General features: G+C 40.8%; 2 protein-coding genes across 4 annotated transcripts in view; both read right to left on the minus strand.

Annotated features, from left to right (window-relative positions):
* LOC311255902 (sodium channel regulatory subunit beta-4-like) overlaps nt 1-4,276 on the minus strand; it is a 20,808-nt gene extending 16,532 nt beyond the window's left edge. Inside the window, exon 1 of the mRNA XM_084350580.1 lies at nt 3,462-4,276. Coding sequence (XP_084206706.1) covers nt 3,462-3,555 — 94 coding nt within the window. The 5' untranslated portion in view covers nt 3,556-4,276. The remainder of the gene's footprint in view (nt 1-3,461) is intronic.
* Nucleotides 4,277-9,794: 5,518 nt separating this feature from the next.
* Nucleotides 9,795-30,655, minus strand: scn2b (sodium channel, voltage-gated, type II, beta; the record flags this gene model as incomplete). 3 transcript variants are annotated; one of them, XR_014622412.1, is made up of 6 exons in its annotated part: nt 30,371-30,655; nt 21,234-21,394; nt 19,445-19,661; nt 18,184-18,376; nt 16,810-16,876; nt 9,795-15,691 (listed from the first exon to the last, which is right to left on the minus strand). XR_014622412.1 is itself a non-coding variant. In XM_084350593.1 (5 exons), the coding sequence occupies exons 1-5, from the start codon at nt 30,456-30,458 to the stop codon at nt 15,661-15,663; spliced, it is 690 nt and encodes a 229-aa protein (XP_084206719.1). In that variant the 5' UTR covers nt 30,459-30,655. The 3 variants fall into 3 exon arrangements, 2 of the variants coding, with proteins under 2 accessions (XP_084206719.1, XP_084206720.1); XM_084350593.1 differs by lacking the exon at nt 16,810-16,876; XM_084350594.1 differs by lacking the exons at nt 9,795-15,691; nt 16,810-16,876 and having other exon boundaries at nt 18,180-18,376.
* Between the last annotated feature and the right edge of the window lie 41,434 nt (nt 30,656-72,089).

Genomic DNA, 72,089 nt, shown 5'->3' on the forward strand with positions numbered 1-72,089 from the left:
GGAAGGTTTGTGGCAAATTATTACAGCTAACAAGGCTACCAAACGGACGGCTGGAGTTCGTGTCACATCGACGGATATTCTTAAGGACACCTGGAGGCATCCCCGTCTGTTTTTGTGGTGTCCAAAACAGATATCTTAAGCCAAAACACGATGCTTTCCCAACCCTTAACCAAGTGTTTTTTGTGCCTTAACCTTAATTCTGATGTTTGGGTTGGTGCTGGATTTGCATTATGGAGAGAGGTCTGGCTATGTGAGACCATTCCAGGGTTTATTCGACAGTTTTTCTGTGTTTGCATATCCTTACTCCTAACTCTTTTTTGGATTACATATCTTTGTTTTTCTGAACAGCATATTTGATTCATGAAGTATTCTTGTTCGTGGTCCTGTTGTAATGAAGGCTTGTAACATGAGTGGCAACTCCACATGTGAATACTGAGCGTTATAGTTTAATCCAAAGGACATAATTTTGGTCTTTGGATTGGACACACCTGATAGCAAATTGCTGTTGTGTTTAACATATCAAATCTCTGATTTTCATAAAATGATGTGCTGTATATTCTCAGTTAAGTAGTGAGGCAGAACTTCTTATCCTCAGATTCTCATCTTATTTTCCCTTAAGTGCTTATGTGGTTGTGGTTGGGGCTTTTGTTTCATTTGTGTTTTATTTCCTGTTTGGAAAGGGGCAGTTGTGTTTTGGCAAAGATTAGCCTGTTAGAATAAAGAAGAGACACAGCTGTGGGTTTTTATGCAGGCATGAAAGTTCAACAGATGTTAGTAATGTGCATATTGAGCGATATAACCACACGAGTATTGTAATGTTGGAGAATGGAGATGGACAGTGCTGCCAGGAATGAGAAGAGGGAGGAAGATTCCTGTAAAACACTGTCAACACACTAACTTTCAGGTGGCCTGTGAGGCGTGAAAGTCCACATCACTACACAGGGCTGGGACATCATTTAACTTTTTGGTGACAAATCTATGAAGTCCATTTTTGTCATTTTACGTTGGAAACAAGATGGTCTCATCTTCCGTCAGATGACGCAGAATTCATCAGACCTTGAAGAAATTAAGAACAAAATAAAATAAGGTGACCTACTAATTACAACACTAAGTATCCCAAGGGTGAAGCAACACAACTAATGACACAGACTGGCATCCAACTCTACGCTATACTAACCCATATAACCGAAGCTAAGTTCAAGACACATTTTGGTGCCTTTGATTTGATGTTAGCAGGGAGTTTCCCCCAAAAAACTGAGAATCTGTAATACAGTCAAAATGTAATGTATGCATATCCCAGTACGTCGCAGTCCAAACTGGTTACCTGTAGTGAACTATCAGCAAGTTTTATTGCTGATAGTTTACATACATTGTGTGTATGTGGAGAGATTGTGTGCTGCTATGTCACCTGTGTTCTCTCGAATGCCCAAGACAAATTTCTCCTAAGGGAGATAATAAAGGCTTATCTTAAGTTTTGTCTGAGTTTTATTCATGACATTCAGGATCAACTAGTCCTATTACAAGAGTCTGATGGTGTTTTGATGCTGCTAAGAAATTGATCTACCCATAAAAAATACTTAATCAAAAATACAGTGCAGATGCTTACCGTTAGGTCACATAAGAACTCTACTCAAACAAATGCTTTGGGAAAGTCTGACAGGAACAGATGTTGTGGTTTATCTTGGTGTAGAATTACAAGCATGGCCATTACCATTAATGGTTCTAGTTTCTGATCATTTTCCAATGCTTATGAGGTCAGCATGGTCTGAAATTGTGGTCGACAATATATATATATATATATATATATATATATATGCACACACACACATAATACGTTAACATATCCAAATAAAAAAAAGCATTTTTTTCTCAGTATTTGTTTAATGTACAACATTCTACTAACTGACATTTCAGAACAAGAGCTACTGACATTTTAGCATAATGGTTTAGTGTCAAAATGTTGCAGGTAAAATGCCAAATAAATGACGAGATGGTGTTCAACCTGGCTCTTTTTCAGCAATTGTATCTGTGTGACCTCATGACTGCAACCTGTAATTTTGTCCTGTTTTCTTAAACTAATATTTCGTTGTGAGCTTACATGTCCATCATTAATGTTTAATCTTAATAAATCCAGCCCATTTTCCATGTCATGGTGACAGCAATATGTACGAGCATTTAGTGTGTGCTAAGCTGAGGTCAGATTGGTCCTACTGGGACCATTGTGACTGAAAAAATGACAGAAATGAGTGGAAGTTCCCGCGGAAGAGGATCAGTCATCTGCCATGTTGGCATAATCTCAACCAAAGTGGAACACAAATGAGTTTTATCCAGCTAAGGTCATTTGATGTGGGGCATAACTTTTTTCCTAATGCCTCGGTTGGACAACATAAACAGTGTGAATTTTACCGGTAACAGCAATAATATTTGTGGACCATTTACCTGAAAAACTCCCAAGTAACAATAAGACTTAATGAATGTGAAAGTAAACAATTAAAAGAGTGTAAACAACATTTTTATGCACTAGATTTTTGGGTGTAGAATGGACTTGATTACCATTTATGAGTACCAGCATAATATGACATATCATAAGTTGATATAGTTCACTTACGGATGACAGTGAAATGAAGTTCTTCACATACACTCCTCCATCTTGTTTTTGTGCCTTATAGATCAGCTGTGCTGAGTTTCAAAAGAACTAAGAACTAGAGGAGGAAATGTTGGGATGTGGGGGCACTATTGGGCGCTACAACAAAATCAGGGAGTGTTTGAGCAAAAGCACAGATCACCACTGCATCGCTACGTCACTACCAGTAATACTACAAGCACACACACACACGCACGCACGCACGCACGCACACAGATGTGAACTGTCGCGATTACAAATGTTTTGATATACTCTGATCCATAAGGTTCTCTACATTTGCTCCATTTTCCCTTGGAAATTCCACCGTGTCAAGTCCTCATTCAGCCCGTCGCTCAGCCAGCTATTTAACATGTCCAAGTTTGGATCGGTGAGGGTTGGATGTTATTGACCTTGATGCCCTCGGTACAGCAACAAGTAAACATCACCTGTGACATCACTGTACATTTTAGCCCTCAGGTGCGGAAAGAGTCTCATGAGACAGGAGAGCTTAAGCAGAGCAAACAGAACAGCAGATGTTGGTGTTGACTAATAAAAATAATAATAAAAAAAGGTATGGATTTAGTGTGACAGCTGTGAACCACCCATTCAGAGCGATGTTGAAAAAACTGAAACAATGGGAGCTGAAAAAAGCAAAAGAGGAAGGTTTTGATGGCATGGAAACAAGTTTGGATGTATAGAAAAGAAGAGGGGTTCACCCAATCACAAGCTGGCATGCAAGCAGAGGACAGAAGTACAATGTTCTGGTGAAATGTAGAAATATAGTGGAGGAGTGAGGGATGACAGGGCAGCTAACGGCATAGAGAGAAGTATAACTCACCCAGCAGCAGTGCAACTGCCAGACCAGCATGAAGTAGATCCCCTGATCTCCGCCGACCAGAAACACTCGAACCGGAGCTGTCCACTGACGCCATGACACCAAGTCTGTCTGTTTGTCTGTGTGGCTGTCTGTCTGCGTGTCTTCTGTCCCCAGTCTGGTCACTCCAATCTCTGCAAATGTGTGTGCGTGTTTGTCTTGTGTGTCTCTTGAGCAAGGCGGGACACTGAGCTGTGCAGCTGAGTCCTGCTCCCAGTCCCTCCCTCTTCTCTGCTCCTCTGCACTCTGTCCCAGGAATGAACAGAGGGTGGAAGCGCAAAGAGAGGAGGATAAAATTCCTTCAGGGAGCTTTCCCGCGACCAGTCCTTCTCTGCGCTGCGCTCCGGCAGCACGGGGTAAGATAAACTGAAGAATGCAGCAGCTGAATGAAGAGCTCTCTCTCTCTCTCTCTCTCTCTCTCTCTCTCTCTCCCTCCCTCCTTTGCTGTCCTCTGTCGCCGTCTCTTGTAGACTAGGTGACGATTATCCAGCAAAGGAGAGTGCGAGGCAGGAGGCAGAGAGGGGTAGCGATGCAGAGCGGTAGCGGCGTAGCAGACAGCTCCACTGCTCCAGCAGCAGCAGCAACAGCCGGGGAATCAGGCTGGCCAACAAGCCCCACCGGGGAAGACATAGGCTAGGGGGGGTGGGGTGTGGGAGGAGAGCACGCAAGAGGCACGGAGGGATGCTGGAGCAGAGCCAGAAGCCAAGGCAGAAGAGCGAGAAAGCGCGCGTCTCCCCGGCCGGCACAGGGAGGAATGAGCAGGAGAGGTACTGCAGAGGTAGAGGTGACGGGAGAGTGAGAGAGAGAAGGAGGGGATAGAATGAAGTGGGGAGGGGTGGGTGGCTGATAACTGCTGCCACATGCACGCACATGCACCCAGCACGGTAAAAGCTGAGTCAGCCTTACTCAAGAGGGTCTCTGAGTCGGATACGGGCTGGGCGCTTTTCACCCATACCACAGACCACTGATATAACTCATCATTTACTCCCGTGTCTGCTTTCGTGTGTCTCCCATTTCACGCTCTGGCTCTACCTCTGATTTGGCAGGCTGATGCATTAGTAAGATGTGATCTTGTCCACCGGTAAGTTTTCTATCAAATGACCCATGTTTACCTCTCTTTCCATTTTCTGTTTTTCATTGCGTGTGGATGGGCTTTTTGGGAATAAAAGCATAAATCCTTTGAAAGATGTTTATATACTATTGATTTAGTTGAAGATAATGTACTGGATTTACTTTATTTTAATTTGCTTTCTTTAGTAAATGCTGTTTTTTGGCTGTATACTGCACAAGCAACACTTTTGTAGATAATTATGAAATGTTAGCCCTAGGCGTTTGGTACATTTGACTACAAACCAAGGATCAGTGTTACAGCTATACTAACACTAAGCCATTAGTGGTTCCTGAACATCTTACCACTGCTTCTAGTTTGATATAACAATTCACCCAAATTAAACACTTCACAGCTTTTTTTCTGCAAAGAAAGCTTGGCAGATGCAAGCCAAACCAGGCACAAGGCCCAGACAACATCCTTTGAGATGTGTCCACCGAAGCTGAGCCTGTCCTACATCATCTGTTCATTAAATCACCATCAGCAAAGGTGACTACACTGTAGAAGACCACCGTGTCCACGGCCTTGACATGTCCTGTCGAGTGCGTTTGTGTGATGTCGGAAAACGATCCCTTGAATGTAGGGAAGGCAATTCTTCAGAAAGATAGTTGATTTTCTTGTCTTTCACGTCATATGATTTGTAAGATGGTTTTAATTTGTAACCATCAGTTGCTGTCCATGTAGAGTGACTGAGATTGGTAAGTAAATCGTCCTTGTAGAGTCCACGTTTCCACATTATCACTTTGAAGCTCATGAACGCGCAAAAGTCGGAAGAACAACATCCCAGCTCTGTAAATGGGTACCATCCGCGGAGAATGTGAACGCACAATTACTTTACATGCCTTACAAATTGCCTGCTAGGTGCACAGTGGCAGCAGTGGTGTGATTTACAACACCTTACACAACATGGAGTCACCAGGACATTACACGGTCATAGCACACCTGCCATCAATCTCAGCTCAGCCTTCAACACAGGACATTGGCAGTGAAGGATCACCAAAGTCCTCAACCCGAATGTGCAGTCTGACCTCGTTCACAGGATTCATGACTTCCTCACACACTGAGATCAACGGTGTCATCACCAACATCAGAGCCACACAGGGCCACAACCAAGGCTTGATTCTCTATACTTGTAGTCACTTATCATAAGCAAGCAAGGCATTTAGTGTTCATTAGAGTTCAAATACCTTGTTGGACATCATCGGTGGATGAACCGACTTTTGATTGACACATCGCAGACTTGCAAAGCCTTGCCAAATCGGAACTGCTCATCATCTGCCAGGTAAAACCCCACCATCACCTACTGTACTGCGGAACATAACTGAACCCTGACCAGTTGGCCCATCCACATTTCACAGGAAATGATTCATGCATCAGAGCTGTCATACACAAAATCACCACAGTCACTTCAGATTCAGTACACCCACTACACCGCCACAGATTAGCTTGTCTGCAGGCACAGATGCTTGAATCCTTTCTAGCCACCACACAGATATCTTTGCATACCTTTGCGTTATAGTTTTAGTTCTGTTTCTTGGGTTGATTCTCTTGTGCGGTTGTGAGAACCAATATTCGCTCACAAAGAGCAATATAAATCCACTATATAATATTTAATGTTAGAAACAAGTGGCATTGATACACTGACATGGATTTTCCAAAGGAACTGCAACAAAGTCTCTTCTTACTGCAACGCATAATTGCCTTTTGAAAGTGAGACGACACATTTCTCTGATGTCTTGGCAACATACAACACATTTTTGTCATTTCTCTGATGACTTGGCGCCACAGATATGTGAGATGTTTTGGCATCAATTTCTGCTCCCTAGAGTTTTGGCACTTTGTGGGTTGTAGTGTATTCTGTGATTATCTCATAGCCTGCCAGTTATTATACTGCTTTTTCAGTGATGAATGTAATAATCATTTTGTGTTTTGTCGTGCATCTTGGTTTAAACAAAAAAATACTAATAAATATAATGTATGACATATTTCAAAATAATAAAAGATACCCCTTTTTTCTCACTTCATGTGTTGTGCTCCCTGTTTTTTTTTAACAATCCAACTGACATGATGGATGCTTGATCCCTGTAACTCTCGCACATACACACATGCATGCACACGGACACATCCATAGGCTGTCCGGTGATCCATTGCTTGACATTTGATATCATTCCGGGTTAAAGTGTGTGTGGGGAGCAGCGACAGCAATATGGTGCCTTAATGCGGCAAGCTTCATGCAGATGAATAGATACAAGAGGTACATAGATAAATACACATGTATATGATAAGAGGGAGACATGCAAACATGAATTGATACATGCACATGTGCATCTTTGCATACGCACGACAGTCACATGTGCACGCACACACACACACACACACCTGCCTCTGGACAGGGTGACCTTGGACGCTTTGTATGGAAGGAAGGCGGAGCGAAAGAGGACATTACACTGATGAGAGGAGGGATGGATGTGAGGGATCAGGAAGGGTGAGAGGGAAGAGAGGTGAAGGAGGAAAACGAGGAAGGAGTGGACAGGGAAAAAGGAGAGAAGGTGGAGGGACGACAGGAGCGGAGGGGAGGAGAGATGACAGGAGGCAAAGCAGGGAGGTGAGATGAGAGAGGGGAGGGAGAGGGAGGGAGGGAGGATCTGTTTCTGGGACGGCCAAGGCAGTGAAATGCTGCAGTGAAGCCACACAGCTGAGCCGGTCCGAACATAGAGAGACATTGAGCTCTCCCCCCTCTCTCTCTCTCTCTCCCTCTCTCCATACCTTCATCCTCTCCCACCACCCACTTTCACCTCCCACTCTGATTAACCTTCCTCTCACCCCACACTACGACCTGCTCCATCCCCCCTCCCCCTTCCTCTCCCTACCCTCCCTCCCTCCCTCCCTCCCGCTCTCTCTCTCTCTTTGCACCAGCCGGTGAGTGAGCAGATTTCAGAAAGCATCCTGAGTGGAGGAGGACAAGTGGGGTGGGCCTCTCTCTACCTCTCGTTTTCCTCTGTCCTTCCTCTTTTACTTCATCTGAGCGGGTCAATCTGTCTGCTCCAAAAACCATTCTCTATTTTCTGTTTTGTTGTTTTTTTTACATGTTGTAACATGCTTGTAAATCTTTCATCTGTTCCTGTCTTTTCATCCTTTTCCTCTTTTTTTTTCCCTGTCTTTTTTTGTCCCTGCGATTTCTGCTCCTGTTGTCTGTCCGTCCATCCTGTCTGTCGTGGGGAACGGGGACCATCAGAAGGTGAGTCCCATCTAAAGTTAAGAACAGGTCTGCGGTACATTTGGATTTGGCACACACGCACACTCACTCGTTCACTCACTCACTCACTCACTCACACACACGAATACCTGCTTTGGAAGTGTGTAGTGGAGTTGTATGTACCAGACTTCACGGCTAATATGTAGTGAAACCTGTGCAGGACATGCAGCCGGCCTCCTTTGAGAATTTATGTTGGAGGTTTGCTGCCTCTCACTTGGCGTTGTTGTGCAGCCTTATATGGTCTCATAGTTTTGAGTTGGACGTAAGGAGAATAGTTTGAGATTGCTTGATGTTGGCATGTGTACAGTATAGATAAGATTTCACTACAACGACTGCAGGATCCCTTGTTCTCTCTCTGTGTGTGTGTGTGTGTGTGTGGAGTGGAACTGCAACTAGCATGTTTAATGCACCTGTTTGGTCTCATCCATTTCCGTTGCTTCATATATCCGCAAGAAAGTTTCATATGATCTTCAAGTCTGATAGATTATTCTGGATTTAAGTGCATTAAGTGTGTCATACTCCTTTATCGCCAATTTTTGATTGCGCACTTTTTGCTGATTTTGAAAATGAACGTTTAATAGTTACTTCCATAGTTGTTTCTTCAATGTGATTTTAAAAAGGATGGAGAGCCATAAGCGATATTTAAAGGTAGTGTATTGATTTAAAAAAAAAAAATGCTTATTTCTAACTATTTATACAATACAAAACAAATAAAGAAATAGGTGGATAGTGATAGTGTTTTCTCATTCTGTGGCTCAAATCGACAGGCTGCACTGTGGCCTGCTTTACAGCAGCACCTACTGTATATTGTTATAAGTGCGAAAAAAATGCTGTAAACTGTGATAACGATCAATGAAACAATTCTTCGGCCGCGCTCAGACAAAATGCGGACCCCTTCGTTCCAACTGGGCTGACGCAGTGGGGGTGCAAAGGCAGGGGGTGCCAAGGGTTACCTGTTAGCGCAACGTATCGCATCGTCACACGGAACAGTGCTGCACTGGCCAATCAAGTGCTTGCAAGCACAGAGCTGGTAGTTTTCTAACATGAATGCCATGGTCTTACTGTTTACCTCAGCACTGCTGCAATGAAAGTTAAAATCATTGTCACCTCGATAGGATTTTCCAGGAAATAGTGATAAAAACTGCCTTGTATTGTGTTTTTGTGTCTGATAAGCATTCATACTAGGGTTGTTTCCTGAATCCTGTTTGTCTGCAAAGGCTGAAAATACTTACTCTACATTCACAAAGTCACCTCTGGCTGATTCTCAGCGGAGCAGCTCCAGGTTGTCCTCTCTGGTGAGATCAGAGTACAGCTTGGCTTTCTGTCTTTCTGACTAGTTACTGCCCACATACGTACAATACCTGAGATGTGGTGGTGTCAAAGAGAAATAGATGATACTCTATCATACAACATGTAAGTGATATGGCATTCTCAGAAACAAAGGCCAGGTTGATGTATCAGAGGACGGTTTGTTAAACCAAATGAAACATTGTGGGAGGTAAAAATATGTGGGGGTTATAATAGATTGAGGCGGCACAGTGATGCATGAAGACTTCAAATCCACCAGTCAGTTGGTTCCCTGCTGGGGACTTTAGGTGTGGAGATTGCATGTCTCCCCATGACTTGGTTCGGTTTCCCCTATGCTCTGTGTGTTTCCTCGTTTCGTGATTAGATGATGTGAGGACTCTAAATTGTCCTCGGGTGTAGATGTTATCTATAGACTGGTGGTATACCAACCCAGTATCATGACTTTGTCAAATATTGAGTAAATGTAATCAATAGGATTTATGTATATGGCCACAAGATTTTTATCAACCAAACCTCCCCTTATATTTGGGGATAATTTGACATCGGCTATACAGCCCCAGGCAAACTTGAACAGCATAAGCCGCTATGGACAACAGTGTATGGATAAAAAAGGTACAAAAAACAGTGAAGTTTTCCTAAATCATCTTTATTTAAAATACATAATGTAATGACAGCTGCTCGTTCAGATGCAGCACAGTGCAAGCATTAGTTTGGTGTTCACTAACATTTAAAGTGACACAAGAGCAACTATTCAGGGCAAACTCATAGCCAGAGGTTGGTAAACAGTGATGCACAATGATAAATCTGTCTAGTAAATGATACAGCACTAATGTTTGTTCACTTGTTTTTGATTGAGAAATTAGTATTTACAATGTACAGTAATGTACGTAACTTCATATTGCCAACAAAACCTTCCTGGAAATAACTGCATTAAATTTGCCCCAAATGTTAACCTGCCATCACCTTATGGGTCAAGACCCTGAAACTTAAACATGCATGACCAGACACACACATACACACACGCACACACACAGCCGCGTACCAGGAAAGGTGACAGGGTCAGGGGCTCTCACAACCAAACAACTCTACAGTTATGAGCATTTCACCAACTATTTAGAGATATTGATAAATCACCATTTCATTGTTGTTCTTCACGGCATGATTGGTGTTAAATGGTCATATACACTTTATCGATCATCACAGAGCAACACATAATTGTGAATATATTATTGTGATGCCAAATAAAACGTAAATTAGAACATCATCAACAATAGAAAAATAATAATAGGCCTAAACATAGACCTGTACACAGTTTTTCTTTTTTTTTTTAAACCAGGACTGGCCAGACCTCCAAATTTGGAAGCACTACCACACTCCCACAACTGGATGACACAGCCAACCAGCTTGAGGCATTACAGTCATCAGGCCTGTTGTGACAACATACTTAATACATCATAGGACAATCAGAGATAAACAAAGCTCACATGCTGTAACATGTAAAATTGACATTAAATATAGATAATCTTATCGAGAGAATATTTTCATTTTTTAGGGCGCTCCAACCAAATAAATCATCAAATAAATACACAATACATTTCCCATTCAACCATTACATCACCATGCCATGTTTGAACAACGTCACATTTCAATATACCATCTTAATTAATAAAGTGAGCTTTATACATTTTCCTTATTTCCCTCATATCCACATGCTCAGCTGTGAGTATATTAGAATTTGTATAAATGTGTTAATGTGCAAAACAATATCTACAGTTTTAATCACCGCTTTGAGGTCAAGGCGTTACTTTGGAGACCAAGCTAGGCTGTCAGTTTCAAAACTCTTTTTAATATATTAAATCTGCTTTAAAATACACACTGAACTTGTTTGTATTACGGTGCAATCGCTCAACGGGTTTCTATTAAAATCTCTATAAAACAGGTTTCCAGTTGGAGTTGGAGTAAAAAAACTGTGGATTTTAAGAGTCTGTATGGAAGCTTTTCTTTCCATTATAAGAAATATTGGAAGTTGAATTGTTTCTTGATATTTCACAGGAGGCAGATGAAACTTGTGAAAGTGCAACCAAATATGTCTGACAATATAAATCACATATCCAAGCAAAATATACGTATAAAAATGAAATCAAAATAAATTCCAGATATAGGGACATTTCATAAATGGCACCACCTGAGTACTACATAGAGTGAAAGCTTAAACATGCTCACATTTTTGTGGTTTTCTGTGAAAACTTAACAGAGGTTTCTTATTTCATTATATATTTTTTTCTTTTTTATATGCACTCTTTGACATGCATTCATGGCAGTATAGTACACCGACATGCTACAGTCGCAAAAATAATAAATTCTACCTGTTTTGGCGAGTAATGCCAATTCGTACAATGGCATGGTGAGACGCTAACAAACAAAGAGATTGTCAGGAGGCTCTTCTCTGTCGGTCATGTACTGTACAAGCATATTATATTTTCATTTGGATCATTTGGTGTTATTTCGAGCCTGCCCTCCTCAGGAAAACAACCATATAGGTTGACAATTCAAGCAGGTCATCATGACCAATATTTACTTTTGTGATAAGGCGTTAATTCAGGAGACTGCTGTTTGTGCCCAGTGTGAAACGAGAAGTCAACCCAAACCGTGATGTTTATTTCTTAACCTAACCACATATTTTTCTTGAGTAACCCTAACCAAGTAGTTATTTTGCACAACCTTTACCAAGAACTTTTCTTGGCAAAACCTAACAAATAAGTGAGTGTACGAGGCTGCAATGGCCATGTGGCCATTTTGTTTTGGGAACGGTGATTTATGTCATTTTGGGAGATCTACTCAGTTGTTTAGGTATATGGATAGGTAGGTTATTTCCTGTACTATTGACTCCAAATGAAATTCAACTTTCTGTGTGTGATGGATCATGGTAAGGGTTACTATTTAACTGTGGTTCTGTATAGTCTTTTGTTTGGGCAATCATGTTAACTAGGATGATCAAGTACATAAATTTGGATTTAAATTGAGGAACCTCTTCTACAGCCTGGTTGTCTACCGGCAAAAATAGCTTCACAAACACATATCTTGACATTAAAAGAGAACTGGTAACAAAAGGTAAGATGGTGTATTGTAAGATGGAGCCTCCCGGATCTGATAAACTGTCACTAATTTCTCGTCTCACGATGTGGTCCAGGATTCATAGAAAAGGGTGTAATTATAAAACAACAGGACAGGAAACAGTAGAATCCAGGTTGATGCCGCTCTGCCTGATACAGTGACCCCCAGGGTGCAGGAGTGAGTGCATGTATGTGTCTCTCATAACTCAATGAAGATATGTAGAGTTGACTTCACAATTTATTATGCATAGAAATACATCTATAGATATATATATGTTTCATGTTTGTAACATGATTGATGTTTACAACCTTTCAACCCTGTTATACCATGTTTATTACTGACCTATTGCCACGTGTGTGTGACCCTGGTCATTTTTATACAGTGTTTGGTATTCAGTTGCAGAGAGTGCCACAATTTTAAATATTGACACCTCAACCAAACAACATTTATTCATTCTTCAATAAGAAATCAGAGTTGAAATATGTTTAAGATAGGGCAAGAACAGTTGCACCGATTATACTGGACCTCAGCTAGGCCATATGGAACATACTGAAGTCAGCTTTTACCTTTTTTATGAAAGAAGACTCCCCACCTGCAACCTCATCAGATGCTCAAGGTATAACAGATACTTTCCAGAAAGGGATGGCAGGTTAACAAAGGGGATGCATTTTGGTCATTTTGCTCGCAAAGGGGATGGCGTCCCCCCTAAAATTGCCTACTGGTTATGGTTCTTAACTATTTCAAACAATTCCCCCTAACCAACACTCAGCTGTTGAATGATCTGGCATTGTGAATGTTTTAGGTCTTCCTAGACTCCATTTGACCTATGTTTGTTCCCTGTCGCATCAGTAGTTTACTTTTATTGTGTTGTTTTGTCTTGTGGTTTGTCAGATTAGTTGACAAATGTTTGTGTATACATTGCCGTGGTTTTCTGAACGTTCACTCTCAGTCCCCGAAAGCATTCCTGTTCTATCCCGCTTCACCGGACTAGAAAATCAGATTTAAAGACTAGAAACAGACTACAAAATCATTGGACAAGTAAAAGTAGTTCATGTTATTACTTTAATTAATGCCATATTAATATTCGCCTTTCCCTACACCATGAATATTAATGTTATTATATTGTATTAACGGTTGGCATCAACATGAGTTATGTGATTGTGGTTGCAATGTGAGTTTTTCACTTTAAATCTGTCTTTAATATGTTTTTGAGTTTGACAAAAATGTTGTTTTGTAGTCAGTTCTCGTCACTCTAACAACAGACTCGTTATCCAGTGCTGGAACAATTTTAACCCTATGAATACAATAACAGACAGACTGAACTCTGTACCTGCTACTAGAACTACTGTGTTCAGGCACACTCATGGGGATGGACGGTATAACCAGTAATGACATACAGTAGAAATATAAACATTTGGCTATGCTGTTTGTATTCATATATAATTCATTTGAACTGTAAATTCTTATAAAGTGGTCCGAAAGGATCCGGTGCAGGTGTTTATTTAGACATTGTCACTGACGGGCCAATAAAAACATCAGCGTACTGCATCCTGTTAGACACATATATGCACAGGCACACACACACGTTAATATCGCTAACAGAGGAATATATATTACAGCGGACCTTAAAAATGTCCCCTGTTGGCTTTCAAGTCCACTGTTGGTGGAAGTGTTACGACGATGAAGTCCACTGATAGATACATTTACAAGTGCACACACATTTACATGTACAAATTGTTTATGTTAATATAAAGCAGATGAATAAGTAAAGACAGAAGGACCAAAAGGTAAAGAAATTACCGTTAAATCTGCCTTATTCACAGCAGACAGTTTGACGTGTCACATTATTTAAAGTTTCATTTTCAAGATCCTTGTGTTGTTCAGGCTGGGTCACTGTCACGCTGGATCTGTCTGATATCATTTTGTCTTTCATTCATTTACTACTCCCTGTTTAACAGATATGCAGTAGTTTATTCTATTGTTATTCTCCTTATCCATTATCACTGTCTGTTACCACTGACAGAGGCAGCGCTTTAAATATGTGACATAATTTACTGAGATTGTTCATAAAAAGTAGTGTACATGCAAAAATATTGAAATATCACTATTGTCAACACCAAATATTTGAAACTGTTTCAATCTGCATTTTCCACAGTAATGATACTTTGCTTTCTCGCTCTCTCTTGTTTCCGACAGCGAGTTGACACACACCTCTGCAGTGTCTACATAGGTCCGTCTCCTCCTACTCTTTTGATTATGGTCAGAGGTAATTTATCGTAAGTGCTGTTATGCTAAACATACAGTACACAAGCCTTGTTATATTTAGCTGTTATGAAAAATCAAAAACATTATGCCTCCAGTCTGCCTTATATCAATTTTTCCCTGTGGTATCAAACATGGTCATAAATATCAATATATTCATTATTTTATCAAAGTTAAAAATTCCAATCGTGACAACATTACAATGGACACTACGTTTTTTCGTTCCATTGTAGGAGTTTTTGCAGGCACTATAGAGAGCTTACATTTTACACTTAAAGAAAATGGCGGGGGTAATTATAATGCACTATATAGTGAATAGGGAGTTATCATCGACACATATGCTGTCATAATTTACTGGGACGCTTAAAAAAAAACCATAGCCATCATTGATATGATTTGCAGCACCTACTTTTCCTTCTATAATAAGTCAAAATGTCTTCTGTGAAAAAGATGTAAAAAAAAAGGAAACCTCCATGTGTGGGGAATGTTTGAGAATGTTCTCCGGCTCCGACACAAGCAAACATCACTGACAGACATAATTTTGCTGAGTTGCTGAATATTAGTTGTCTGTCTGATGTGGAGGAACATTACACTTGAACTAACTGTGCATCTATGTTAAGACATGGTGCCCATACAGGCAGCTGAGAGACATGGCTCTAAGGCAATGTTGAAAAAATGCTGATCTCACAGTATGTTAAACCCATAACAAGTTGGACTGCGGATGTTGTGAGACAGTGGAGCAAACAACCATCACACACCAGATATACACACAACCTTCTGCTCTGGAGTGTAATGAGCTTTTAACTTCCATCAAGTGTGAATCACTACTGCCAAAACCACTGTTAACTGCATTGATACTTAAAACAATTTATCTGAAGGCATTAAAATCATGATAATGCAAATTTGTTACTGTTCCACATTCAAACTATACTGTGGTATAAATTTTAGGTCATACCGCCCAGCCCTAGCCTCTCGAATAGTTTGCTATGAAAATGACATTCGTTATTATTATGGATTATGAGATTATGACACACACAAAAAATCACACTGGCACACACACACACACATGCAGAAATGATGGAAGATTCAGTGTAGGATGATTCGAGCAGTGGTAACTATAGATCTTCAGGAAGGGGGTGCACATGTCTGGAAGAAAAGAGGGAAAGAGAGACAAACAATAATTTCACCCAAACTTTAAATACACTTGGTGGATGCCCTTATAAATAAGCCACTCCAGAGGTAAAGTCAGCAGGTAGAGAGATCTGGGGCACAACACACACACACACAGAAATATCTACACTTGCACACACTTATTTTTACCACTTTTGAGGACATGGCACATTCACAGTCCTGTTTTGATGGAGGTAGGATATCAAAGTACGGCTTGGTACGAATTCACAAAAGAATGTATCCCTAACTGCGCTGCCAAGCACATAGTGTGCATCTCAGTGCTCAGGTGCTATTTGCATGTATTTAAATGAGGTAATATGCATACATTTGGTGCAAAATTAGCCCCTTTCTATGCAAATGAACCTCTTTGCAAAAAAGCCCAATTCACAAACACCTGCGCTAATAGCTACACGCAGTTAGAGTGAAAATTATGAGCATCTTCAGAGAGTTGGTGGTAAGTGAAGCACATTTAAAGGGGGTCACAGTGGGGTCTAATTGCTAAGACTTTTGACATTTATCATTGTTGTTTGTGCATGTGGTAGTAAAGTAATTGTTCACTCCGAGGAAGTCTCTCCTGATTGAAATTAAGGTTATTGTAAGCTCAATCAGGAAGACCATCCTCATGTTATTCATTCACTCCAGTTCCCCATCTCTTCCTCTTCTCCTTCCTCATATCAGCTGATTAGGGGTGTGTACTCTTTTGCAACAATCTCTATTAGCCAATCTTATCTTCCCTGTCCTCCTTTCTGTTGCTGTAAGTCGCCATTTTAGCATGTGTTTCATACTTTGCCACATGTACAATTGCAATCAGATGCAAAACAAGGACAAATTGAACACAGCGCCAAAACTTTTTGGGCACGTTTGCACTGTATTGTCATTAGCGCAATATCTGTTGTGAATCAGACCTTGAGTCGGGGCAGATAGTGGTTGCTAAAATCCTGACAGTGTGGTTTTGCTTTAGCTGGTACTGTGATATTTATCGTAGCTGTATTTCACAATTTTCTCCACACTGAGTCAAGTCAAGCTCTACAGCAGATGTGCCGTTCATGACAGACAACAACAGCCCAGATTGGTTGACGAGAGCATGTATTTACCAGAAGAGGTGTTGGGGTAAGGGCTCCACAGACCGCTGGTTCAATCAAATGCCCCAGCTATGGTTGTCTATAAATATAAGAGAAGAGATGCTCTTTCAGTAAATTGAGGTTTGAGGTTAGTAATCCAGTTATAGGAGAGAAGTGCCTTGAGCCGAAGACACAGTTACAGTATGTCTGTGTGGTTTTTCTTAGTGCATTATGTTGAACAGACACTGTTGTGTATAGCAGGACTTAGATAGATAAAACCTAAGCTATGACAATATATGACATTAAGCCCCATAATTTGTGGTCTGGGCTGCAGAATTTAGGTTTTGATGACTGAATAATGTGTAAGTATAAGTTTAATAAAGGGTCACAAAAAGTGGACACAACTATAAAACTCTTAATTCAATGACATATGTCATTTCCTGGTGTATACCCCTTGTTGTTATGTTGCTGTAATACTGGCATATGCCATTTAAAATGACATGTCACTGCATTTCTTACTGCCACAGTCTGCCACTGTTGGCTATTGGTTTGCTGCTTCTGTATAAGATGTAAACATAGTCTCTGCACATGATACATGATTATGGTAGCAATATCCAGTGTGCTGATATCAATTTTTATGTGCAATGTACTTCTGTCCATTATCTAGTATTTATTGTGTTCGGATGAGCGTGCTTTTGTAAACATTAGGCTGCTGCTGTATGCCACATGAAAATGACATGTCACTCCTGTTCCAATGATAGGCGACACTTTCCACCAGTGAGTCTAGTGAAAAACTCATAGCGTATGCCATGACATACTTGAAGATAACCATGTCTTCTGGGCTACTGTGCCACACTTGTGTGATAGCAGCTAAGGTAGCAGGGCAACTATTAGCTCTATACAGCTAGCATAGCAACATCAAAACTGTTATTTCTTTGCATTCTACTGATAATTTCAGTTGATTTTTAAATGGTTTCAACTAAAATCCTACATACTGGACCTTTAAACTGATTTACTTGTATTACCAACTTAGTAGCGTTGGTGGACAGCATGTTACAGCAAGTAACTACTGTGTTAGATGTGCAAATGCTATACTGTTTATTGTTCTTCCTTTTAATTATTGGTAATGCAAATTTTAAAGTATAAGTTATGACGACAGCAGCGTGGCGTTTCGAGTAGCATCTGCCAGACATGACAGTAAAAAAGCATTGGTCTGCTTATTAGAGAAACACAGTGACAATACATCACAATCAACAGTGGAATATGCCAGTGTATATCTGTATATGTTGGAGGGAAGTGGTTTAACTAAAAGGACTAAAACAAGAGTGGCATTCCATTCGCTCCATGCTGATCTTGGTGCTACTCACTCTACTTGAGCATTTAGAGTGTTATGGTGAGATTTCTTACTTGGTTCCCTCCTCTGCAACACCTTCAGCATCCAGTTTTCCCTCCTCCTCCATCTTCTCCTCTGAAATCAGTTCCTGTTTCCGGTGGCGGCGGAGACATTTCACTACTACCATGGACAGGATAAGCAGAGCTAATGCCCCGCCCACTGATGCCCCAATTGCAACCGCAATGGTTGAATCTCGCGGAGGGGGAACTGAGGAGAGGGAAAGGGTTAAACAAGTTGTAGATAAAGGATAGGATGGCGACCAGTGCATTGCTGGCTAAAAGCCCTACTGGGCTGATTAAACAGAGTGCAAAGCAAGAAAGTGCTGCTGAGTTAGCCTGTGTCATGCATGTGTGTGCGAAAGAGATGCTGAGCGACACAGTTCAACCTCTTGTTGGTCATTAATAAATAAAAAGCTGACTCATCACTACTTGGTCTTCATGCTCCAGGAAACACAGAAAATGGCTCACACAGTATGTTATATATGATTATTGCATGGCATTTGTTCTTTCAGCACAGTGGCTGAGAGAGCTCAGATCACTGCGAGACACAAGGAAATGATGGTAACTTTTACACCAATTTGACAACACATGCAGTACATCATATTTAGAAGAAAAAATATGAATAATTTCAGATTCTCAGGTCATTCTCAGGTTGTTACAGTGTTTTAAATCTGTATTTTGGTCAAAATATGGGAGTGCATTTAGTCCATCCACTTCTAGCTTGTATCTGCCTATGCGATTATCTGCAACAGCGTAAACTGAGCAGAGCTACAAACGGAGTGTTTTTAGCCATATTTTGACACTATTATTAAAATAATTCATGAGCCTCAACTGCTACTGCCTTGACAGAAGAAAATGCCTGCTCAATCTGTGTGGTCACCTATACGTGCCTGATGTAGACCAACAATGGAGAACTGGACACTGCATGTTAGTATTCGAAAATGAATCGTTGGCTCAAAATGTGCATTTTGCAGACACTTTGAACACTGAAATAATGAATAAGATTAGTGAAGAAGTGAAGAATGCTATTTTCATGCTCTTGCAGCTCTAAGTAATATTTCTAACAGCAAGCTCTACCCACGAGTCGACAGACAGAATGTTTTTTTTAGTAGCACTCTCCCTTAAAAATGCATATCCCAATTCTGATTTAGCACGGAGTAGCACTTGTAAGTTCGGGTGCTGGGGTTGAATTTGAAGGTCTGAGGCATGCCACTGTGAACTGTAACAAAATCAGTTACAATTTATAAAATTACAGAAGGCAGGGTTAGTATCTTACGTTCGGTAACAACATTGAGCTGTATGACACCGTGTCCCTGGATGCGGTCTGGGGGGTTTCTCACATAGCAGTTGTAAAACCCCTCGTCCTCCACCTGTACATCTGATAGGGTGATTGACAGGTCGTTCTTGTCAAGGTTCCCAACAAACGTGACCCTTTCTCCAAACCGATCAGAACGCAGAGGCACCATTCCCTTTTTCCTAGTGAAAATCATAAACTATGGAGAGAGAGGGAGAGAGAGAGAGAGAGAGTTTAGGCTAAAACAGGCTAGTGTAAAGATGTAGTATGTGTACATTATATAAAGACCAGCAAGTAGCCACGGATGTGCCTGGTTGTGCCTGTGCTATCTAAACCTAAAGCTGGAACACCCGACAAAATCATAAGAAATATGAGTTTGAAGCAAATTAAAATTGTCATTATTCCACACACTATTGAAATAATTAGAAAAATAACAGACGAATAAAGAGATTATGCCCAATCCCAATACACTTCTTCCCCCTATCGCTTAGCCAACCCCTCAGTTTTGAGCGTTCATGTCTCGAGGTAGGGTGTACCGATTCTTGGTCGGGCGAAGTGTCTCCAAAACAGAGGCACACTTCAAACTGATGGTCATTAGAACGTCTGCCGTTTCAAAGTATTACAGTCCTTCTTATTACAACGAGCAGAGAACAATCAACCACTTTGCTGGTGTCTCAGTAGCTAATTAGCTTGCTGTTACTTTGTTATTGCTGATTTGTGCATGACAGTCCCACATTTTCATGTATTTGCAATGTTGCATCTCCCCTTTGATAGCATATGATGCCGAAAGTTAAGTTTAATAAAGTCCAGCAGTGAAGTTGGTGCACTTGGTACCGCTCCTCTAATATCAGTGTAGACTGGCTGGGTAGGAGCACGGGTTGCTAATGTTAGCCTATAAAGCACAGCTAATGTTAGTGGCTGGCAGCGAAGCATTGCTCTTTTGTATTTGATGGCTTGGTTGATTGCATGAAATTGTAAACAAATTGCAAGCGTCCATGCTTCTCTGTCTCCATCAGATAAATGGCATGGATCTGTGACAATACTGGGATTGCCACAGTAACACGAGAGAATTCACCACGGTGGAAGACGCCATGTTGGAAATGTCCGGTCATAACATAACTGATGAGGTATGAGGGTCGAAGGGTTGTCCCATTTCATAGGGAGGAGATTTCAGCCACTACCCCTAATAACTCTGTTCTGAAGGGCAAAGGGGCACTTGAAAACACGGGGTAGGGGTAAAACTTGGAAATGATTGGACTTTGATCACCTGACTGTGGAGGCACCTTGGCGCATGTGCCACCACCTTCAGCCACAGCCCCCGCAGGGTACTGCTGATTCAGGATAGGACAGGATACAACTGTTATGATTCCATTAGCAACAGACAAACATGCAGATGTTTAGTGAGTAGATCATTGCAGTCGCCACAACTCATTGTTTGACATTGCTGCAACATGTCATCGGGGAATTTATTGCAGCATTGAATAAAGACTTAAAGTTGCAGTTTGCCTCCGCCACCGTATTTCTTGAACCTATCACACGTTGCCAAGCAACAGTAAACTAAACCTGTATCCTGCTATCGAAGCAATGTATAAAACTTGGGCAAAACAGTAGGCAAACACTCTAGATAATGTTTTCATGAGATCTTTAAATAAAGAGAATAAAAAATGTTAGATTTGATCTTTTTGCTTTGGTTGTTGCACAACTTTTATGCCACAGGCCCACCTAAATTAATATTTATGGCTACGCTACTGATAAAGATGAGCCATATTACCATCTCTTCTGTATCGTTAGGTGTTACATGGTAGGTCCAGTTCATGGCAAACTTGGTAGTATCCATCTTATAGCAGGAAGTAAATATGCAGCCGATTTTGACCGTTGTCCCGTTCAGTGCATTAATGGAATTGGCCACGGCCACATCCATGCTCGAACAACCTGTAATTAAAAACAACACCGGTGTTAATAATGCTTGTACCAACAACATCTTATTACATATAAATACATACTTAAGGAAGGTAAATCTACAGAATTCATTGTGCAAACTTTGGTTAAGGTAGATAATAAATGTTTCTGTTGACAATTGGTCTTTTTCTGGAAATATATACATGCTCACAGTAAATCTGGTGTAAGTTGTAGCTTTTTGCCTCTAGTCAAAGTCATCAAGCTATTGGTGTCCATTTATTGTCAATTTACAACACAGGGTTGCACAATGTAATATAATGTGTAGCCCCCTCACGCTACGCACACATAAACACAAATATTTCATTTAAGACAGGATAAGATAAAAATCTAAATAAAATAATATATAACAATATATACAATTACTATAAGCACCCTTACATGTTCGATATAAGGGTAAAGTTTCATGTAATTTATTTATAGTAGAGTGTGGAGGATGAGCGGAGGAGGCCCAGACCCCTGAGGAAAGAGGCTCTGTTGTCTGGTGGTACGTCAGTGAATACTATACAATACTATCGCTTCCTGAACAAATCGCTCAGTTGATCGAAAGAAGTTTATTGCCAATTAATCAATGAATTATTTAAGATTTTTTTTCCAAGCAAAAATGCGAAACAGCTGCTGGTTCCAGCTTCTTAGATGTAAGGATTGGCTTTCTTTTTGGGTTTTTTCGGACCGTTGGTTGGACAAAAGAAGTGATTTGAAGATGCAACATTGGGCTCTGGGATACTGTGATGAGCATTTTTCACAATTAGACATTTTATATCACTATTTTTATATCACTGATGATCGATTGTTTAAAGGGCTCCACGTTCAACCAAACACACTGCTGATTAAATGTAGAATTGCAATAGAACAGTGGGACAACTAAAAAATCCAAATAGTCAGCAGTTTCAACTTCCATGTATGTATAGTGAGGATGTGGGTTTCCATGTAACTGCTGACTCTTGTTCTGCACTCCATCTGGAGAGTGCTGCCTCACAGGCTGACAGTCATTTGATGTGAATTCCTCAAGTCACAGAACAGATTTTCATGTGGGCAAGTCCCACAAAGTGATTGTAGATCAAGCAATATGCCTGCTACATACTTATCAACTCCGGTGAAGTCTGTTCAAAACATAGACAGCGCTCAGAAAGTGTCTTTGTCAAATCAGCATAAGCTTGTGTATCATAGATGGCTTTGCAGTGGCTTTGTCTAGAGAAGAAAAAAAAACAGGCTTCCAAACAAGTTTTCACAACAGCTCCACTATTTATGTTGAGAGATTAATCATTAATTCAGTTTTCCATTGCTGCTGGAAATGGTGATGTGGAAAGACAAGAAATTTAGCTTAAAAATCGTTATTTGTGATATTGACGTTAGGGCGATCAATTTTCCCGCTAATGGGAAATTGGAATTATTATTTACTATTCCAATAATTACACTGTAGCTGAACTATAGCGGTTCAAAGATTGTGTCGCCCACTGTTGTCATTTATGTGTCACTTGTACAAATTATGTATGGTGGATCTCTTTATACTGTGTCTGATGTAATATAGCAGACTGGTGGTGGACAAATTACTAAGGGATGGTGACTTTTGGCATTATGGTCTGCCATTAACAAATTTGACCGCATGGAAACAGTAGAATTAAACTGAATTAGTCAATGTTGCTTATGTATTGTGGACATCTGACATTTTAATGCATGTTTGTCTTCATTGGAGGAATGGGTTTACGCTATTTTGTGAGGTGCATTCTGAGTAATCACAATCACTGCAGTTTATACGTTGTCAGGAGCGATGGCCAGTTGGCAGGAGAGCGTGCTCTTCAACTAAACACTGAAAGAGAACCAAACACCCTTTTTCGCATATTATGATCATGAGCTCACTCGGACAGTGGTAGCTAAAACTATGTTGGACGGATGCTCAGAGTGCCACTTTAACAGGCATGTAACACTCTAAAGCGAAAGATGAAAGCATTTAACTGCATATGATGTGTCTTGAAATGAAATTAAAGAATCATTTAGTTTCCTCAAGTTTCCTCCTCCCCTATAACATTATGTCTCAGCATGGGCTTCCACTCCCCAGACAGAATCTGTGCCTCTCTCTCAGTGTGTGTGTGTGTGTGTGTGTGTGTGTGTGTGATGGGACTCTGCACCATTCTCTCCTCTGCAGTCGGGTGTTTCTGGCTCCCTTCCCACTGCTGCTGCACCACTCCACAGGCCTGCCTCTCTGCAGCACACACACACACACCCACACACACCCATGCACTTTCTACATCTCCTCCCATCGTCCATATGTATAATTTACTCACACTCGCACACACACACACACACAGACTCACACAATTTTCCATGCACGCAGCTCACCACAGTCAGGTGTCTTGTGATGCTGCGTAGCACCTGCTTCTTGCTCTCTCTCTCCCAAAAACATACGCACACACACACACAAACACACACGCATACACGCTCTCCCACAAGGCGTGCATTGTCAGCAGTGATCTTAGCATGCTAGCTGTGCTACGTCAATGTCATCACCTCGTTCTGACCTGTACACACAGCTAGCACTGGCACTCTCAAGTAGAAGCCGCCGTTACACACATAAGCCCTGTCTACACGTATGTGCCTTTGCTACTACAAACCCCACACAGATCTATACAGTGCGAGGAACGGTTTGATCCAGGCGCCTGCTGACTCAGCAGTCCTGTGGATAGTCAGATACAGAGGCAGATGCAGAGACTGAGAGAGAGACAGACTTGCTAACAGATGAAATACTGCAGTGAAGCAGCCTCGTGCGACTCCTCCCTCGCTCTGCCCCTCCCTCGTTCCTCTCGCATCCTTGTCCACCTCTCTCGCCTCCTCTCACGCCTCCTCCTGCTACAGACCCCCTATGCTACCCTTCAGTTTGTGTGTTTCTCCCCGTCTTTACTTTCCGGTGCTCAGTGCGTTTCTCTCTCTTCACTCCCCTCTATTTCCTGCCATTGTTCCCGACTCTCACAAGGTCAATGCAGAAAAAAAGGTAAAACGTAGGTAGGCCCGTTACATCATCGTTTCCCGAGCCCTCCCCACACCTCTTATCCAACAGTGTGCAACCACCTTTTCAGTAGGCTTTTGAATCCCTCGTGAAAATGTATTATGTATCTATTAAATGTTTTAATTTAACAGAGGGGCTTTTCTTTCTGCCTGCTTCATTATTAGCTATAACATAGTATACGATGTACAAATGTTGTTTTTCATTTAACAGGTAAGATTGTTCCTGAAACTACAATCATCCAGGATGGTTTAAAAATATTAAACATAACAGTGAATTATTTTTGTTTTACAGTAGCCAGGCCCAAAATCTCTCCCTCTCAGATCTCAATCCAATTAGGCATCAGTGGGATGGCATGGACAACGCTTTTCAGAGCAGGAAACCACTGAAGACCAACTTGACAAATCCACAGACAACATCCTCTGAAGGTCTCTTCTGAAAGTGATTTAAAGCTGCTTTAAGGGCACAAAAGCACTGCGGCTGAGTATTTAGAGGATGTTCCAAAAATAAAATCACACTTAAGCCTCTATTTTCATGACAATCATTTACAAAGACTGAGTGTATCACTGCTCACTTGTTTTAGTGTTGAGGATGGGTATAGGAGGTGCTGGTCCTGAGTCGTTTGATGCAGTAAATCCTGGTCTCGAGTGTGCAGACACTACAGGGTTATCAAATGAGCACCCTCCTTCTTGTTTTTCAAGGAGCCAACTATGCTTAGAGAGCTTAGCAACACTATCAGGTGTCTCTCCGATTGTTGCCCAGGTTGAGACTTTTTGTCTTCAGCTAAAGCAAGTGGCCCCTGGTTTCGACAGCTTTTCTGCCTTTGAGCCAGAATTCACCACAAAGCTTCTTCAATGCTCTTAAACTGGGAGTGCTTGTAAATTATTTATTCATCCCCAGGGCAACATTGGATTAATTGATTGATTGTTGATTGCACTGTATTTGAATGAACTGAGAGTTCACTGTTGGCATTTTATGCGAATTAATGAGTGGGAATCAAATGAAATAGAAAATAAATCCAAATAAGTAATCCATTGGTATCAGCATCATTTTAAAGGGGCTCTGTGGACCTTCTGTGTTGTGTTTCAAGCTGGTGGTTAGTTTATGTTTGCGGAGTCCCTTTCTAAGCTATTGTTAGCTTCTGTTGCTCTTTGTTAGCTGAGCGGACAGAGGCACTGAGATGAGGCACTCAAGAACGTTCATAAGATCATATCCTTTGGACTGTCAGATCCACCCCGAATCCTTCACAAAGAAATCCACAGTCCAGCAGCATTCAACAACTAAAACAAACCATCCACGGGCTTGTATAGGCAACTGAGAGATGGAGATGGTCTCATTTTTCACGTCAATATACAATCCTCTTACATATGGCCAAGAAAAAAGTAATTAATACATGTGCTACAAAAACTGACAGAGAGCCCCTTCAGCCAGCACGGCGCAGTTTAAGCTTTATCCTCCTTATACCATGGGGCATTGGTGTAAAGTTGAATACATAGATTCACTAAGCAATTATACTTAGCAAAAAGACTGTTAAATATGCTGTCTTAAAGTCTGATATTGTTTAGTTTTGATTTGGTTGTGTTCTGTACGGCTGGGTTTTTAACTCTGCTGCCTCCTGCTTTGGAGAAAGTCACACTGCATTCTGCACACTGCAGCAGTCTAGGTGCCGAAACGGGGGACTAGTCATCAGTCAGCACAGCTCACAACAAAAATATGACATCTGTCAGTAATTTCTGGAGGAGTCGGAGGAATCCTGTGGGCTGGAGAAGCTCTCTCCGATTATGTCATGACTGGACCGGCACAGCCATCAGTCTCAGGACCACAGAGAGCAATAAGCAAAACGGTATATCTGTGTGAGCCTGCAGCATCTTTGTGTGATATGTGACTTTAATTTCAGTGTTATCTAGCACTACTACATGTGGAAGACGAAAGGAAAAAACTGCACAGACCCCCGTCTGGATTATCCACCTTATTTCCCTGCAGTGTTGTAGACACAATAACTGCACAAGCGCACAGTCTTTTATGATGACTGGTTAACACAACATGGAAAATATTGACCGGATTGAGTAATAGTTGAAAGGTACTCTTCATTCGGTGTCCTCCTCTCCCCTCCACTCTCTCACTGTTATGCATTATTGACAGTCGTGTCTACTTATAGTAGAGTCAGAGAGTCTGGCTGCTTTAAGATACATCACATTTTGACTCTGAAAGAGCACTCAGCAGATATACACACATGCACCCACATAAACACGTGGACGGACATGAAACTCACTTTAAACAGACTTTTGTCATATGGCTTTTTTTTGACTGATAGTATTCTTTGTTATTATGTGAACATTTGATCTTTTTCATACAAGTGTTTGCTTTCACTATATGTTTTTTATTGTAAAGCAAGTTTTTATTGTAAATATATATAATTATGTACACAAAACATTTAGTTTTGGGTGGTGTTAGTGTAACAAATTAGCAGAGTAAACAAACTGGATAGTAGCACTTAATTACAGTTTAGCATAACAATGTTTTACCTCAGTTAAATATCAGTTCAAACAAATTTAATTGTGCTTACAGCTTCTAGTGTCCATATTATTTAATCTTAAAAATAAGGAAACGTCAGCAGCTGTCCTCATCTTCAAATGATTCACCATAGCAGGCTAATTGATCTTGTCCTACAAAGATGCCAAACATTACATTCTACATTCTTTACATTCTTAAACTGCAGGACTTCACAGAAAGTAAAAAGCAAAAATAAAATGAAATATAAAATAATCACAGTTCAATACAGAAATTCTGAAGAAAAGTATGAAGTTAAGGTCAATTAAAGGTTTATTGCCAAATAATATATAATATTTATTTATTTATTTACAGTTGAAGAGGATGTAAAATTGTCGAAGAGGATGTAAAATTGTCTGTAACTTCTCACTGCTATCAACTAAAAAGGTTTGCTACCTTGTCTATATTTGAAAATGCTTGGTGGACTGTCAGGTTGCGAAATCTTGACATTTTCTTTTTTTAAAATCTTTTTGAATCATATGCATGTCACTTACTGTAGTATTTAACTGTAGGCTAGGAATAATTCACTTTGATATCAAACATTTTTCCAAGGATAAAATACACTGACGGACTGACATACGGAAAAAATCATAAAATGATTCTGAGCTGTATATGCTAATAAGTTACTCATAACCAAAACAACTGTAGGTCTCCTAATTGCAAACAACATTCTGAGACAGCATGAGAAGTCTTTCTATTTCCTGTGGTTTTTAAAAAGGATGTCCTGTTTACTACGCAGGCACTTCCATCAACTAAACCACAGCAGAAGAAGCTCCCCAACCCCTTTTTGGGAAATATCTCCCTGCTGACTGAATCACAGGCCTGTTGTTTGGAGCAGTTTGCTTTCGGGAGGTTTGAATTTTGTTTCGTTTTTTACACAGAAGACAAAATACGTTGCTATCGCTATCACAATTTTAACTGTGGTGCCATGTAAGAGCTGCACTTTGGCCTGTTGGAAGTACATGCATTTTATTTTTTAGTGTTGTGCTGCCCTCTAGTGCCTCTCTGCAGGAAATGCAACTGTAGGCCTGCTGAGGACAGTTAAAACACTGATGGGCAGAAAGAATACTGATGGGAACCTTTCAGAAGTCTGCAGACGTCTATAAGAATAGTATTGACTTGCTGCTAAACCGCAGATGGTGCATCCACACACTGTCAATGTCATTGTGGCTGAATCATTACAGAGCTGCATTACTGAATGCTTTCCCAGCTGCATTAATGCCCAGCAAGGAGGCAGGAAGGTGGCAATGTGTGGTAGACATGCTTGATGCACTGTCTTTACTGACCTTACTTATTTTTCGGCGCGGCGCCAGATATGATGCTCAGCGCATGAAGCATACAGACATCTTACATTCTTAAAAACCTAATTCATTGTGGATATATATTAATACATTTCAAATTAATGTAGCTCACTGTTGGCTGATGGGTTCAAATATTTGAGAATGTTACAAGATTGTGTTTTTGCTTCATGGAGTAGCTCAAAGTGCAACTTATACTTTTTTTAGAAATTGTATTAATGTGTGTATTAATCTTTTTTTTCTTTAGCACAGGCTACATCCTTTTGAAAAGAGAACAAAACAAAGCCTCTCCATGCAACAAGCTCCCCCGGCAACAGTAAACTTTTGGGTATCTATTTTCACTTGGCATAGGTGAATAAGCAAAGGCTGCTGACACCATCTAAAAATACGCCTGTGCGAGTCCCCCTATGTAATTTCCAAACCACTGTACTGCAACTTTTGATAGTTCAAGAAGACAGAGGAACAGTTTGAAGACTCAACTCCATCGTCCTCTTGGCTCTCAGCATTTCTTAGTTCTCTCGCTCAAATTAAAATTACGTTTCACAGTGCCAACTGAAAAAAGCAGCCACTTTTTCAACCCATTTATTTTACTTTGAGAAAACACTCTCCAGTGATTCACTCATCAAACTGATATACCAGTGGTTTAAACACTGATCACTCCACGCGGGATGACCCAGCCTCAAGTCCCGCATCCTGCTTGGGTCGATAAACCTTAGCTTGGGTGCAAAGGCTCAGTGGAGCGGGACGGGAACCAAGAGAATATACATGGCCCCCAATTTATACAATGATAGCCTACCAATACTCTCATTGATTTATACTTGTAAATGGCTCCAGGATGCAACTATTTTGGACACACGTGCAACGAAACATTTTCATTTGTGGCACCAGTGTGCCTGAAATTTAGCAGTTATTTTGTCTATTTTTTTTGTATATTGAGGTTATCACCATTTCTTGTTGCATGTGTGATTTAAATCAAGAAAAACCTGTGATTTCACTTTCATTTCTGTTCCTTCATCTGCATAATGTGATGAGATATTAAGCTTAATTATGAATTAATCATGTTCATTTAGGCGCACTAGGGCAACCAGTAGGCACCAAGTAGGCAAACATAGATAGAGTCATGGCCACTTATTGATCCCCCCTACTTGGAATTAAACAAAGAAGATTTCACTTTTGCTGAGATCGCACTTTGCACTTAACCATAACTGGCTTTTACTGTACTGCAAATACAGTGAGCAGCAGGCAGTGAGTGATTTATACAAGATGATACAACTCACCACAACACTGTTTCATAATGCAGGATGCTTTTGTGTATAGCTCCCCTGTGGGAGAGCACGGCTCTTAAGCCTATTTGATCACTTGTTGTGATGTAATGATGCTGTGGGTTTGACCAGATGTGGGTCATCTGGTGGATATCTTGTTTGATTAATCATCATGAACCAATCGCTGTGGGATTACGTTCGCATCTGCGCCCCTCTATCATGCAATCATGCCCATAAAGACTCACCTGTGACACCATATGTAGGTTTATATGTCTGCTACTGAATACAAGGCCTGTAAATATTAACAGCACATTGTTAGCACCTTATTACAGGCCTGTTTCTGCCCATCACTCAGTCACTGCACACGATCATTTAGTCTGCACACTAAGCCAGTGTTTATTTTTACATGGTGCATCATAATCCCGTTTAAAGGCTGTGATACACCCCGCCACTAATTTAGCTGTCAACAGAGGCTAAATAGAGACGTATGGAGGGAATATGAGTCCTCGCAGAGCCACCACAACTGATCAGAAATCAGTTGAGCCGAGAGCCACAATAATCTGCTTTGATGGACTGATGTGTCAACCTGGGGAAAATGCTGGAAGAACAGTTAATCGACATTATCTCACATTACACCTATTACCCCCTACACACACACACACACACACACACACCCTCTCTCTCTCTCTGTGACACACACAGCCACGTATGATGGGGAGAAAGGCCTGGAAATGAGCAGTGTGTGGGAGTTATCATCCCATCGAGCTGTTGATCATCGTATCAATGAATAAAAGCATGGATCGGTTTGGCCTGTTTTGTATTTTTGTTGTTGTTTTCTTACCGGGGAGCGCGAGCAGCAGCAGCGGCAGCGCCGCGCTCAGCAGCTGAACGCCAGCAGACCTCCTGTTCTCCTGCGCGCCGGAAGACATCTTCTCTCCTCCTTATGTGTGTGTTATTAAAAAAAAAAAACAACAACAACACGTTTTTGTCGCTGGGAAATTTACGTGGCATAAACGAGAGTGAGCAGCAAGTGTGCGCGTGGCGCGTGCGTTAAAATGCTGAACAAAACAAAAAAAACTGTAGGTTTTTGTTTCAGAGGCAGGACATGGCTGGCAGTGGCTGTAGCCTATTGGAGGTTGATCTCATGGTTGACGGCTCGTTGGCGGCGGAGGAGGGCGGGCGCGATAGGAGGTACACGCAAATAAAATGGAGGATGTTTTCCTCACACTTACAGTATATTTATAAAGGAATGCTTGTGGATGACTTGAGGTCAGTGATGCAGAGCAGTAAATAAAAAATACATAATTGATGAGCGGAGGAACATAAATGCTGTGGTTTGTTTTTTTGTTTGGCGTTTTTTTTGTGGTTTTTTCAAACGGGGTACGAAGCGGACAACCTATCTACTTCTGACTATATTTATACAGTAGGCCTATATCATCTCAAACCTACCTTGGCATTCTATACTGATATTTCTTCATCATCAAGCAAAGATCAATCATCTGAAGCAATTCCGTGAACCTGGAGAGCAGAGGTTTGTTCCATCATCAACCACGACATTGACCTTTTTTGACCCCTGAGATGACCTACTTGTAAAAGCCCAAAAGCCCCCAAACCATATCCTGTGCAGGCAAAACTACTGAAAAGCCTTTTTACGATAATGACTGATGGAAGCAATTTTAAATTTGGGGCTCTTGCAAAGTTAGCCCGCATTTTCGAGAGGGGCATGGGGGCTAAATTTGTTGTTTGACTCCATTAACGACTAATCCAATGAGAATCAAACCTCCACTTTCCACAGTCACAGAATTGCTGAGGACTGACCCAACGAGACACCGATGCAGTACACATCGACAAATATATTGCCTTAGCTGGCTGATTTATCAGTCTAGCTCAATGTGCCATAGCCAGCACAGTCAACAAATCTCAACCAAACTGAACACCATGAAATTTTGGAGTGATGTGTTAGACACCATCATCAAAGCACCAAATGAGGGAATACATTTTGGATAAATGGCCTCAAATCATCTACTATTCCTCCAGACACTTGTAGAGTAAATGAAAAAGAGCATAGGAGCTGTTTTGGATACTTATGGCGGCCCAGCTAAGACACTTCATGATGATTTTTCCTTTAATTTGTCAAATAATGTGTCTATAGTCCTACACAAAAAAAAGTTTGGACGCTGTGGTTGTTCTCAGTCATCAAATTCAGACAAAACAATTGGTTGGCTGGCTTGACGGCTGCCAAAAAACTGATAGTACAACGCTGGCTAACCCCTCACAAACTGTACGCTAGGAAATGGTTGGCATACTTTCAGGATGTGGTCATGTTAGAGCTATCTACAGCACGGGTGAACAAAGCCAGAAGTTCTACACTGGACTCATGGATATGTTAAAAATGTTTGCACTGTCTGACCTTGTCATGTGAAACTATAATTTCAATAAAACAGTTCACAAAAAAAGACAAAAAAAAAAGAAAAAGGTTTATCAGTTTGATGATCAAGTTTTACGCAGCATCCAGACTTTTTTTCTGAATGGAAGTCGACCCGTGAATCAAGATGGCAGCCAGTATTACTTCAGGTGGTGGCAACAGCTATTTGTGTTTTTTTATCGATAGACAAAACCAAGTTCATCTGTATGTTAGTAAACGTGCACAACATCAGAAAGTAATTTCTCTGAAAAGTCACAAGGAAGAAGAGGCTCCACTGAAAAAAAAAAACAGGCTGGCGTGCGGACAAACAAAAAATTAAGCAGAGACCATCCCTCCTTTAATCCATTCCTCCATCCATCCTTCCTGGGTGGGAGGCAGGGGGAGAGGATACTGGGAAATTAAAGAGGCCACCACTAACAGGTATCAGTGTGGTGTCCATCTTTTCATTTGTTGCTGAGGCATATGAGCAACAAGATGAATGTAGGATTTGTGAAAAGGGATGGAGGCAGAGGAGAAGATGCTATAAATCCTCTGAGCTGACTGATAATCTCATTTTTTTTTTTTTTTTTACAAAAGATGTATGATGTCAAGAAAGAGGAGAGGAGCATTAGAGAAAAACAGGACTGAGGGAGGGAGGGAGGGGTGTAATGCTAAGACAGGAAGAGGGGGACAGTAAGAGACAAGAGAGAGTTAGAGGAGTGGTTTGAAAGCATTAAGCCATTAGGAGTAGAAAGGAGGAAGAGGGTGAGCTGGTTGTCAGTCTATGGTCAACAGCAACAGCTGTAGCCATGCACATAGGCCTACTGTATGTAGCTAGCATTGAGTGCGTTCATAGGCATAAAGGGTGGACACAACAATAGAAATACACCTTCATGAATTTAATACAATAATATATATATATATATGTTTTGAATTCGATAACCTCGGTGTCCATAGCGATGGCTTCCATAACATTGTTTGCAGTAGTTGATATGCCGAAAGCAATTTTATATTGAAATTGTGTGAACATATAAGGCAGCTTACGAACAGCTGCCTTGTCAAACATCATTTGTCACTGTCAGCCAAGTTTTTTGTTAACTTCTGGTGCCGGGCACCTGGAATGTTTGGGGGTCACAGGTTGGACATTTCCACTTGGAGATTCGCTCCATTGACTGGAAAGCAGGTTTAGTCCTGAATATTTATGCTGCATTCACGTGCACCTCTGATGGTCCCAGTTCCAGAGATGGGAAGTTGTTCTTCCGTCTTCAGTGTGCTCATGTGTGATGTCAGAATGTGGGAGCAACATGGATGCCATGAAGAAGTTGTTTTGCATTTTCTCACTCTCCCTTGACAGCTGTTTCCAGTATTTAGTCACAAGAAAGAGCAAAGGAAACAATAGTCACTATACAAAACATGAATTTGGTAAAAGTTTCTTACCATCAACCCAATGCTTACTTTCATCCGCCATGTTTCAGCGTCATATGATGTCAACTCTGCAACTCATTTATCAAAATTTGGAAGTCATATTGAGGGGCTTTAAAGGGCTTTGTTGTTATATGCAGGAACGATATGAAGGAAAATCATTTCAACCTTTGGACTGTAGCGCCATTAATTAGGAAAATACAACATTTTCTTCTTTTAAACAGCAACTGAACACAGTTACTACTGCTAGTTACTGACTGCTACGTAGCCCATTACTTACTGGGACATGTGTACCCCGTCTTGTCAACTTAATGACTGATTCAGGGACCTTTAACTGTGTCCATACAATAAAAACTCTTCATTGTAACGTTCCTTTCTAAATGCCCTTGATAACAGAGGCAAAATCACTAATACTTTATTGTGTGGCTCCATGGAGAGATTGACCTTCCGTCATTGACTTCATACTGTTACAGTTATTGAGCATATCTGATTTAGTGTGTTACAATAATCTATCACAAAGCTCACATTTATATGTTGATGTTATTGAGTTTTGCGTAATGTGAACCATTACAAAAATAGCAGCATAGTTTACCATGAAAAGTTCATCCTCAACTGTCTGCGAATCCTTTAGTTTTGGACAGCTTCCATGTAGTACCGGCCCCAGGCCAACATGTCCATTTTGCACACAGTCTTTCTTCCAATACTTTTGTGTTGTAGCAACAAGTAGCATGTTATGTGTTATGTTTAGCTTGTCTTTTTTAGCACCATTGAAAGCTGCATGCAACAATTACCTCATCTGCATTATAAACACAAACCTCATGCAGATCTTGTTAGATTAAATCTACCTTGTGGTAATTTGGTGCTGAACTTCACCTGTACTTGTGGAGGGCTTTTCCAGCTCTTGCAATCTCCAACAGTAATGTTCAGTGTGAAAACACTTGGTGTGAATACAAGCAGTCAGTTGTCAATATCAATTGATTACACAGATTTGTTTACCGAGCTACACAATGTAATCAGTAAAGAACTTTTTTTAAATTAAACAAAGTACAGCTAACAACTATTAGAGTGAAGCAAATCAATGGAGTAACACAGCAACTGTTCTTTTTCTCCTCCCCTCTCCCTCTCTCCCCTGTCTTTCTGCAGAGAGAAGAGATGTCGCCCTTTGTTGCTAGGCAGCAGGGATATTGTACAGCGATGCATCACTGCTGTACTGACTGTCGCTGCATTTATACAGACAATCTGAGGTAAGAGGTCCATTCAGGTAATGGACTCTTAAGCCCAGCTGGCCACCACCGTCGTCAGACATTGATGTTTGGTTGAATGTAGGTTGTGACATCCGGTGATGACGCCTGACAATGAGGTTTGGTTGGTTTTAAGTCACGGTGTTAAGTAACCAGTTTTCAAACCAACATTTGGTTTCGGATTTGACCTCAACCCGATTTTCATGTCCTTCCAAAATGTAACGTCTGTCCAGTGTCCAAGAGTGTCAGAGTCCAACGTCTTCCTGATGTTGAACATGTGGTGCCAGCTGGGATGGTCCTAAATATAGTTGTGGGATAAAAAAAAAAAAGAAAGAAAAAAAACAGCACCATTCAACAACCTTTTGTTAAAAATAAAAATACCAATTGAAAATCCAGTTGTTAAGATACTGACACTTTGGGTTTCCCAACTTGTCAATTAGTAAAACAACGCAAGTAAAAAGTAAAACAATGATATTTGACGAGTTTGGAAAGAGACTCAAGTTCTCTCAACTTACCAACGGGAGCTTTAACAGATAAAATCTACTGTATTCTAAAAAGATGTTGTTTTATTTCACTAATTAGCATTAATAGTATTTCTCCTTTTTAGGATCCACAGATGGTTCTCCAGCACCAGACTTACCAGCAGATTGTAGCTGAAGTTTTTTTTCTTTTCTTCTAAGGGTGTGTGGGTGAGAATACATTTGTCTTAGTTTAGGTGGAATGACTCTTTAAGGCAATTATGTCTGACAGCAACAATGAGCGAGGATAATCAGCTGACACAGAGTTGTCTTATGACAACCTCCATGGCATTTTGAAACTCTGACACTGACACATCACGAAACAAAATCAAGGCGAGCCAAAAATGTTGCGATCAAGCCAATCAACCACTGGCAATCAGGTAAGTACGCTGATAAGTTTACTTTAGCCAGAGAAGATTCTTATGCTCTTTGACAGTCGACACACGAAAGTGCAACCTTCTTTTGCCCCATTTTGAAGGACACATCCAATGTTTTCTGTGCAGCCATGTTATCCAAAAATCACATGGCAGTAAACCTGTAAAATGTGGCTTTCAGTTGATCCGTTTCAATTTGTAAAATCACCAGATTTTTATGTTTGGTTGTTTAACTGTCAATAATAAATGTTTTACTTGAAATACGCCAGCGTAAGAAATGGAAAATCATTTTTTGTCTGTGTTAACAACCTGACTGGACATGCATTATTGGTAGCCTCATATACTAGTACTGTAGTAATACACCAGCACCCCACTGTGTCCTTTCTAAATGTACTGCACTAAAATCTGCCCCTGTTTATCACGGGGATTAGTTGCAGATTGTTGGCTGTTGAAAACTGAAACTTAAACTCTGAAATGTCAGACTTTAAAAGTTCACAGGGAAGTACTGATGCCTAAATTAGTTTTGGTGTCTGTGAGGTTGGACTGCCTAGTTTGGGAGAGATGAGTGGGCACTGCTTGGCCTTCATCGCCATTAAAGGACCAGCCTGGGATGGCATTCTTAAATCAATCAGTATATGAGGTGAGCCATGATACTGTGCATAGTCTTTGAACTCAAAGCCCACCTCTCTGCAACGGTCCTGCAAAGTCACTAGCTTATACGAGAAAAGGGAGAGTGTAACAACTCTTTTATACCAGTTTCTATGGTGTTACGTTAGCTATTTGGCCACAACCTTCATACTATAACTATATTTATACATATAAACCATAATACTTGTATGTATGTATATACTGTATACTTTGGGTTGACCAATTATTGTCCCAGCTGATTATCAGATCCATTAGTCAGTATTGTTCTGATTATTGTAATCAGTTTTTATAGAGCTAAGTAACTAGTAACTAAATGTATTAGAGTAAAAGTACAATATTTAACTCCAAAATGTTGTGTAGTGAAAGTATGTATCAGAAAATGAAAATACCCAAGAAAAGTAAAAGTACCTCAAATTGGTAGTTAACTACAGTACTAGTAAATGTACTGTATGAGTTACATTACATCACTGGTGATGAAGCATAATAACACGTGAATTCTTGAGTAGCTGTGTTTAATGTGTGTCTTGGATGCTGCACAAGTAAAAAAGAATTCTTTAGAAAGAGTAAATAGTTTTGGTATATGTGTAGGTGAATATCTACACCTGCGGAAAACACAGAAAACAGCTTCAAAAGCACAAATGTAACTGTAATGTATGTAATGTAAGTGTACTTCTCTCTGGATCCAGAAGAGGGTGCTGTGACTCCATGGTACACACAGCAATGCTTTGGCGAAAAAACTGCCATCATTTAAACATTATTTAATTTGACTTCTTTATGAACAAACTTACTTTACAAGTTTTCTCATATCCACATTCGAGCTGGAAATAAAATGCTCTTTAAAAGGGGGAAGAAGACTTTACAGAATAATTTAGTTAACGGTGCTATTAAATGTGGTCCGGGGGAAGTTTTCCAAATGAATCTTCTTGTCACAATTTGTCACATTAGAGTCAGCTTAAAGATGTTTTATTGCAATTGCAATGCAGACCTAAAGCAGGACCATGTCATATTATTCATATTACAGCAATGCACCTATATTTTCCAGAGAGGAAGTAGAAAATGAGGACATCCCTCTCAACCTACTGCTGATGTTCCATACATTTAACAGTTATTACCATGATTATCATCATTTTTAATATTTCTTTTCATTTTTTTATTCGTAAAGTGGAGTTTTATGGAATGAAGCATGGACCGGCTGACGTCTCCAGCTACCCAGAATGATCTTTTTTTACAATCTTCACGTGAAATCTCCCTCAGTATAGACATAATGAAGCCCAGCGGTGACAACAAAGCAGCAGGTGTGATAGTACACTGATGGCCCTCCAGGTAAAGCACAAAAGTCCACCGGCATGCCACTGGGGTACAAGCTCCACTGAGTTTGATAGAATATTTGATTGACAGCTCTGTTCTCCTGCCGCTCTTTCTCATCTCGTCTTCCACACACGTCCGTCTTGTCCCCTGCTTCTGACACCCCACACTCTTTGATCACTCTGCATGTTTTTACTGCACTGCAGAGAGCGACTGAAGACTACGGCGAGAGGAGGAGAAAAAGAGAAGGAACCGGGAGAATAGGGAGAAAACATTCCATCTCTTTGTTTTTTTTATTTTCTCTCAGTGGCATCTCGCCTTGTGGGAGTGAAGCTCTTTGTGGGGAATTTGAGAGCTTAACACTGGTGTGTGTGAATGAATTTGTGTGTGTGTGTGTGTGTGTGTGTGTGTGTGTGTGTGTGCGTGTGTGTGTGCAGGAACCCGGGAGACCATGTCATTCTCTCTCTTGTTGACTTCTAAAAGTCCTCCAGTGGCCTGAGACATGACGCTACACCACGTCCTCGAATAACCAAAACGGATGAGAGGACGAAATCCGGGAAAGAAAAGCGAGTTGCACAAAGTACAAGAAGAAAGAATCCATTAGAGGAAGATAAAGAGAACGGAGACAGAAATAAAGACAAATGAGAACAGAGGTAAGGGGGATAAGACAGAGGTAGAGAAATGATAAAAGTGTAGATGTTCAATGGGATAGCGAGGAGACGCGCCATTCATCTGTCAAGGTGACGAGAAGTACAGCTGCCAGTCTCCTTCACAGACGATGCCGCTGCTTATTTATTGACTTTGTGTCTTACTGAGTTCAATCTGCGGTTAACTGCGTAGTGCCACCTTCCTACCTGTGTGAGATGGTTTTATGGGCGAAGGAACAAAACCGCCACACCACCACAAGTTTCATATTGATTTAAAAAAAGGAATAAATAATAATAATAAAAAAACCTCACTTCACCGGACTCACTTCATGATGCGTCTTATTCTTGAGCAAGGCAACAATGTAACACTCCCGCAGCTGAATCGAAGGCATTCATAATACATTCAGCCAGTATGACTGCATCAATACAGCATATTGATGTCCTTCATGTAGGTGAAGTGGTTTATTACCAGGTCACAATTTCACTGTTTTGTTTTTCCACCAAAACCCTGAGATCTCCACCTTATGTCGATTGCTAATTAGTTTTGCTAATCTTTGCACTTGAGTGTCAAGGCTAATTTGCTACAATTTAGTGACGGTGTAGCATTTTTTTTTTCACATTTGGATAAAATGTGGGATTTAATACACTTTTGTTTACATTATGCACATACTACATATATCTCTGTCTGCCAGAATCCAGAGGATTTTCCTGCCCTAGATGAGAATCTGGGTAAACAAAATGTCCTATTCGTACTTATCCTATTCTAACGCAAGACAGTATCACACCAAGCCGTGAAAACGACCCGCTGATCCACCGTGTCACTATTGCGTTTGGCATCGCCATACCGCAAAAACAACACAGTCTCTTCCATGGTCGTGTTTCCAATAACAAACATGCTATATCTGGTTACATTTTCAAAATACAGGCACCAAAACTACTTGGTTTGGATTTGGCACCAAAACTACTACTCTTTGGAATAGATCATTTTGCTTAAAATCACTACTTCCTTAAAAAAAATGACACTAATTGGTTAGTTTTAGTTACAGATCATGATTTTGTAACTACTTCCTCCAAACAATCACTATTGGTAGTTTGCCTCAAACGTGACTTAACCTCGCTCACCGGGTAAAAGTCTAAATATGATAAACCATACTGGTTCTGCACCTTCATACACACGTTTGCATTTGACGCCAAACCATCACACACCCTCACACGCTGACATGTTGCGGGGCTGTTACACGCTTTGGCATGAGGCTGGGCTGTCTTATGCACCTGACACTGTTTTGGAACCGCCATTCATACTGGATGAATTTAAGAATGGGTCAACTGTCACAAAGTGGTTAAAGATAAACTTTCTCATCGATATAATACAGAATTTAACACCTCTTGTGCAAGAGATGATGAGACACTACTGTAACAATATGCCCGTGAAAACAAGCTTGAGAAATGAAGGCTAGCAGTCAGCTAACGTTATACACTCTTCTCTGCTCAGGTGTGTTCAATTATTTCAGCTGATTCATCCGTTAGTCCACAGTTGCTCCATTTAGCTACGAGTTTGGCCGTATAACTTTCATGGTTTTCCTTCATGATGATCTTCTTTGTGTGTGTTGGTTTTTGGGTTGCCCTGTCAGCAATGACTGCCTTTTCCCTCCAGCTAGGCTCAGGTGGTCCAAGTTAAAATCTAGATATTGTTTTAGCAACAAATTTGTAAAAACAATTAAGCTAGAATAGCTAAAATATGCAAGGAAAGCACGACTGAGTACACTGAGGCTGTATGTCAGCTCCCGCTAGTGTGGAAGCAAAAGTGAGGGATGATAATGGCCGCGCACACCATGCTCGATATGAAAACATGCAAATATTCCATCCTTACTTCAGGCAGAACAAGTACTCAATTCTCATGTTAAACCCCTCATCGCTAATTTCATTCTTCCAGCCTCACCGTCTCCACATTGCCATTTCTTTTCACCATATGCATATTTCCTAATTCCATAACTCCTCTTGTGGCTGTATCGCTTTCTCTAATTAACAGTGTTGGTTCTCTTCTCTTCTCTTCTCTTCTCTTCTCTTCTCTTCTCCATAGCAGGGGATGGAGGCTGCAATCAACTATGCAGCTCACTCTGTTTGTGCTCCATTCTTTTAAAATCTGGCCCCAAAGTAGAGGGATCTAATTACTCCTCTCTCATTCAGAGAGGGTAAAACCAGGACTCCCCAGCTTTTTGTCAGTTTAGCAGAGGAGCTAGTACAACCTCACATTTTTCTGCACTTTTTTAACGGTGGAAAGCACGGCCTAATCTTATTAGTGGTGGGATTCCAGTAAGCCTAATTTTCGCCTATTGTGAAACATCAAGGTAATCTAATGGCTCGTTAAAGGATACGAGGCAGATTACTCAACGAGGACTCCGGCGTTCAGATAATGAGGACTGCCCAAAATAAGCAAATGAAAGAAAGAACACAACTATAAGAGTTGCACGCAGGATAAGAAGAAAGCCTCTGATGTGTGTGAATACTGTATGCATACTGTATACACACAATGACTGAAAAAATAGACTCACACTCATGCAGTCACATACAAATGGAAGTACAAAATGCCCACAGCCAGTGCGGGGAGATTTGCAAATGAACCAAACTCCCTCTTCGAATAACTCTGCATCTATCAAAGAGGTCTCAGCAGGAGTTGGCCAGCACTCGTCTCTTCATCTCTTTCTTTGCTTGCATTGTCCTTCTTTATTCTTCTCCGGGGATTTTTTTTTTTTTTTTTCCGACAAAATTCAAAGTGAAAGGATTTTAGAGGCTAACATCCGCAGCTTTGTTTGGAGATTAGTCAAGGAGAAGAAAGACGATGAGCTCGTGCATGTGTGTTTGTGTGTGTGTTTGCGTGTTTGTGTGTGTGAATAAGCATGCGTGTGCTGTGGTCTTTTGTTGACAGCTGATGCAGAGTTAATGTGATAATGACAAGCAGAGATGCAATTTGTTTCCTAGGGAGCCGCGTCATTCAGCCGTTGTGCCGTTGTGGGGGGTTAAAAGGTCCGCGGTACAGCAGCATCAGCAAACTGTTAAGGCGTTGTATATTTACAGCCAATCCCGTTGACATCACCATAGATTTTAGACTCGAGCAATATCACTTATCTCTGCTATAGACGCCAGTCTCCCCGCTTTCTCATCCATTCTGACCCGTCCATCATTTAATCTGATATTGACTGTTAAAATCTGGCTTCCCTAGACTACTCCACCAAAAATCTATCTTTTCTGTATCAAAAACTCTCAGCCTGCGGGCTTGAAAATAGATTGCTACTTTGCAGTGGACGGCAGCTATGATATAGTCAGCTTGGATTCATAGCAGCGCCGATGGATTTAAATGGTGAACCAGAGTCATCAAAAGACCCGGCGAAACATATCCAAGTGTCCATAGAGGCTTTAAAAACCTCTACATCACTCCTCTGTTATGTTGTAAACAAGCGTCACTTCTTAAATAAATGGTTGTACTTCTGGTGGAGCTTTAAAGCCACAAGGAGGCGACAGTAACTAAGTTCACATGCACAAAATGTTCCAGTTTTTGCCCTTATTCTGAAAATGACAAGATACCTACAACACTGTTTACATGACTAATAAAAATGTATATTCCACTGACAGTCCATTTAGATGCAGCCGTGCATAGCCTGATGCCCCAACATGTCGTTTATCACATCGAAATCTGGAAAAGTGGAATGGCTGGTGCTGCGTGTGCCATTTTGCTTCGATTTTTAAAAGTTTTCCTTTCTGTCCAAGTCCTTCAACCACCCTCTTTCTTTCAAAAACCTGTCTTTTGTAATCTTTAGATGTGCTTCTCCTTCTGACAATAAATGTGAGCTTTTCTTTTGAGAATGCATCTCTAGCACCCGTGTTTCTAACAATTGGCTAGTCGGTTTGTGTACAACGCACCCATGACAACACACAGAGCTGACCCTAAACGTCTTTATAAATAATAAATGTCTTTATCTGGAAATGCTGCATTTGGGAATGGGGCTCTAACAGAAGATGCTATTCACACAACTTCTTGTGGAAACCACTCAGCTGAGTGAAGATATTTTACAAACCGAGGTAGAAGCTAGTCAATGGGAGATTATTGAGCATGTAGAAGCAGTGCTAGTCCCAAGCCAGTTATAACCACACAAAGGCTCAGAAAAAAATGTATACAACACACACACACACACACACACACACACACACACACACACACACACACACAAACACACAAACACACACACACACACAAGCATAAACAGCATGAGTCAGGCAGTAATTAAAAAAGTGCTCTGTTCTTGGAGTCACAAGGTTGCACTTGTCTGCAACCCTGAGAAACGCATAATGAGAAGCAAAGATAGTCAAAGACCAGCTTTCTAACCTTCACTTGTCTTCCGAATTTTAGCATCCTGTAAAACACCTCAGCACCCTTCATCATACTTACAAATTTCTTCGAAAAATGCATCTCACCGATGCTCACTGATCCACGTTCATCTTTTCATTTTCTGTCTTGCCCTCACCGAGTGAACCATCTGAACGCTAGCTCTTATCATTCTTAAATATTATTTCATTTTTCTCCAGCGTTAAAATGTGACATTTGGACTCTTGAGATAACAATAAACATAATGTCAGCTGCGGTATGATAATGATAATGACATCAAGAAACCACAGGGATAGGCAGCAAAGCTCTTCCAAAAGACAATTAAAAGTTTGCATTTAAAAAAAACCTTTTTGGAAAGTCTTTGAACCCATCTGGAGCCGTAGTAACCAGATCAAAAATCCATTTAGCTTTTACTTTAAAGAGAACAGGTTGCGTTCTCCACCCCTAATGGTGGGGGATTGATCATCTCCATAGACCAGAATTTTAATTCTGTGACCAAATGTCCACACCGCAGGAAATGCTTAACTAGAGGGGATGCAGGATCTCTCCCATTGATGTGGCTGCTGTGCTTTATCCACATAGATATGTTAATTTCTAAATTTATCTCAACACTATTGTGCACGGTGTTTAATATACCTTTGTTTGTCTCCTTTTTTGTCTATATTGAGTGGCTTTGATATAATGTGGCCTAAATGAGCTCATGTTGAGACCAAAAGCCAAAAAGTGCTTTGAAATGACTTCTGGGTATGTTTATTTCCTTGCATTGCAACCTGTTCTTTTTTTTAACTTGTTGTAGTAGAAAAAGCACAGGTGTTACCACAGAACAGGAACAGTGACTTTGGACTTTTACATAAGTGTCCAAGTAAGCCCAGAGACCCAGCATGCACAAAACCAGGAACTGAAGTATGGAATCAGCCATCATTCAGCCATAATTTGACTTCGACTAATGTGATAAAGACCACTGTGCTTATCTTTCCTGACATTATTGTTTCTTCGTTGTTGAGTGTTGTTACCAGCACAATTGCCAGAATAAATGCTGGCAGTGTACGTTTTCTGCAAACCACGGATATGTAAAAACTTGCTTTTGTCTGATGTGATGTACTGACTATTTATTGACTATTTATTGTGGGCCATGTAGGTTATATGAACCACGACAGCCTGCTGCTCAAAACTAATTGCCCCTTGTGGGATTAATAAAGTTGTTTGAATTGAATTGAATTCACAATTGTTAATGTGGCAACTTTAGGTCCAATTTTGTATTTTATGGTGTGACAACTGAGCTGAGCTGATTGGGTCGGGCACAAAACCCACTTGTTTAGGGTAAAAATAGCTGTTTTGGTTGCCACGAACATGGTTGGACATGTACCGAGGTCTCGTCTTTTGTTACCACAAACACGGCTGTAAATTGTCCTGAAGTCTCCGGAAAGATTTCCTGTTTTGTCACGCTTACAGATGTTGAAACACAGTCTTGAACTGCGGTCACTGGCTTGCCAGCCTTCTTGCCTGTAACTCCACCACCATCTAGTCCACCTCCTAATATGACCGTCTGGTTTTATCATTTAATGTGACCATGATGTGGAACGTACCGTATAAATTTAGGCCTATGACACATAAATATGTGAACATATCAGAAGGTTAACTGCCAACATTTTGTCCTGGTGAATGGGCTGATTGTTTCCCACAGAAAGTATGCTATTACATGTTCTTAATTTGATACCTGAAGCCTGAAAATATACTGACTTCTTTTATTGTGGTTATCCTGATGATTTATTGTAAAGCACCATGTACTTAAATATATATATATTTACTGTATAAATACTCTCGATTAACTTTAAATATCCATGTGAACATGTCGATATTGTTGCTCCAGCTCCTGTAACTCTTACAGCCACTTCTCTGGTAACTTACAGTTGTTTCTCTTGTTTTTCTCCAGCTTTTTCTTTTTCTCACAAAGTTAACAAGACCAGTGCTGTGACTGGATCTTTGGCTGCAGATCTGATAAACACAGATCCTCCAGCGTGTTTGTATTCTCGCCTTTCTATAACAGCGCTGATAACATGGTCCAGGATGGATGGCAAGTGGGAAGGGACACATTGCAACACTCTTGGGAACAGTGCTGGGCAAGTGTGCTCCACTTAGTGTTCTGCCAGAACAACTCTGACAGCATGTTAATGCTAGTGAGGCGACGGGTGCCAATACTCTACCCCGTATTAAGGTTTTCCACTAGAGCAGATGCCATATGTTCTTTTCTGCCACAGCCACATGTCCCCTTCCCTTTCAGCTCCGCCTTAAAGGGACCCAGTGTAAATGAGGGAAAAATCAACAGATTTCTCCTCAGCTTTCTGTTGCTAATGTGTTTCTGTTCAAAAGCCAGCACAGTTGGGAAAAGAACAGTCTTGACAGAAATAAATAATTAATAAGAAACATCACTGTTCTTTTTCTTCCTTCACAGTAAAAGCACCCAGTTTTTACATTTATACTTGCATCCCAGCTTCATATTCTTCTCAAGGAACAGATTTCCATATGGCAAAAGATCTTTGGCATATATATCCCCAATCTTTGCTTATACTGAAGATACAGAAGGGATGAAACTTTTTCTGCTGCAATGTTTGCATACTGGATCAAGGGCAAGTATACGAGTGTGTCAAAGTTGATGTGCGTGCGTGTTAAGTAGAAAGAGACGATATAAGACGGAGAGAGGCAAATCAAACACAAAATGAGTCGAAAATAGTTTGCTCTGAAACAAAAATAAAAATGCAAAGATCAAATCAATGTCTGTCTTCCTCACTCACTTGTCTTCCTGTGCTGTTGTCTGTCATTCTTTTGATGGAAGTGAGTTTGTGTGAACAAGTGCAATGGAGAAAGTGAATTTACTTTTTTTTTTCAGAGGAGAAGCTACAGACTCCTGCAGTTGTTGTTTTCTTTTCTTTTTTACCCCTTTTTTTTAAAAAAAAGAACAAACTTCATCAGACATCATCAACTCACATCAACCTATCAGTGACATATAGTGTGTGCATGTCTATTTCCATGCTCCACCACACAAACACAAACACACTCACACACACACACACACACTCGTATAGTATTCATACACAAACCAAACGTTCGTTAAATTATCACAGAGGACATTTATTATACTGCAAGTCTTCACGTTGCATTTACTATGCAGACCTGTTGGGAAATAAAAACATTTTTTTACAGTGGTGGACTATACCATCAAAGGTATTTTCGTGATCCCACAGGTGTTATCTCTCTACGGGGAATGATAAAATGCATTGCCTAAAGTGAAAACAAAGACCCTGCATTTCCTCACACTGTGCCAGTCGGCTCTGCTCTCCTTCTCTGCTGCACCAGCTATGGCAGTTCACCGGGGCAGTGAACAGTGAAGTCTGTGAAAATGTTGTTTTTGCCCTGTGGATACGCCATTATTCCCCTCTCTTCCGGAGGTTTCTCCCATTTTTTCCCCCCATCAAAGGATTTTTTGGGGCGTTCTTATGCAAATTGCTAGTTTGAGGATAGAGGGTGATATATGCTGTTCTCCCTTGTGGCAAATTGGTGATTTGTTGGTATTGGGCTTTATAAATAACACTGGCGTGACTCACCTGTAGCTTTAGGACTGGAATGATGCAACACCATGTCCTCCTACAAGGCTGGTGGTGATAACAGCCCTTGCGGCTGGCCCTGGGCAAATATATTATAAATTTAAAAAGAAAAGAAAAGCTCCAATTTTAAAACTTTTCTTTTTCTTAATCATTTTCAAAACAACACAATGCATACTATACTTTTCTTAGAAGGGAAAATATGGAAATATAAATAGATAGTATAGTAATAATCATGGGAAATTTAAACAATTTTGTTTGTTTATCAAATATCTAAATGTGCGTATAGGGGCCCTGGGTAGGCCTCTTCTGGCTCTCCTCCTGAAGTCATTAGTACAGGTTCACCCTGTACTAACCCCTGCAGGGTTGTCTCAGCATGGCCCCTCTCAGCATTCACTTAGACATATTTTTCGTGAAGCTTTGACACGTAACAATAGGGAAAGCACAGGTGTAAAAAATAAAGCTAGCGGTGGCTGGATTTATGCCCATTGCTCTGCTTCAGGTTCAGGGTCCCGTGCACGCTGCCTCACTGTCATGACTTACTGGGAGACTGGCCAGAGAATAGCCATCGCTAATGTCATTAGCAACACCTGTGCTTTTGCTACTATGACACATCTTCTGCTGTGAAACCGGCGTCGTGCTCTCCCGACCTTTCCCAAGTGTCTTACATCATTAACGTGTCAGACACCCATGGGCATGACACCAGTGTTGACTCACCAATCACTTCTTCTACCAAAGGTAAGTACGTGTCATAACACATCCCTCTCAGAATAATGGCCGTCTCATGACTGGCATCCCGCTCTCCATTACCCTCTGCCTCCCCTTTTCTTAGCCTCATTTTATTTTCACTCTTCATTTTCCTTCATTCTTTTTTTTTTTCTTCACATCTCTCTCTCTCCCTCTAGTAGGCTACGTTATCCGGTGTGAACAAAACACTTTAGCTTTGTTTTTGCTTCCACCGTGTCTCCGAGTCTGTCAAATTGAGTTGGGATCATCATTTATTGGGTAGATTTCTTGTTGTTGTACTTTTTTTTTCTTGCTTTCCTTGCTCTGTCTCTCTGTAGCTCACATTTAGCCAACATTTATCCCCATCTGACCCAAACTGACTTGTTTTGAATTTCATTTGTATGACAAGATATTTCCCGGCACCTCGTAATGAAGAGAGGGATGAGTTTGTTTACTCAATTTACCAACTTATCCATCAGACTCAGTTGGAATTAGTCTTTATTTCTGGGATGGATTTACTTTTCCTATCAATCTCGGCCTGCTCCCTCTATCTCATACTCACGCTCATGTCTCCCTCTCAGTCTCTCTATTACTTCTGTGTCTCTCTCAGTAGCTCAGTTTCCATCCACCTGTTTAGGCACATTTTCAATTAGCAAAATAAAAAATGTGCAGACAAAAAACCTGAGTGGAAACACAGAAAACAAAAAAGAAAACTAAATCAAAATGCCTCTCAAACTTCTGGTCAAGGTTAAAAAGAAAATGATAAATAATATCAATAATCCACAAAGGCAAAATGCAACATAGTGCAACAGATTCAGTGAATGATTCATAACATAGACGAACCATGTGACTTAAATATCCACTGAAGCGTCAATTTCAATGGAGAGATGAAACATAAGAGCAGATGAAAGCATCAGATCTGTGTTGAGCGCTGACGACTTTAACACTGCTAAAATAATACATACAAACATAAATGCTGTATTTACATTGTTTTGCAACTTAATTACGTTATCTTTTTGCGCCCTCCTCTTCCGTAGTGATAGCACTCAACCAGAGAACTGTCACCACCGACTGTTTATCTCAATGAACCAACTCCTGATGTACCGGCCCATTCTCACTCCCAATGCTTCAAATACAGCAGTCTGGTCAGCGGCCCTGCACTTCTAGGTTTGATGCTGTAGTGAAAACAGTCTGAATCAGGGGCGTGTAGAGTGGTCATATTTTGAAGCTTATTACCCCTGATCAAGCTGCTGAGTTTGGAGTGAGAACGTGTTTACCATTCACATAGTAATAGCGGATAGTGGCGGATGGAAACATGCATTTAATTGTATTTTCTTTCGCCAATTTTCTCAATTCATTTAAAATATGCACTAGATTTGGATGCAGTCCTACTGTAGCTGAAGTTCAATGTGTTTTCATTCGGAAGAATGTTCACAAACAATTCTGCCAAAACACGGCGGTAAATGCAACTTAAATGCAACTTATTTAATGCCTTAACCCCTATCCTGTGTATTGTATAGATTGCAATAATTTCACACACCATACATTTTTGGCAAAATTTTGTTTGGATGACAATGAGCGCAAGTTTAGGCAGCATAATTATTTATAGAAGTAGTAGTACAGTCGTTTGCCACTCTGTATATTAATCAAGACACTATTTGAATCATTTATTACACTAATCCTAGATCTACAGCGACTCTTTTTTTTTATTTCTTTAAAAATGCATTAAAGTTTCTGAAATCCATTTCAGTCTGAAAAGGCCTTCAAAAGCACACTCCATGATCCAGTTTCCTCTCTCACTCGCAATCTGGTGTCTCACTCTTCAACTGTACCATTACATTAACTTTGCCTCCTACATGATCCAGTGGGTAATACCATGTATATATTTATGACTGTTTATTTTTGTTGTCTCCCTCTCTGCCTGGGCAAGCCCAGACTGTAAACCTTATCAAACATTCTGTCTGATCAAAACCTATGAATTATGAATAGAGGAACAAACAAATGTGTAACTATGTGTGTGTGTGTGTGTGTGTGATAGAGAGGGAGAGAGAGAGAGAGGGAGAGGGGGAAAGTAGACAGTGAAAAAGATAGTGGGATTGAGTCTGATCAGGATTAATGAGTTATGATAATGAGAACAAACAATTGTTTGATAGTGGAGGAGGAAGCCCTGCAGATATTTTCAGTTGAGCGAGAGAGAAACGGAGGGAAAGTGTTTTGTATTTTGTGTACTTTCTTTGCTCTGAGTAAACTGTATTATCCTTAGCTGGTGTGTGTGCACATCTGTTTTTAAAAGGGTTGGGGTTAGAATAAGATACATGCACTGTAATTCTGTTTGTCAGTATATACATTTGCCCTTGTTTGTGAGTGTTAAATTCAACAATTTTAAATTTTCCATATTACATCTGAATATCAGATCATCAGCAGAGGAAATGTGACCTCATTCTCTAATCAGAATGCCATTACTCCACTGTATCTATAGCAGATAGTTGTTGCTGTATTAAAGGGGCAATATGCAGGACTTTGAGTCAAAAACATTCAAAAATGTACTAGAAGTATCAACAGAATGTGAAGAAATTACAGTTGTGTGCTGTTAGCATGCTAACCTGCAATTCCCGACCTGTACTGGTTCAAAGCTCCTGTGCTTGCAGTGTAAACACCAACATTTCCAGTCTGGACAGCTACTGTAGCTGCACAGCTAACTGAGATAATTAGGTAACGGCAGCTGGAGTTAGTTACTTGGAGGATATGCTGCCCTCTATTTGTTTTGGGTATGGGTTTGGCTTTCGTAACTACCACACCTTTAATGTTCAAAATTGAATTTAAGGTTTTCCCTTTTTGGGTGGTGCAGGACAACAAGTGAAAGAAAAAAAAGGCTATCCAAAAATAGTACAAGTCATCTTAGAGGTGGAATATAAGTTTTCAAAAAATCTAAAGAATGTGAATAAATACTGTAGTAGGTTTGACATTTTGATGTCTATGTATCATTTTGAAGAGACATCTACTTAAATTAGCATGCTAACCAGCTTGCCCCAGCTTGCACTGGTCCAAAGCTCCTGTGCTTGCAATGCAAACACTAGCTCTCTGCTGGTCCCACAGCTCCCAGTCCAAATATCTAGCTGCAAGGCTAACTGAGCTAAGGGTAGCTACTGTTAGCAGCAGTTAGCGGTTACTGATATGTTGCATCCTGAGTATGAAACTGACAGATGACCAATACTTACATAGATCATAGATCATAAAGCATCAGATTGTCCATCATAAAACCTTACTTACAAATTAAACAGCATGTAAACAAAATGCAAACATGGACAATTTGCCTGTGACAGTTTCTCTGTGCAAACAGCTGGGAGGCCCACTGAGATTTGGCTCTTCGTAGCTATACTCCCTCTCTTTTCATCTTCTAAAGTGGTCTTTTTTTTTGTCATAAAAGTAAGATTATGACTTTTCTGTAGTTAATGATGACCCTTTTAAGTCTGATGAACTGACAGGGGTTAGAGATTTTGTTCTGCTCAACACCAAAAGGCTGCGATATCATGTGCATGTAAGTGTGTTTGTGTATCGGTGTGTCCTCTTTGAAAACTGTGCCCGTCGTATCCGTCTGCCAAGGCTCACTTCCTCCCACACACCTGGATAGCCACCTGGTCCTTCCACCAGGAGCACTACACACACACATACATAAATACAGATACATGCATACACACTTGCCCGAAACTCTCTTTGACGGTTTGATGTGTGTGTAACATCATGAGCTGTGCTGTTCACTTAGAAGAGAAACAGGCTAGCCTTCTGTTCAGCCTCCAGGTGAAGTATTGATCCCCCTTTCCCTCTCTTTCTTTCTCTCTCTCTCTCTCTCTGGCTCTTTTTGTCTCTCTTTCACGCACAGAAATGTTTTATTTCTCGACAAAAACAAAAGTGGTATAAGGCAAAATCAATGACACATGAGAGCTTGTGGTTTTTGTACCAGGTATGAAGTGGAGTTAACGGCTGTAACAACATCATGCTCAGTATGAGGAGCCTCTGGTCGTCAGAAATGAAGCCCTGAGATTGGCAACCAGCAATGACTTCAATGGGGAATATGAATGAAAGAAACTGAAGAGTGAAAATAAAAGTCTTCAATTGGCTGAACAAAATGTCAAAAACTTGGAAAAGGCTTTGGAGAACAAGAAAGTCAAACAAGAGTAATTTTACATCAAACACAGTTAGAAGAGGGAGATCAATCAAGACAGATAAAAGAAATCTCCTCCCTATGGGAAACTCTTCATGCTCAGAGGGGAATAAAATAATCTGCTTAAAGCTGTCTGGATAGAGGACAGTGACAAGATCAGAACTGGAACTGAAAACAACCTGATAGTAATCTAGGAAGAATGCAAGAGCTGCTGGATTGTGGTAGACAGCTAGCTAATATGAGCTAGGTGGAGAGGTGAAAGCAAAGAACAACCTCTTAAGTAGGGTCGAGAATAAAGGAAAGCTTACAAGGAAGCTCTTCTCCAGAGGAAGAGCCCAGAGAGGAACAAGAGCGAGGTGAGTGTTAACTCAAACAAGATGCTCTGGAGGAAAGAAAAGACAAACAGGCTGGTAGGAAGGAAGTGACGTAAGATGTATAAGTGATAGGGAAGGTCCTGACTGGGGTCTGGTTATATGTCTGGCAGGGTTGGGTAACAATAGATCGAATGCAATCAGGATTTTGTAATCTGATTATGAAAATAAGTAACTATAGTCCTGATTACATGTGGAAGCAAATGTAATTGGATTATAGCTACATTGTCACAGATTACTTGATTACATTTTTGATTATGTCTCTAAAATGTGCACATTACAGAATAAAGAAACTTTTTTTTCATTAATATGAATGTGGCAAATATGTCTGTGTTACAAAGTAAGTTACTTCATCCAGGTGACTGCCAGTGGTGACTCTTTGTACTTTGATGACGGCAGTGACGCCTTTTGTTCATTTTATTCACATTGAAAATGGAAGAACAAAAACTTACACAAAAGAAACAGCATGACACCTGAATACCCACAGTACAACTGTACTATTTGACCAACTCTAAATGCTGAAAACGCAAAATTAATTTTATTTGCATTGAAAATGTTTTGAGATGTTTAAAGACCAAAAAAAAGTATAGCCGTGGAGCCTGTTTTTTGTGTCCTTTTCTTTTTTTAGAATAAGTAGAATATTTTTTAATGTTTAATTCAGATTTGATTACATTTCTTTTGTAGTTAATGGATCATGTTAAAATAAAAAATAAAAAATGCTATGTAATTTGCATTCAGCTACTGATCACTTTCCAAAGTAATCTGACCCAACCCATGATATGTACTTAATAAGCCTCCTCCCACAACCTAAAAGCATGGACATACCTGTTCACAAGTTCAACAGGCTGTATTTAACCAATTTTGGGGGAGAAAATTGCATTTGAAACACACTGAGCAAATATGAGCTTCAAATTTTGAAGTCTACTCCCAGGCTGACTCTTTTAAACTCGAGTAATGGAATTGGCAAAGTGTTTGGGAGAATATTAAATTCAGCTTAAGTCCCCACGTTGGCTCGAGCCAAAAAAACACCACAAACACTTCCTAATCAGTGGGACATAGCTGACTGTTCAATTAACCTAGGAGCTAACTGGACATGTTGACAATTCTGTCTGCGGATCAAGACGTATTAAACATTATTGACTAAAGAGAACAGTTTGATTAAACATTGTGACACCTTGGAAACCTGTTGGTTACAGTCTCAGCAGGCAGCCACTGACAGCCACGACAGCACAGTACTTCCTAACTGGGTTGTGTGCTATGCTGTATTGCATGTTGATCTATAATGCATGCTGTGGGCAGGGAGAGAGCAGAATTGGATTCCCCAGAAAGAGGGATGACGATAGAATTGGCAACCCCCCAGCTTCCTGATCCTCCTGTTTTGCATACACGACTTCAATCGCTGATTGAGGACACACCTGATCACGCTAAATGGAGTTCAGTCTGTCACTTTGACAGGGCTGCATAATGGAGTAGACGTTGCTTGAATTGATTCCTTGAAATATTGATAGTTTATAAAAGCACTGCTGCTGTGGTGGGACCACTGGAGAAGGGGACCTGAGGTCATAGTGGTGCATGTAAATCACATTATGATATGCCTAGACGTACTCACACACATGTGCACTCCAAAACCATAGAAAATGGACAACATAGTCTTGTGTCAGCACAAAAAGTTGTTTCCTTTCACTGAGATTTCACCCTTTATTGTGCTGTCTCATGGTGATGCATTGTATAGTTGTTTTTTTTCCTTTTTTGGAAGCAGGAATGACTCAAACTTTTGTATACTCGTGGATAGCATGAATGCTTCCCAGACATTCACACTGTCTCCGATGGAACTGCGGCAAACAGAATCAGAAATAGGGATGACAGCTTCGATCTTTGATTAAGTTAACGAAACATCATTCAAAATGATCTAACAATGCCAGCTCTGTTGATCCTGGTCGCAAGAGAAAGATTAATTGCTGAGTGCCAAATAAGACTTTGGTGACTGATCTGTGTTTTTTTTTTAAACCAGCACACCCAGTTCAGGGCTTAATCAGCCTGGTTTTTAGGCCTCATTTACTAAGCGATGATGGAGTCTCTTTTTACAGCCCCATCTCATCAATCTGAGTACAAAGAACACGATCTTACACTTTCAAATTGCATGTGGTGCAGACTCGAAAGTCCAATTTTGAATGCAGGTTACATGCCAATCCATCCCCTTAATTTATATGGAGCACAGATCCATAATCTGGTGACCTTCGTCATCATCCGTAGTTAGGTGTCATTTGCCGTCATGGTAACAAAAATAAACACGTAACAGTCACAGTTTAGTTAGTTTTAGGTTCAGGAAACAGTTCAACATTGACTTTTGGTTTCACACAAGACACGAATGCGGTCTCCTGGATGAAATACCTGTGTTTGTTTCACCTGTCTATCAACCCCAACCAGAACTTTTCACATTTTATGTCAACTGAGATGTTTTATGTGCAGTATTTGGATGTTTTGGTATATCACCTGCACACAAAATGTGACTTATCTACAGTATATGTAAGGAATGCAACTTACCTTGCGAGGCAGCTGAATTACAGAGATCTTGTGTTCATGTGACCTTTCAAATCAATCTTGCCAGACTTCAAGCTATGCACAGGGGATTAACCAATCAATATCCTTTGAGGAACTACTGGCAGCTATGGCCAGTAGTGACGACAATTGACAGAAGCTACCTCTCATTGGAAAATAACTGTGGCGGCTCCTCTAGAGGTTAACATAGCTGCTAAAGCATCAGGTATATCAGAGCTGTACAGTATATTCCATTAAAAGAAGAGCAAAGAAAAGTGCTGAAGGCTTTTCTTTTCTTTTATCGACTGGCTTCTGTAAGAGTTTTATGTACCAACTGACTCCACTGGCAGTAATGCTCTCCTGATATAGGTCTGAAAGGGTCATATACATCCCATTACAGACAGTGATAAAATGACGGTTCATCCAATCACCTGCCAAGTGTTTTTTTGAAAGTGCCCGCCATTATCCAAACAGTCATTAGCACCGCCTTTTGTTCTGTGCAACAAACTGTCAGGTTGGCTCACAGTTTGAATAACCTTATAGCTTCTTCTTTGTATGCAGATTAAAGTGACTTGAATGTTTTTTGTGTGTAACAGACATGGTGCGTTGGTACCATGCCCTGATATCCTCACTCATAAAGCCCAGAGACCACTGAGAGAAGGCCATGTTCATCGTTCCCTCTGTAAGAGTGAACAAGATTTTCTGTCTTGTATCACAGTTGGTGATGCAGTTAACAGCGGTTTTAGCCTTGAGCGACACGTAAGACCTCTGTTTAAGCTGAGATTCTGTCTTGTGTGTAGAGAGACATGCTTGACCTCACCTCAATTCTTGCCTCCGCCATTGACTGGTTCATGATCCGGGTGACATGACTAGACATTTTCGGAGTCTAGCCAAGCCTGGCAACAAGATAAAGGGGTAATGGGCCGTCCTTGGAGGGGCTGTTTGGCTCTTTGATCACAATCCTGATGCAATATTTCTATTGCCTACGAACAAACCCAGCTGTGGTGGCATCCTCTTGCACTCAGGCACTCCCATCTTTAAGTGCAGAGAAGGTGTTCCCCTTTACCTCAGAAAGACTGTTTGTATTTTGTTATGGGTCCACTAAAATTGTGTGCACTCTGGCCTGACCTGTTAACATCTGTTGTATCTGTATCTTGCAAATATGCAATAAAGATTATATGGTTAAGTCTATCGCTGTTTTGTTTTTGCCTAATTAGCGAAGCTAGACCAGCTAGACAACATTAAATCTGTTTTTGTTGTTCCAAAATAACAGTGCTGTGTGTGTACTCTTGTTATCACATTATCCTGATAATTACACAGAGCCACTATCACTTTAAACATAATCAAAATATGCCAAACGTGCTATCATCTGGAAGCACTGAAGCAGGACAGTGATATCTTACACACAGGAGTTGTGGGTTTGAAACTGAAGCAGAACCTGATCTCAGAGTAAGCCACATTTGTGACGACCGTGGATGTCATCTTTAACATTTGTGCCAGTTTGAACAGAATCACATAGCTGAGCTCAGGCATTATGATGTCTTGAGTCGGTTTTATCAAACTAGTAATGCGAGAACAGTGGAGCAAGCAAGTTTTGAAAGGATTGAAGCAGAGACGTGTTGGGACTAGGGGAGATGAGAAAAAAGGGAAGGAGAGAAAGTGCTTGAGACCGTGAGTAGTAGGGGCTACACCAGCTAAAAGAAAGATATTTTTTAAGGCAGGGAAAATATAGGAGGGAGAGTCAAATTGAAGCGGTCTGTTTTGTAGCACTGCAAAGACATAAAACTGATGCAAGCCCCTGTAACGTGGGCACGCACGCATACATAGCCATGCACGCAAATCTACACACAAACACACTTAAATTATTTATTAACGTCCATATCTTCAGCAAAGCATCAAGCCTAAAGATCACAGAAGGGAATGTCTACAAAACTCAGCAGCTATGCATGGGGCCAGTGACACGTGTCAATATCAGTTCAGTGCGTTTAACTACAACACACCACACCGGCACCGCCTCAGGAGTTCAACAATCAGTCTTTTCCACATTTTACTCAAATGCCGATAATAATTGACGAGCAGCAATGTGTTCCCAGGTGCTTCGGCCTGTGTGTCAGCAGCAGACTCGCTGCCTGGATTTCATGACCCAACACCCGGACCTTCTTCTGGATGTATTGAGAAACTACAAGAAATGTATTATTGGTAACACTGGGTGGATATTTGGACACTTAATGTAGCACAATGCATTCAACTGGGCTCCAAACAGCTTTTAAACCACGTGTATTCACTTAGTCTGTCCAATAACGATGCCTGCATTTTCAGATTTTGAGCAATCAAAAGACTGCACTGAGAAAGAGTGAGAACACATCTTTTTTTAAATCTTGAAACACATGAATAAGTTCCCCGTGTGTGCACAAAAGAAGAGGTTGCGCAAGGCGTACGCTGTGTTTAAAATAGCTGATCTAAAGTTCTGACGCACAACCCCAAACTAAGGAGAAGAAGTCAGACTGTGGGTGTTTTCTGTTTACTAAAAGCTCCAATTAAGATGCCTCTTTATGAGGTGAATTGATCAAAACGGAGGAGAGGGAACCATGAAGGCAAATGTCACACACAGTGAAGGGAAAAAAACTTCTCAAGCTAGAGATGAGGTGCAATAAACTCCACAAAGATATCCAAATACCATGCTCTAATTATGTTATCAACATATGCCTCTGACATCAAAGTGAGCTTTTTCATTAAAAAAAAAAAAAAAAGCACAATCGTGCCCTTTTCCCTGTCTCTTATTTGAGCGCAGCCTAATCAAAGTCCTGTGATGAATAAATTGCTCCTCTGAAAAGTTGGGGCGAGCCTGCAAACTTTACTTGTGTTGTTTGTGAACATTTGTACTTTAAACAAGGGTAAAAGCTCTGCTTGTGTATTAAAGGCTAATACGTTAATTGCACCTCACAATAACAGACTGTTGGATAGAGCAAACCACTATGAACTAACATGTTAAGTGCCTTAAGAGAAAATGTTCTTTGCGATTTCTACAAGTAATTTCTAAACGATGACACAGAAAATTGGATATTATCACACAGTTTAATTGTTGAGGCTTTTCCCCTGATGCAGAGTTATAAATGTCAGCCCAGTCACCAAAATAAAGTGTTGTTTTTTTTGGTTTCTGCAAACCACGGTGACATTTAAAGTTGTGCGTGCCGTTGGTCATCATATCAACATTTTTATAATATTTCATATTGCATTAGTATAAACTGTCATGTCAGGAGGTGGAGAGGATGCTGGTGCCAAAGGTCCAGATGGCGTTTCAACATTTGTTGAGAACAAGTTGAGACATTTTCCAGCTTTATTTGTGGCAACGAAACTAAGAATTTTTGACGAGACATCAGGACTCTTTCAGCCATGTTTGTTGCAACAGAACCAGGTTAACCAAAACATGATCTTTTCTGGACCCTAACCATTGTTTTTGTGCCCAAACCTAACCATACTATAAGCACAGCATTGTCACAACTTGAAACTTAACACAAAGAAAGGTAAAATTGTGGCGTAAAAACCCCCCCTGGGGATCGGGTTGTGAAATGTCTTTATCTTCACCATCATTTGTCAAAGCCAGCTGACTTTTGAGTACTGACTTGACAATGATTTTTCGGAACTTTCATGCGTGTGAAACCTCAGAAAAAGTCACTTTTCAGAGACTGCTCATAAGCAGCTCAGCGAAAGTCATTTTCCGTCTAAGATTATTTCATTTGAATAATATTTAAAGGCCTGAAGAGACGAATTACCTTCCAAAAAAAGCCTGAAAAATAAACCATGGTTTTGTGAATGAGAAATGTGTTTTTCTACTTCCCACTCCATTAATCATTTCAACACTCCTCAACTTTATCTTGCAACCACTCGGAGTGTCCTAACCCCCAGGGTTGGGAACAACTGCTTTATACGACTGAAAGCATATGCAGGTGTCAAGTACTGACAGATGAAAAAGGCTTGTTTTTTTGCACTTATTCCATTGCTTTAATAAAAAAAAACAAGTTCCCCAATATCGACATAAGTGATATTGATCATCATGTGGCCCGGCGGGGTTTTTTCGAGCACTTTGACTTTGGCGTGGAAGTATTTCTGTTCTGTTTCAAATTAATAGGTCATTGATTGATCTTGGATGCAACAAACAAAACTCACAAAAATGTCCAAACACAACGATTCCCTGATTGATTTTCCTTCTCTGCAAGGTTAGACCTTTGATATTTAATGTGGCAGGCCCACACCCCCTCATGCATCCATATGTGGAGACTTACTTGTATTTGTATTATGTGCAAATGTTTGCTGCATGTTTGTGTTTACCAATGAGGGGTGTGCGTCAGTGTTTGGGGTTGCATGTTTGCAGGACGCCGTCAGACAGTATGACGCTGCCTGACAGACACACAGAGGCTCTGACAGTGACTGAGTGGAGTGCCTTAAAGCATTCAGCCTTCAATCCAATGTCAGTGTTGGCTGAGAGGACCTGTTCCACATGCGGCCTGTAGAGGTCCCTGTTGTACTATGACAGTGGACAGATGTGTGAGGCGGTGAGTGGGTGCGGCATTCAGGGCTGTCACTGTGTGTGTCTGACTTCTAGCTCCTCTGGCTAAAGGTCATATTTACGGATTTGGCGTGGAAGTTGATTGTGTGTGTCAGAGAGAGAGAGAGAGAATGAGCACAATATATTGATATTGGACATTTTTGCAAAACTCTGGACCTCATTCAATACCAGAAATGTTTTTATTTTCATTATTTATTCCTACAATACAGCAACTTATGAGGTTAAGGACAAGGTTTTTGTTAACGTGGTTACACATTTATTCAGACAGCCAGCTCACGTAGAACAGATTATTATGCTAATGCACACTATGAACAGCTTTGAGGTTGACCTCAGAGCTCCCCACCAGGAAGCACGAGGCTCAGCCAGGGCTGGCCGCTGGCACACACACTTTGGGGTGGTTTAGGGCCACACAATGTTGTGTGCTCGCTCCTCACACTTTGTATGCCGTTAAGTTGAGATGTTCACTTCAATAACTCGGTGTGTGTCCATGGTAACGCAGCGGCATTGTTGGTAGCGTTTGGTCAACGTTTTGTCGCTATGTAGCAGCTCCGTCCTGTTGAGTCTGACGGTTTCTGCGGCAATAAATCTCTACTCGCAACTTATTGTGATGAACCAAGTACACAATGGCTCAAGACAGAAACTTCACGACAGACAGTCAAGGCTAACCCTAACCCTGACTGTAGAGCTAGCTTTACTTGACTCACAAGCTGGCTAGACAGTAAGTAATGTTATAAACTTTAGCTGAAATGTTTTTTTCATTAGAATTGATTTCCTGCTATCTGTTTTGATTTATTATATTAATAAATAACTACTTCAAGTTAACCAATTGCTCAATAACTATTTTAAAATGTATTTTGAAAGATCATATTGGACATATTTGGATAATTGGTTAATGCTCAAATGTGTTTGTGTTTGTCTTTCAGTTATGAGCAGCGTGTGTGATTTGGTCATTTGGGAGTGTTTCAAAGCCTGACAGCTTAACAACCATTCACACCTGGGCTCACCTAGCCTAAGCAACCCACATGGAGGCCGGTTGGGTCAACGACCCACAAGTGGCCCTAACAACTCTGTAAGGACACTACCACACAGGGTTTTAAAGCTTGTAACTCCCCTCTAGTTAGTTAGAACTGAAGAAGCCTCTTGGATGAGAGGTGAAACTGAAACAAGTCCAGTTGCCTACGATACAGCACTTAGAAAAACTAAAATCTTGTTAAGGGCCACCAGAATATGAGGTCCAGCCCTGGGCTCAGAGCAGCAGGGAGTGATGAGGGATGATTTTTACTTTCAGGAAAGGTAGACTCAACAGTTGGATGCTGGGGTGAAGGTCGGGCTTATGGCACACTGCATGAACAGCACATTACTTTCTGCATTGACATCAGACATTGGCATTGAACATGAATCGCGCACTGCAGAACTATCCAACATGAACGATTGTGCCTGTGCTACCAGGCTATACTTTGTAGCTTGTTGATTAAAGGGATTTAATCACAAAAAACTGAAAAAAAGGCATCACAATGAATGAGGTTGAAGGCGAATGACTGAAAGTACTGAGGGAGAGTCAGAATATGAAGTGTGTTCTTGTGTCTGAGCCAATGTGTGTGAACGCGCTCTATGAACAGTGACAGTGTGTGACCCTGTGAATGCTCTCTCTTCGACTGAGTGCTTAAGGTTTTAAAGAGATAAATAAAAGATAGTATAACTCTGAGGTGCTCTGCCTCTGATGACTGCTGTTCGTTTAACTCAATCAGCTTGTGACTACAAACTGTGTTTGTGTGTGAGTGCCTATAATGGAGAATGTCCTGACCTGAGTCACAGTTCAACCTCAGCATCTGGAAGGACAGAGAAGAAGAGAGACTTTAGACGGACAGTGAGTGACGCAGAGATGGAGATAGATTAGAGGAAGAGATAAGTGTACCGGAAGCAGCCAAAGAAGGGAAGAGAGAGATTGGTGATGTGGTGACAGAGAGATGGAAATGGCAGAGAGAGGAGCGCTGAGAGTGGATTCTTTGCGATGGTCGAGGTGGAAATGTCGATCTGGTGACATGTTCATTAGCATCTCGTCAGAGGGAGAAGGCCGTGACATTGAGTGGAGGTGACACAGAGGTGCTTAGTAGCCAAGTAAACCACTCTTTCCTCCTCTGTCGCTCTCATATAATCTGTCAGTCGTCCTCTCCCTGTGACCTCCCACTCCATCCCCATCTCTCTTCTTCCTCTCTGTATCTGTCATCTTTATATTTAATTTATCTCTCTGTTTCTCTCAGAGGAATACGTCCCAGTCCATTAGGGCGGAGTTTCATCCTCCAGTAAAGATTATTCTCCATCTTCTGCTCAATCTCAAATTATGCAATCTTTCAGAGAATGTGTCTGCCTATGTGTGTTTAATATAATCTCATCACATTATTTTTATTATTATTAGTAATGTATGTATGTTATGCACTATGCACTGAGCAATACAGAAGTATCCGCTTCTATAACACCAGATTACAGGAACTCCTCGATTTATCCCACCATAAAAAAAGTGTTTATTGAGTTTAATAAAGGGACGACAACTTGTTGTTTAGCTCACACGCAGCTGTTGCTTCAGTATCTTCACACTTGTGGTACTTTATTGCTTGTTATGAAAGCATCAATGAGGCATGTAATATTCCTATTTGGCTTTGTGAATGTTATATGAATGCAATATTTATGCACAATTAACAAAGATATGTAAGAAAGCAGTAACTGTATTGACGCCATAACACAGCAGTTAAGTATTGGAAAATATGATGTGAATTGTGATTTCTCCTTGGACATGCTGCTTAGATATACTCTGATAAGTGTTATAGGATATACTGTATTAAAAAATTGTGCAATGTACAATGCATGTCACTAATCCACCAATTAAATGCCTAATTTTTGCACAAACTTCAAAATAATTTTAAAGAAGTCACAATCCCATAAAAAATAAATGTTTCTGCAAACCCTGGATATGTTGAAACTTCACATTTCATACACCAGCTGTATGTGGTGGGGCACAAGCACACAAAAAGGGCACCTTAACCAGGCACTTTGTCACATTTTGTTCACTGGAAAGCGACCCAAGAGAGCACAGTCGAACAGTGTAGGAAGACACCATGTTTTGGCTTAAGGTAACTGTTTTGGTCGCTACAAACAGGGCTGGAAATTGTCCTGAGATTGCCTTAAAAATACCGAATGGTGTCACGCCTACAAATGTTGGAACTCCGCCACCATCCCCTCCACTCCCGGCGTGGAGGTCAGGTCATAAACATGTAATTTTGGAGAAATGTCGATGTGGTACGTTGCTTATGACCAGCACAAATGTGAACTTGTCAGTGGTTTACAGAAACTGCCAACATTTAATCCCGATGACAGGACTGTTGTGTAATTGTGCATCTCAAACAAAGCAGTGACTCTGTTGGTTAACAGTGACTGAATCTATCCATTCACATATTCAGGTTAAAGGAAAACAAAATTGGTTTCAGGGCTCGATCGGCAGCAAAATATGTATTTGAATGAAACAATCCTACACTTGTTTTTGGACTTACACAGAAATGATCTGCATTGATTTCTCCTCCTGTAACAGGAAAGAAGTAAACACATTCAAACTGAGGCAAAATACAGCCAGTGGACACCAGAGCTCAAGCAGGTGGGTGAGAGCTGTCGCACCGCTGAGCTGCCTTCAGTGGACTTCATGAGTAAATATGTGTTTGTGTATGGTTGGATGTGTGTCTCAAGTGTTATTTATTGTACAGGATGGAGAAGGCTCCCGCACAGACAGAGCAGCAGATGCCTGGGCAGCCCGGCTTGGCCTCTCTGCTCGCCCACAAACAGGCACCATATTGACTGTCTAAACTCAGCGCGACAATAGTCATAAAAACTGATTTATAAGCTGCACTTCACACAACGACACACATCTTTATTTACACAAAATGGTCTAAGAGAGAGGGAGACGGAGAGAGAGAGAATGCTGTTATTTCCTGCCTTGAAAAACTGAACTTTAAGTGACTCCTGCTAAGCGCTGTATTTTTGTAACACAGGCGAAACATGAAAGGTCATTTACAGCTCAGAGAGAAATTAACACGCACACACACACACACACACACACACACACACACACACACACACTCAGAAAGGGAGATAAATACACAGAAGGAGTGAGTTCGGTGTGGGCATCATGGACGGATTGCGCTCATTTCTTTTCCTCCCATTTCCCTTATTACCCCCACCACAGCTGGAGAAGCAAATGTCAGTGAGGTGTTAATTGCTGCCGCCTCGTCTCTCAAGCCCTCGTGCACTAAAAGCACCGGAGCATGTCAATATGTGATGTGTGTGTGTGTGTGTGCATGTGTGTATACTATATGTGTTTGTCTGAGATGAGCAACCGAGGCTCCTTCGAAATAAATAAAGCCAATAAGATTTGATGTCATAATAACCCTTAATAAGAAGTGATGCACATGGTCGAAGCTGGTGACAAACACATATCTAATTTTTGTGTTATTCCATTTTCTTTTCCTCTCCTTTACTTGGTGCTCCCTCTCTCTCTCCCTCCCTCTCTGTCTCCTTTGCATCGACAAACAGCTCTCTTTCCGTCTGACCCTGTGCGACATCAGCATAACACTGTTAGGTGATTACTCGCCGAGGGAGCAAGATGTAACCGGCTACGGAATATCATGCAGCACCGCCTGATTAACAATCTGTCTGAGACGTGTTGCGCGGCGGCTGCTCTCCTCCAGTGGTTTTTGGCTGCCGCCTCAGAGGACAGCGGAGGGACAATGACTGAGGTCCAAGAGCACTAATGGAATCAGGCGCAGTCACTAGCACGTGTGCGCGAGCGTGTTTTGTGGGAACGGCGCATCGCTCAGCGTTGAGCCGCAGGGCTGACGGCGGATGAGGACGAGGCTGGAAGATTCAAGTCAATAAACAAAACGCTGAAACAGATAAATACATTTTTTTTAGCTCTTTCCTTCTGTTCATCCGATTGACTCAAACACACCCCCTCCGTTGCTCTCTTCGCGGCTCGCTCTCGCTCTCCTCCTCTCTTCACCTCCAAGCGCAGACGTGATATGAGTGATGGCGAGTTGGGCCTGATGTGCTTCATTCGCACCTACGCTAAAAGGCAGACAGTGACAAGATCCAGCCCGGTTTGCAAAGGTTCATGACTCTGAGAAAGCAAAGCGTAAAAAAAGAAGAAAGATGCGTTTCGGGGAAATATTGGTCGTGATAGCTTAGAGTTCAGGACTAGGAGAGAGAAAGAAACAGCAACAAAGGCTGAAAGAGAGACGGAGACAAAAAGCAGACGAATAGACTCAAACGCAGAGAGACGAGGTAGAGGCAGGGAACGAGCATGACGGAGCATCAGTGTCTGTACTCACACCCCCACAAGAGAGAGCGATAACGAAAGACAGAGGGAGATAAAGAAAGAGGCCGATCGAGGACGCATTCTTCTTCCTCTCAATTAAAGTGGCGTACTTTATCTGTGGTTACTTCTCACTGCCTACATCCTCAAGCTCTCAGTCTGCTGGGGGTGTTTTTTGCCAGCTTGTCCCGATGACTGATGAAACCCGATCCTATTTGTTGTTGAAGTGTTATTTTCATGTTAACGCGCCTTGTTCTGTTTTCTCAGGGTCTGTGTTGTTTTTGTTTTCTCGGCACTTAGAGATGAGGAACTTTGCCCCCTCCGGAACTGTTCCACTTCCACGTTCCCAGTTCGCTCATCAGTGCTTGCTCGTGTGTGTATGTCGTGTGTCTTTGTGTGCGTATATATATTGTGTTTGTGAGCTATACATTTCAAAATGGGTGGATGAAAACAGAGAGGGTTGAGGGAAGGATACAGAGAAAGAAAAGGATAATTCTTCAAAGCACATTCAACAATGCTTAGCGGCTGCCAGCAAATGACCAGGAATTCAGATTAAATGCATGGAATCTGTGCATTTAGATCAGTATACATTGGACCTTGTATACAGTATTTTATCTTTTATTTGATCAGTGGGTGGAAAAAAAACCCACAGCAGCGTTAAAATTGTGTTTTTTTAGATGAACTCTTGCACACTAAATCAGGACTTGGCTCCTTAAAAAGCATCTGCAGATATGGGTCAACCAGGGGCCTTTTTTGCATGTAAGAACATAAACTGGCTAGTTTGACTGCGGGAAACAGAAATCCTTGCAGGATTTTTTTTTTTTCACTGAAATGGTTTGAAAGGAGCTCTTTATTGCATAACATAAAAAGAAAAGATTTAAAAAACAACAAATTCATTTTGCCAGATTCAGTCTGGTTGGTGTCTTGTGTCACGAGCAGGTTTATATCATAACCTTGCTCTACTGGCAGAAGGAGGCAGAAGTTTTGAAAAGAGACAAGTTTGAAGATGTAGACACGCACACACCCACAAACGTAGTCATCACGGTTATGTAAAAAAACATAACAAACGTGATGTAATGACAACAACAAAAGTGGCGAAGTAAACAATTGAATTGGCAGGGAGAATGTTATTATGAGTATGACTGATGCAGCTGACAATGGCATATTCATCACATTGATGATAACTGTCCTCACTGCAGCTGTGAGAACTGACACTGATGACAACGTGATTTTACATTGCCAATCAACCTTCATGCACTGGAAACTGTTATCAATACTCAAGAGTCCACACCACAGCTATAAGGACAATGACAGTGGGGCGTGATGTCATTCGGATCACTTTCAGAACGATCTTGATGAACAAAAGAAACATTGACAGCCAATCAGAACACACCTACATTTACAGGGCCGTCACTCAGCTTGATTTCAGGGACATTTTCCTACAAAATAATGTAGTGTTGGAGTGTTTATAATATCGGTTTCTAACTGTAGCCGACCTCTTTTGTGTCAGCTAATTGATAGAATTTAGAAGACACATACTTCTACCGATCTTCTGCGCTGATGATCTCTCCGAAGTTTCTTTTGTTGTCCTATATAACAAGCGGCAGGATGATTGATGTCGACTGAGCCAAAATTCTGAATAAAGGGTGTCTCCAAAAACAACCACTCTTGTAACAGAGTACTGGACTAACTCCTCATCGTTAAAGAATCTTGTGCAAAACCATATCCTTCTGGGGGGGTTTTCCTTTTTTGTTTTCTCTGCATGGTGTACAGCACTAACAGATCACCAGTAGCCATTTTCATAAGCTGCAGACACAGCTGGGGTACGGGTGCAGCTGTTTACAGAACATTGTCGTTCATCAGTGTGGATGCTAACATCTTTATCCTTACAGTTATTGTTATAATTATAGTTCTTGGTGTGGACGGCCCTTCACTCTGATGCTTATAGAGTTAAACATACTTCATTCCCTGTGATGGTCCACTGGAGCACCAGTATCTCAGACCAAAACTCTAAAACGCTCTGAAGCTAGAAAGATTATGATGAGTTAGCATCAATTTTATGTCCTCCCAATGTTGGTCCTGCTTTGAAGTGGATGCTCGTGTCAAAAATGTAAAATTAGGCAGTGCTGTTCCATCACAAATCAGTATTCTGTTACTACACAGCCTATGTCTCGCTTAAAACGTTTTCATAAACAAACAGTAGTGTGCTGTTTAGAAATCACCAGATGGCCACCAGCATTCAGAACAGAGCTTACCAAAATCACATCAACCTGTCAACTATCAAATATAGAGCAATATTCTGTAACTGCCTCCCCTGTTTCTCACCTGGTATATTTTTAAAAACATATTTTAGTGAACTGTTTAGCGCTAATATGAAAGTTTCTCACCAGGCTGCTGTGATGAACACAATGCGAAGATGCACTAACATGGACGAGCTCAGATCACAACACGCACAGAGAGATTGTGGCTTTAATCTCTGTTCAGGATGCCGTTACTCCGCCATATCTTACCATGGAAAATAGTTGTTTGCTGCTATATTGATGTTAAATCTCATTTGTTTGACCTTTAATAGCATCAGTTTATGGACATTAGCTGAGCTTCTAGGCAGGCACTGACCTAGCAGCTCTGGACAGCAGCCTTCAGGGTCGTGCTAACAGCCATTTCGAGGGACATGAAATACCCTTCACAAATTTTGCTGCCAACCGATATGAAGAAGAATTTAAGCTCATGCTGTCACCAGCTGTGGGCTGAATGAGCAGTGACCAACACAAATGAGAAGCTTGAGTTAGCTTTTGAGAGCTATTGTGGTTTCAAATGTTTCCAGTGTCGTTGGCTGCTTTTTTTTTTTTCACTTTTGAGAGGCCGCTGCCACTTTCAGGCTGCAATTTATAGCCTCAGCTAATGGCCACAAATGCATGAACCCTTCATGAAAAGCAAAGAAACTGACAAACTAAAAAAAGCATATCATGTAAAGAAGAACTAATCATCAATGATTTCAATCAACAAAACCAACATCAGTCTAATCAGTGAGCCCAACTCTGATATTTCAGGAAGCTGTAATTGATTTGTACTCCCACGCTCTTCCCAGCAATCCATTTGTCACCAGGAAACCTGCCATGGCCCCGTCATATATGTCAGACTAAGTGTTTGAGTGGGCGTATTTGCCTGTTTGTGTTTATGTGGGTGTGTTTACTGTTCACATCATTATGGTGCACAGGTTTACCTGCGTGTGACAGCATGTGTTTGCACACACTCGTGTTTATAGTTTCCGTTGACCCTGAGCTGCGCTGCTGATTTGATGGATCGATTGCTCAATACTTGACACACAGGGTTAACATCCGATTTTGTTTGTTTGTGGTGGGGAGTGTGTGTGTGTGTGTGTGTGTGTGTGTGTGTGTGTGTGTGTGTGTGTGTGTGTGTGTGTTTTCAGGGTCAGACTGCCCATTAAGAAAGCCAAGTCTTTCACTTGGGATGGCACAATAACCTGGTGTTGCAAATCTTTCCTTTTGCAGGAATGCATGACTTTTTCCTATAACAAATACACACTGTGATTATCATTTCATTCTCATTTCACTGTTTTTTTTAAATAAGTAACGGAGACACCTGTCAAATACTCAGGCTATTGACTGGTCAGATATGGCCTCGAGAACATGCATTTTTTAGTGATTGTTGTTCAGATTAGTATTTGTTAGGTTTTACATCAGAAATACAATATACTATTTGGCTAGCAACAAAAAAACTACCTTTATGTAGTTATTCATACATGCAAGCATTTGTATGCATGCATATTTGTGTGCATGTGTGTGTTTCAAAAGAAAAAAAAAGGCATCCAGAGGTTAACAGTGGTGCCTCGTGAGCTACTATCAGAACGAAACATTTGATGATGGCGCACGATCACAACAGGAATGAAATCGCCCTCAGCCACCAAAAGCAGGCATGGTGTCCCCTATAAAAAACAGTTTGGAAAGATGAAAGGTGGAGCATAAAAGGGACATTGACTTTTGAAAGTGGTGCCTCTGCCACCCACAACGTTGAACATCCCAGATGAACCATCACTGGTTATTAGATAAGATGTCATAGATTGGTTATTGAGGTACGGATGAAACAGTGGCAAGTATTTGTGCAGTCCAACTACCCCGGCCCCTCGTGGCTGCAGTGAGCGTTGAATCTGTCAGTGACAATGTAAAAAGCAGCAACAGTCTTTTGTTAATGTTGTACATTCTAGGGTTGAGATGTTTATCAACTGTATTTTGACCACTTTAAATGTGTGATTCCTTATCATGATCACAAGAACATGTTTGCCTTTATGCAAATTGTCACACACACACACAAACAAACAAACAAACAAGCAAACAAAAAGCAATGATGGGCCAAAATCACAAATTATGTCCAAAGATGTATTCAGGAAAATAAGTAATGGTTTAGGAAACCCGAAGAATGATGATTTTTTTTTTTAAAGTAAGTAAATATGAAGTAAATGGAGCACATTATTCTTATCATTGTACACCTAACAAACATTTCTTGCTGTTGTGAGGTTTGGAAACAGTTTTCACTCAGAGAAAAAGAGAAAAAACAAAAAAAACATTGCATGCCTGTTTACCTCAGGACAGCACAACAGCAGCAATGGCCATGGCAATCCATACCTGGCTGAGTGAAACTGAATCGAAGCCAACAGTGGTGACGCTTTTTTTTTTTTTTGGCTGAGACTTCCAAGGCCTTTTATTGAGCGGATCATGCTAAATTAATGAAGCATATCATGAAAAGTGAACTTTGCCCTGAGTTGACTGACTGGCTGCACAGCTAGCTTCATCACACCGACGAGACAAAGGGCGATGGAGATGGCAGATGCAGCTCTTGGATTGATGCAGCATCAGGTTTACCTCAAGGAGATGTGGTTTGCAACCATTTGTTTCTCCTGTGCATGACCACCTGAAGCACACAGTGTTCAAGGATGCACTGGACAGGAAATGTGAGTATGATACAGGGCTGCTATGGACAATCCCTTTTCTTAAATGTCTTGGAGGACACATTTATGGCTCAAGAGTCAGGGAGACTGGATGCATGAGCAACAATCAGTGCTGCGGACGGCTGACTCTCTGCTGGGAGGCGTGGATCTTTCCTCTTTTTTTTCTCCTTTTTTCCCCCCGTAAAGTGAGTTTTCTGCTGTGGTATCCGCAGCTCATGAACACCAGGGAAACAACCCTGGCGGATTTATTTATAATTTAGATTTATGTTCATTGACTTTTGCAATACTTTACTTTATTTTCTGTATATTTACTCGTATGCATGAATATAGCAAAGACAACTCCCTGAATGTTAAAACTTACTTGGCAATAAACTTGATTCTGATTCTGACATGGAGCAAAATCTGATTAAGAATGTCTTTTGCACAGACCTTACCACTACCCCTGAAATCAGGCCCAAGTTCTGAAATTTTGCAAATCATCATGAGACGCTCCCTCCAATGTGTTCTGATCAAGTCACTGAGAGGCTTCGACAAGCCGCTGGAGAAACTTTGTTCAAGCAAACTCTGCATATATTTTTCATGTCTAGTCAAATGTTTATTTAAGGTTCTTGGTGTAATATCTTTGATCTTAATTTAGAGCAAAATAATAAAATAATAAATAATAGTAATAAAAAAGTTTCAGCCATTCCTTCAGCCTGGTTGCCTTAGTAACAGTAGCTGAGGTCATCAGTGACATTTTTAACATACTTTCTATAAATGGGAGAAGGTGGAGATCGCGATTATGGATTACAATATTATCAAAACCTTTCAGTGAAAAAGCAACTTAGCTGCAGTGTAAACAAAGTGCGATGCAAACAGATACAGCTAAGTAGACTAACCTTTATGCACGCACGTACACTGTATACTTTTGTTTACTACTGCTCCTTGTCATTAACTTTTAAAATACTCCACAACATGAAAAGCGCATTAAGAAGCTTCCGTGAATGAATGTGTGCTGTTAGTGCATGCATGTGTCTGCCTGCATGTCTTATTTTGAAGCTAGGACACCAGTTCTATTCGAGCTGAGATGGTTTTTATTTGCTCTGGAGAGGTAAAACATCTGTGCTCATCAACAACCATATGTGCTTGGTGGCTGTGGGATAAAAACCTGTCTTACTTGATCATACGTGATTGATAGTCTAGTAAAAATACAAAGGTAGTCCACAGTCAGGATTCTAAATACATTATAAATTAATAATACATGCACTCCAATTTTGAACTAACCATGCATTATTTCAGATAAGATAAGAAGACATTGAATTAGACAATTAAAAAACAACAAAAAAGCAGTTTGTTTAAACTGTCAAAGTGTGACGTTACACGATTGGCCACAAAAGCAGCATGGCAGTTCTGATCAGTCAATCAATCAACCCACTACTTTGATACAGACTAAAATCTCAACAACTATTGGATGGATTGCCATACATTCATGGTCTCAGGCTCTTATTTGCACATTGTTGTGGATAAATGGTGTCTTATAGCAAATCCTGCAATCATATATGACTGCATGGGTCAGAGATCAAACTACCTGTTGAGCCACCACAGGAGGCAATTTTTTTGCATGAAGCTTGTACATATTTCAGCCTGTGCAAGCGCTATAAATCTCAGTTCAAACTAGTCAAAGCTGTTACACTCTACTTATGCATGCACATTACAGCAGCGAGCGCAATGTCTTTTTTTTCCTTTTACATTAGTGCATAAATCTGCTCCCATTACCATGTCCTGCAAGCTTCTCTTTGGCACCTCACAGCCCATACAGTTCCATATTTATGACATTTTATATGAATCACTAAATGTGTTGAAATGATGTCTTCATCTGGACCACATTTTGCCTACTACTGCAATATGACTTTGGAGAAATACCCTTGCATAAATCAGTATGGTTTCTTTTCCAACCTACAATTGAATAAATTAATGACTTTTTACATGTTTTAATGATTACACAGATTAGACGACACAATCGTGTCATTATTAGCTGGTCACAAAGTGGGAAAAGACCCAAAAAACTGTAAAGTATATGTGCGTGTGTGTCCAGTGTGTTAGAAAATAAGTGGAATACGACTGCACTAACACTCATTTATCACCCTTGAAACTATCCTTGAATTCCAGTGTTATAGCGATTGCAATATGCTGGCGTCATCTGTTTCAGGTGTCTTCAAAACACATAAATACACTGCGAAGGACATAGGAAATATCTAAAAAGTTAAACAATACTGTACCAGCCATCTCGTCAAGGTTTATTCCATCACATTGGCTAAATAACAACAATAAGTGGTTAGAAATGCTGCTTAAAGACAGGGACAGTCTTTGCACGATAGTTTAGTTTTCACTCCAAAGTTCGGGAGTGACTATAAATGGATGGGAAACCCTTGCAAGGAAAGGAAAATAAATTTGTGTTTGTTTAAGTGTTGTGCGTGTGCTTGTGTGTGTGAGCTGCAAGCATGCATTTGTTAGAGCAAATGAGTGTCCTATCTCAGCGTTTTATCTGAATATAGATCACCGGGCTAAACAAGGACAACATTCCACCTCATACGTCGCAACACAATCTCAATTACCCGCACTAATGGGCAGAATATGAATGGAGAATTTATTCAAACACTTTTAATGCACTATTACCATTACTATCACTGCTGCTCCTCTATTTATACAATAGGTGTGTATGTGTGCGCATGTATTTGTGTTTGGATGCTTATAGTTAAAAGTTTGTGGAAAATTCTTCTTTTCTTGCATCAAGGTTGAATTACAATGAGATTTGCTGCGAGGGGAAATTGTTTTGTAATGTAACTTGTCTCCCTTGATGTGCAGCTGAGCAGACCACTGAATCTTCTGAGGAGAAATTCAATGTCACCACAAAACAAAAGACAACAAGATTTTATACGTCAATGCAAACAAGAACCCAGAAGGAATGAGAGAGAGAGAGAGAGAAACAGAAGTAAAACAAAGAGAGACAAAGATAGACAATAAACACTGAAGGGGAGGATGGACACCCATCCTCCTGAGTCATTTAATCCTTCTCTGTAGAACAAAAGGGAAACCAGGGTGAAAAGTTTGCTTAAAGTATCTCTCTGAAGATTAGTCAATCTACAAATGTGGGAAAAATGACACAGCTGCCGGCAGTCTCTTGAATGATGACCCTCTTATGTCTTCTCCGGAGATGTGGAGGAAGCTCTTGCCTCACTCCGGCTCTATCACAACCTCTGTTTAGTCAAAAGATGGCACTAGCACCACACCTCTACACCTTGGCCTCTCATTTTACAGCCAGACAGACAGTGGGGGAAACAGAAGATCAGGAAGGG

The sequence above is a fragment of the Pagrus pagrus genome (genome assembly GCF_965226575.1).
Source record: "Pagrus pagrus genome assembly, chromosome: 4".
In the NCBI taxonomy this organism is placed as follows: Eukaryota; Metazoa; Chordata; class Actinopteri; order Spariformes; family Sparidae; genus Pagrus; species Pagrus pagrus.